Source organism: Oncorhynchus mykiss, chromosome 23 (genome assembly GCF_013265735.2).
Source record: "Oncorhynchus mykiss isolate Arlee chromosome 23, USDA_OmykA_1.1, whole genome shotgun sequence".
NCBI lineage: Eukaryota > Metazoa > Chordata > Actinopteri > Salmoniformes > Salmonidae > Oncorhynchus > Oncorhynchus mykiss.
In genome coordinates this window covers 15,793,339-15,865,427 of record NC_048587.1, presented here as the reverse complement: position 1 = coordinate 15,865,427, position 72,089 = coordinate 15,793,339, and the positions used below count along the sequence as shown (strand labels likewise).

Below are 72,089 nucleotides of genomic sequence, written 5' to 3'. Positions count from 1 at the left end.
TTAGAACCGTCACATCTGCTCAGCTCCAGATGCGTGGTGACGGTGGAGACCTGTCAGCTGGTTGTCACTTGGCAACACTGTTGGAATGGAAACAGTGTAGAGGAGTCAACACTGCATGGACTACGGACAAAGTATATGAAATCTCTCAGCATTGCACTACTGCAAAAAATGACTGGTGTATCTTCTAGATACTCGTACAAACTCTTTTTGTATCTGCTGTTCTATACCAGAAAACAACTTTGTTTTAATCTTACTATGCTTTTTAATGTTTTACTCACTATTCTTTTATGGCCTTTGGCCGTGCTTCAACTAATTCATTCCAAGTTGTATATTTTTGTTTTCCAATAAAATTTACAATTTACCCAGATTTGAACATTGTTTTCTCAGCTGTAATAGTTTAAGTTAATTTTGTCTATGAAAGATTCTCCTTTTGCAAAGAAACCAACATGAAAGTGGTTTACTAATGTACCCATGTAAGGTCCCTGAGCAGTGAAAATGAGCATCAGCCAATGCCTTGGAACATTCAGCTCTAATTCCTATTGTCCTTTAAATAAAAGGACAATGGGATCAAAAGCTTTTCTTTCTAATAGTATTCCATTAGATTAACACATGTCCAGACCCTTTTGTAAATAGATGCATCGTGTGATGTTGGCTCAGTACCAGGCAGACACTGACTGCCTCATCTTATTTGGCACGAATGCCTGAATAACACTTCAGGTCAAAACGCCAAGGCAATAAAATGAACTGCAAGTTATTTTTAGGTTAAACAAAGAGTTTGTTTACAGATATGCTAAATGTTTATTTCAATGATAAAGCTCATTGTGGAGCTCACCCATGCTTCCTGAGCCTATACCCTTGCCACACTGCATAGTGACATGCTAGCTACTAGTCAATTTGAAGTACTGTTCATGGCATGGAGAAGCAGCTCTTGGATCTAGAAAGGCAGCATGGGAATAGGATTGCAATAACATTTAGTGTTATGGCCAACGTGAGTTACTCATCAGTTCTGTTTCACCTTGAGGCTAGCTAGTATGCAGCGCAGCACAAGCTTTGGCATTATCACAGCTATTTCCTCAGTGTCAAGTAACTACCACTATGCACAGTTACAATTTGGGGGGGTTAGGGGCTGAGGTACGAATATGATTAAACATTTGTCTCGTGACATTTGATTTTGGGATTCGAGATTAATCATTAGATTGTGTGGGTCCCTTTTTTAGCATGTCTCTTCGGCTGCGTGTACACAGCCAAACTCAGATTTTGTTATTGAAAAAAAAAAACACTGATCTGATTAGTCAAAATACCAATTAGTGGAAAAATATCAGAATTGTGCTGCCTGTGTAAACACAGCCTCAGTGTCACATGACATGAGACTCCCTTGACTCGTTTAAACATGAATTCCTGGCTCCTTTGAATCATATGTCCCATGTAGCCTAACAATGAGGCAGAAATACAATAGTCTGCTCCTGCTCCCACAATCTTAGCAGGCTGTCTAGATCTTTAGCTTTGGTTTATACTTACACTGCATCACTCAGCTGTATGTGATCTGAGAAGGGAGTTTGGACTAGGCCACTAGAAACAGGTGCTTATAATAAAGGGGTCTTACACAAATTACTCAACAGGGCCATAACCCTCTGAGAAGATGTGTCTAATAACTATTAACTTGATTTATTAAGGGTTGTCATACATGTGTCTATGTGACCGCCCAAATTTGTTGGGTAGAAGTGTGTTACGCATCTAGTAATAGCTATATAATAGCGATTCTCATTCTCAAGGATACTCATTCACACTTATTTAAAGATCCCGATGAGCCTCCGACTAACCTACCAAAAAGTAGCCTATAAAGATGACTGTCACACTAAAATGCCACTGGAAAACCAGTTATGACACATTTGGGACACATTGTTAACTGGCCGTGCAGTAGGCCTGTGTGACGTTACAAAGGATTCAATGTCATAATGACTATGGCAATTTTGATTTGTGTCATAATCAACATCCTAAACTTCAACCTGGGTCACACAGCGTCAGCTTGTCTGAGAGGGAGAAGCTGTAACGGGATCTCTGTTGGACAAACAGCAGACGGTGAAGTGCGTACACACAGCAGGGGGAAAACACAAAGTTGGTGACATATCCCGCAATGATGCATCACGCAGGGCAGATGAGAGGGTAAGCTTAAGACTATTCAGTGTTATTTCCATCTTTGTATAGATACTGCATTGGGTAATAAAAAAAAAGGTTTGTTGAGAGCTGAAAAATGCTGTGAATTGAGATCATCTTTGCCCTCAGGAGGAGTTGGCAGTCATAGGATATTCTGGCTGTTGATACACTGAAGTTAGATTCAGTCTCTTGGCAAATAAATACATGAGCTAAAATGCAGTCATTAAAATGCTAAAATGCAGAATAAATGAATAAAGTTTGTATTATTTAGTCACATTGACTTCAAAATACAGTCCACAAACAAGCCGTTCTTCTGTTTGGCCTTTCTTCCATCTACAGGGCAATGAGAAAGGAGAGGTGTGACAGAGGCGGCTGGCTGGTGGATGGGTACCTTGAAAGTAGGTGTTTTTAGTGAGGGGAAAACAACTAGCAGTTTGTTTCAGTAACACATCTTCACACCGTCATTTCAGAAAATGTCCTTAATACTGTATATGTACAGTAATAGTGGAATGATAGTGTTTCATAATATTCTTTCCCCCTAAACATTATTGGGGCTCACACCAAATTGCATTCTAATGGTGCAGCCTTCTAATTGGTCAACAAGACGGACCAGCTCTTGTTGTCAAATTGACTGGGGCCAGCAAATCTCTTGTTGTCAATTCAACAACGGGCAAAACAAGATATTTGCTGGCCCCAGTCAATTTGACAACAAGAGACGGTTTGTTGTTGAATTGTTACAAGTAGTACCTTTAAGATATGACATACAACTCCCTATCCAGTGCAGTTAAAGGTGATTCTGTCCAAAAATGCCTTTTCAATCTCTGTTTCCTGTATATGCGGGAAATTGTGTGCGGGAGTTATAACATTTCTTTCTACAATTTTATAACATTTGTATATCTCCTTTCATCGCCATTCCCCCAGGAAACGCCCACTGGGAGTGACCACATCCGGGACTTCATTGAGGAGGCTGGCATGAACCCGGTCCGTAGGACATATGGCTTTAAGGGTACGAGGAGAGTCGCCCAGATGTAGATGCATAAGGGGGGCCTGCTGCTACTGGGAGCCTAAAGCTTCACTGAATCCACCCAGGAGGCCCTCCAACGTCAGGCCTCCTACTCCTTTAAGAACTTCCCCCGGCCAAACAAAAAGGGAGGGGCGTGGGGGCAGAGGAGAAAGGGAGGTGAGGAGAAGGGGGTGTTATGAGCAGCAATTTATCTTCTAATTACACAGTTTTATTTGAAATTATAACCTGAGAGTTTGTCCAGGAAATTGACCTTTCACCATGCCACAGCAATGTGACCGAGAAACCAGTGCCCAAGATACCCTACAAGTAAACACTTGCATAATCTATCATTCAAATGTTGACACTCAAATCTGAGTCACTGCAAGCAGACTGCCTCTGATTCATCTCCATGATATTTGAATCATCCCCAGATATCTTTTTCCTGTGATCTTTCATCTCTTCAAAACAAGTACAAACAACGACCTGACCTCTCCATTTCAGTGCCACCACAACAGGCCAATCTGGCCCACTGAGGTATAATAAGAACTAGAGACGGCCTCCAAGATGGCCAACCTTTGTTTTCAACGTAATCTACTCACGTTTGCATGCGCCATTTTGTGGTTGCTGCCGTTTTTCTTACTGGGATTACTACATCTGCGCACTAGTGCCCAGTGCGCACTGGACAGACAAAAGTATTGCGTGAACATGACCCGGGAACTCTGCAGAGCACCTGGACAGCTAAACAAGCCAACCATCGCTTCCCCTGGCTAGCTGGGGTCATGACCTCAGAGCATAAAATGTTAATATCTTCGGCTGTCAGTGGATGGAAGATTTTTTTCATTTGAATAATTCAATGGGTGATCTTGTGCACAAAGGTGATGGAATAAAGTATTTTATTAGGAATGTTCAAATTTGAGTTATCTATGGGGCCGTCAATGTGAATTGTCTTTCTCAGCCTGGGTGGAGTTAAACAGCAGTACTGAAGCAATACTATATGTGCAGTCAAAAGCGTGCTTCCAGAACGTAACCCTAGCCCCTTGGTCTCTATCTATGCCAGTGGAGGCTGGTGGGAGGAGCTATAGGAGGACGGGCTCATTGTAATGGTTTGAATGGAATTACGAGGAACAGTCAAACATGTGGTTTCCATGTGTGTTGTGTTTGATAGCATTCCATTTATTCCAATCAAGCCATGACAATGAACCCTTCCTCCTATAGCTCCTCCCACCAGCCTCCACTAATCTATACCCTCTTCTCTACAACACCTCATCTCCTCTCTCACCACTCCTCTCCTTGCAGACACGTGATGTTTCGTTCGGCAGTGCAGAGTGCCAACGATCTGCCTGTGAATATCTAGTCTCCACTGGCTATGACTAAGGCCCTTACATCGCCAACAAAGACTGCAGGCTCACGTGTTTCAGACGGTTTGGTTATGACACCCATCACAGAGTCTGTTCTCCGACCGCATTTGATTCATACTACGGCACTGTGTTGATTGATGATTCAAGTTCGGTTGCACTGTGTGTGCTGCAGCAAGTGCATCCATACTTGATAGATATTTGAGCAGTGTTGGCAGCTGTCTCGTGTTGACAGAGAAGGAAATGTGTAAAGAAATCTCAAGGGTGTCATGACTATGTAGTAGGGAGCTTTTTTGCACTGTTAGTGGCGTGTCAGGGCTAGTCCAAGTTTACTGTCAAAGGTTAAAGAGCTCAACAAATCCCGTGGCGATTGTATTTGTGGCCACAGCCATTCAGACAGCTGCCTAGTTGATGAATTGAAGCAGGTTCGCCATACATCAGTGGGTCAAGGGTCACAGAGTCGTAATGTTTTACACTGAGAATAGTCAGCCAGAGAGTCCCTATCAAACTCGTTCAAATAGGCAACAGAGGACTTCTCTTGGATTCCTCTTTGCAGGCTAAGAATGTGAAATAGATTTTCAGAACAAACCATTTTGGAGCCTTTATTTCCATGACATTTCCACAACATTAGGCGGCAGAGTAGCCTAGTGGTTAGAGCTGATGAGGTACAAATCGGTCGTTCTGCCCCTGAACAGGCAGTTAACCCACTGTTCCTAGGCTGTCTTTGAAAATAAGTTTTTTTTCTTAACTGACTGGCCTAGGTAAATAAAGGTCAAATTTAAATAGCCCAGCTGGGATTATCCAATCATTATTGTTTGGCCATGGCCTCTGAAGTTTTGTGGTATCCATGGAAATAGAGGTGGTCGAGGACCTTCGCTGCAGCACACCCGTGATTAACGAAAGGTCAAAGGTTCAGCAGACATTTGCGGCATGGGCCAGTTATCTGTGCCAATGCCGGGAGAATGTGGCACTCGCTCTAGCAGCAGCGAAAAGTAGGCCAGGCGCCTTACACAGAGGCAGATCATCAGGACAGATCATCAGGACAGCTCGTCACGGGAAGGCGAGAGTGCTTCGGTCCCCCGTGTCCTTTCTAAAATCTCCTGTGAAATACACCTGTATTAACACCTCCACCGCGGATCAGCTCCCCTGCGAGCTGATGGGCAGGTGGTGGATATCAAGTGAATTTGCCCAGCGTGAATCAAATGGCACGCAATGATAGCTATAGCTAGCTAGTCTAAGCCTCCCAGCTCAGGGACAGAGGAAGGCTCCTCCTAGAAGCTCCTTTTCTTTTCTTCTCTCGTTCCTTGTGCTGTGAATCCCCCTATCAGGAGGGCTAGGGATGGATGGATTACCGACTCAGTTTGGTCAGAGACATACAAATGTCCAGTAATGGGAAGGGTAGGAGAGGCTGTGTGCTATTTTCTGCTAATGGTCAACAGTATGTGTGGGCAGCGGGGGAAAAGGATAGCTTGAAGCCATTGAAATAAATGTTTTGAACCTCATGTAATTAATATACGGTATATGCAGTGGTTCAAGTATAAATACTCATACATTTGGAACTGCCTCAATGATCCAACTTCACCGTGTTTTGGCACTGAATGCTTATATAAACCTGATTCGTGCCAGTAAATAATCTTCAAGACAACCATTCAACTTTGGTCCCTCTGAGCAGGTTTATTTGCCTTTGTGTGTGAGTTAGCCTACTATAAGTAATGAATCAAATGATTCCTGTTTGTGTTCAGAGAGAGGGCCGCGCACGCACGCACGCACGCACGCACGCACGCACGCACGCACGCACGCACGCACGCACGCACACACACACACACACACACACACACACACACACACACACACACACACACACACACACACACACACACACACACACACACACACACACACACACACACACACACACACACACACACACACACACACACACACACCATTGGTTAATTGAGCCCCTTGTAAAAATCTAAACAGAAACCGTCATTTTTGCAGCTGGTATGTTGTGAAATATATTCTCTCCCACAGTCATGATCAGTGAAGATCTAGCTAGCTATGTTCTAGTGAGTGTGTGTCTTGTTCGACAGAGGACCGCAGGACCAGGGACCTTTGAGCCTTCCTGGCAGATGGGTCACCATATACCATTATCAAATACTTTTGTTTTGCCTAAATACATTTTAGACATACTAACCAGGGAAACCAAAGGATATTCATCTGCATTGCAATGCTGGTTAACTAAGGGCTGGATTCACGGCCAACCCAAGAACGAATCAGCTGGATGGGCGTTTGATTTCCATATTACTTTCACGGGACCTGCTACATTTTTTAAATGGGTTTTATAGTAAAGACATTCATTTAATTGTAAAATGTAATTGTAAAATGTATTACCTTTTAATGTGACATGAATACAACCAGTCATGGTGTTTTCATGACCGTCAAACAAATCACTTAAAAAAGTAGGCTACCTTCATACATTTGTCCAAAATAATTCCAGCATCCGAACAGTGCACCCACCAACTTTCATTCACTAAAGCTTAACGTGTGCGAAGTTCGGAAGCCGATGTCTACACCCCTTCTTTGGTGATTGGTCTACAGTAGTACTCTTAGGGGGAGTGGGAACACTAAGCGTTTGTTGTCATTCGACGAGAGACGACTAGTTTCATGCACATTTTTTTCACTTGAGAAATACTGCACCAAAGATGTTAATTAGATTAGCACGACTAAGACCTCGGCAAAAACGTGAAAATTAATGACAGATTTTGAGGAAGTGTTTCTGGCTTTTGATGTTGCTACGGTGGCTCAAGAGGGAAAAAACAGTAGTATTGCCACTTTTTTTCACGTTTCAAGTAAAGGTCTTTAGAGAGTATGCAAGCACAGACGCTCGCTTTTGAGTTCTGCTAGGAGCAAACCAAACCTATGAATGTGGTCACCTTTAGCAAGTGGCCGAGACGATCTAACCCGAGAAAACTTCTGAGCATTTGAAACAGCGCCCCTCTGTCATAGTATATGTAGCCCATCTATCTGATGCTGTCTTGCCAAAAAAAAAGAGTATGATATGCGATATGCTTTTTGGCCAGACAGCATTAGATACATGAGCTACACATACGGAGGGTTTCGCTCGCTCAGATGCTTTATCTGAGATTTATGTGTCTTTCTGTCTGTACTCGTCTCGGTCAAATAAATTATCAATATTTCAATATTTTATTTGAACGGGCAAGGAGGTGCGGTAGAGCGGGCCAGGCCCCTTAAGGCCCGCCCATAATTCCGGCCCCTGCTGGATTCAATCCGTAGCACCGAAGATCAGCGTTACAGCCTGATTGCGTCCGCAGAGACTGCAGTCACGGCAAACGCTGAGTATGTCAGCTCAATCGAAAATCACCTTCAAATTTCAACTGCGCTACAACGCTGATCTTCAACGCTACGGATTGAATCCAGCCCTAAGTCCTTCTGCATACCCCACTCGCTCTCTCACTCTCTCTCTGCTGGCAGCCTGTCCTGCAGGCTGTTTTGCTTCCACAGTATCTGCTCTGCTATGCACTCGTGAGTGAGGGGGGGGGGGGGGGAACGCAGTTCAGTCATTCAACATTAGAAGAGCAGCCAGTGTCACACACTAAAAAGGCTATTCTTACTGTCCATGAGCAAAACAAACACACGAGATAATGTGGACACAGGTTACACTGGCATAGACCTTGATAGGAATCAGACCTGTGGAGAGTAGGCCAAGTGGTTGTGGGGGTTTATACAACAGATCGTTTTTTCGGTCCTGGACGCTGATTGGCTGAAACCACATTTTCATTATAGTCTTGATTGTGGGAATAAGCAGAGAGAAAATGCTCTCCTCTCTGTGGAGCTATGAGAGAAAAAAAACAGGGAGGGCATCTTTTGAGACGTCACTCTGTGCGTCTCACTAGTTCCATTTCCTTGTATTGATATCAGTTCACAATGTCTGTATTCTCACAAAAATCGCAAACATATCCCTAACGTCATTATCTCAGCACATCAGTTTAAACCTCCCAACACCTCACTTACTTGTCTTCAACTAGTGACACATACAAGTGGCTCAAGTGGTTCAAGAGCAGGGCTCTTATTTCCGTTTTCGTTATTTAGGGGACCAAGGAGCACACTTCGAGGCTGACAGAAAGACATGCCTATTAACATGGGCCACAAGCCTGGTACCGTAAGTACTATGTGGTATCTGAGAATTTGCGGTGGGTGCATCATTGCGCTAGGCTGTGGTCAGGGGACACTATAGCCACTTGTAACCTAGTGGTTAGAAAAGCGGGCAAGCAACCCGGAGGGTTGCCGGTTTAGATGGAGAAAATCTGGTGCAGAGTGAGCCGGCAACCGGAGGGTTCCTGGCGTTATCCCTGATACCTTCGCCTGCTGCTGTGCCCTTGAGCAAGACACCTGACCCCCTACAATTCCCCCAGGGGCGCTGCATTGTTGCTGTCCAATTGCTTCCAGTCACTTGGGGTGTGGGGTGTGAGCATAAAGACACATTCTTCTCTGTCGCTTCTCTGTCAATAAAGTAGGCTAGATCTTATCTTATAATCCTTCATGGTCAGTGGTCACCATAACAACACTCTGGTCTGTAACATATGGCCCCATAGTGACAATTTAGCACAGCCCTTCTCTCACGTCTTGCATCAATGAAAGACGTGGGCTAGGCTGACCCTCTCTCCCTCTCGCTCCTTGTCTCTTTCTATCTAGCCCCCAGTTACACCTGGTTCTAACATGCGCCCCTGATCTTGTCCACATTCTGATTGTGCCCGCAGTTTCAAGCATCTGAGTTGTCTGGATTCCAAAACTGAGTTGTTGATCAATAGTATTCTTGTAAAGTTAACCTCCAATCAGATATCAGACATACATGATGTAACCTCTGCTTCTCAGAAGTGAGACAATGAGGGTTGGAGAGATAAGAATGCTGACTTCCAGGGCCTCCCGAGTGGCACAGCGATCTAGGGTTCGATCCCAGGCTGTGTCTCAACCTGCCGAGACCGGGAGTCCCATAGGGCAGCACACAATCGGTCCAGTGTCGTCTGGGTTAGGGGGAGGGTTTGGCCGGGGGGGGGGCTTTACTTGGCTCATCACGTTCTAGCGACTCCTTATGGCGGTCCGGGCGCCTGCAGGCTGACTTAGGTCATCAGTTGAACTGTGTTTTCCTCCGACACACTGGTGCGGGTGTTAGGAAGCGCGGTTTGGCGGGTCATGTTTCGAAGCCCCCCGGGGAGTTGCAGCGAAGAGACAAGATCGTAATATCACGAAATGAAACAACTTCCTAAGACAACACGGAGAAACTTCTTGCATACAGTTGATAAGAAGAGTCCGTTTGGGGGCTGGGCTGCCCTACGATGGCGTTAAAATGTGTCTCCTATCTGTCCACTGTGTCTGCATTGTGACCAGAATTCCTAGTCCCTCCCTGTATGCACATTATTGGACAGATATTCTTTTAAAATAGTATTTAATTATTTGATTTTTTTAAACATTGATGCCACATGTCAATGGTTTCACACGTTAATGATTTTTGAAGGCTACGATGATTTAAATGATTTCACTGTCCAGATAAAATCTAAATCAAATCAAACTTTATTTGCCACGTGCGCCAAATACAACAAGTGTAGACCTTACCGTGAAATACTTACTTACGAGCCCGTAACCATCAGTTCAAGAAGAGTTTAAAAAATATTTACCATATAAACTAAAGTAAAAAATAATAAAAAGTAACACAATAACGAGGCTATATACTTCGGGTACTGGTCCGAGTCAGTGTGCGGGGGTACAGGTTTGAGGTCATTTATACATGTAGGTAGGGGTGAAATGACTATGCATAGATAATAAACAGTAGCAGCAGTGCACAAAACAAATGTCTACACTTGTAAGACATCCAGACACAATGGGTTCCTGACCACCTCTTGAAGTGATCAGGAAGATCTGATCACAGTCAGATCACAATGTGTTTTTTGATTGTCTACACCTGTCTAAAAATGTGGGCACAATCAGAATGGGGACAAGATCAGGACAAAGGATGTATGCTCGAACCAGGTATAAATGGGGCTAGTGAAAAAAGGATAACATCTGATTGACCCAGGTTATACCTTCTCTCCAAAATAGCAAAATAAATTAAATCTTAGAAAAGGTACATTTTATTGCAAGAAAATGTGGTTCTATTGTCTACTAATTACTTGACATTTTGTGATCTCGAAAAGCTAAGGGAAAGAGATAAGCTTGTTAAATTGATCACATTCTAAACTCCATGTTATATCCTCTTCGGGGTGGTGACAGATGGGTCAGCTGCAGCCCAGGTGTATTGTGGGATGAAATCACTCACTTTCATTAGAAATGATCTGGTGTAAACAAGGCCATCTAGGCAGAACAGGCAACTCAAACATTACCTATTGTATTTGTGGGACCTTTTGATTTCCCGAATAGCTCAAATAATTCAGGAGAATATTGGGAGGGACCAAGCCATGATAGTGGATGTTTTGAAAGTCCTCTTATCCTTATAATTGGCAGCTTTGAACAGGAAGTGGTCCGGCATCAAACCGAGTGGGTCAACATTTTTTGACTATTTGTGTTTTCCAATATTTGCTGTAAGGACATTTGTCCTGAATTGGCTTATACCAGATCTGGAGAGACAACAACAAGTATCGTTAGTCACTCCAATCCACCTCACTCTCAAGGTTGATGAACCCATAGCGCCAAACGAGCAACAACAAACTTTGTTTATTGACAATGCATTGAACCAAGATGGCTGCCCGACCTAAACTTGCTTTTTTTAGAGTGGAAGAGGTTGAGGAGTCAAGGGTCAGGGCTGTACAGCAGATCTCCTATGTGGAGTAAATGTTGCTGCAAATGTTTTTACGTCAATCAAGTGATCTGGATACACTCATTGTGAAGAAGGTGGATTTTGTAGCATTTATAGCCACAGTTATTAATTGTGCTGCACAAGTGTCCAAGAAGCTGGACATCACTGTGTCTGCAGACAAAACGTTTTGGGGGCTCTAAGACGGTAGAAGCACTGCAAGGACTACTGTCACCAGAAAATGTCCTGCCCTCATAGGATCCTTCTGAGCCTGTGTAGGGACCTGATTAGAATTTTTGATTTTAACAGAAAAGCAAGTTGATTTTGCTTAGTTTAACTCTACTTTAACTTTGGAGTGCTGTTCACTTATGTCCTTTCCGGCAGGGTCATATACACTCCCATCGACCCGACACCACTGTGTTGACAGCTGGCTAAACAATTCAGAAGGCAGCATGACACCAAGGCGGGCGACCAGGTATCTTTTTACCATGTCATTAACAGCTGTGATAGGCTGACATTACAGCTCTATTAAATGACCTATAAAAGTTTAATAAGCTTGAATAGGCTGTTTTAGTGAAACAAGGGGTCATTGTTTATCCTGTAATGGGGCTGGCATGATGTTTGGCACATGGACGAGGACCGTGGCTGTTTAAGGGCGATCAGGTGAGTCGGACTGGTGAAATACAAACTGGGGGCAAGGTTGGTGATAGCTCTGCTGCTGTAACTCATTTACGCTAACTGGCTAACCTCAAACATTACCAAGAAGAATGAGTTACAATTGGAAATCTGCCTCTTCAATGGCTGCCGCCTTGTATGTGTCAACATGGTTATAGAATGCATTGTTAGCTCGCCGGTTCCTTTGCTGATCATTAAAGGGATATAACTATGTAGGTTTATATGAAAAACCACACCAATGACCTGCCATAATTGCCCTCCTGGCCTAAAGTTATCCCCGTGTACTGAAATTCAGGTTGCCACACAGAACCTATTGTTAGCGTTCACTCTATTAACTTCCCTCTGCCCTACAATAACCCCTTGGAGTTTGGCAGTCTCATAGGGTTGCTCCCTTTTTGTCCGGAACACCACCTCACATACAGCACTGTACAGGGCTAATCATAGAAATAGAATGACTAGAACTGGCAATTTGTTCCACGAACGGTGGACCTGCAGCCACATTGAGTGTGCCCTTGAGGGTACAGTCAAATTGCAGTTCAGGGGTTCTTTACCTGTTCTAGTAATTCCATTTCTATGGGGCCAAAACTCTTGGCAAGCTTTATATGAAACGATTGTACAGTTTTCTAAAATGTTGGTATCACAAGCGTTATAACGTTTTGTTACCTTGGTGTTACCGTGGTAGCGCTATACATATTTTTTTAAATGTTAGCAAATGTATTGAAAATTAAATACAGAAATATATGATTTACAAAGTGATTCACACTCCTGAGTCAATAGTTTGTAGAAGCACCTGGTGGAAAGCAGACTGAACAGGTTTTCCTCTAGGATTTTGACTGGGCTTAGCTCCATTTGGTTTATTTTTTACCCTGAAAAACTCACCAGTCCTTAAAGATTACAAGCGTACCCATAACATGATGCAGCCACCACTATGCTTGAAAATATGGAGAGTGGTACTCAGTAATGTGTTGTATTAGATTTACCCCAAACATAACACTTTGGATTCAAGACAAAAAGTTCATTGATTTGTATTACTTTAGTGCCTTGTTGCAAACAGGACGCATGTTTTGGAATATTTTTTATTCTGTACAGTATTGTGGAGTAACTATAATGTTGTTGATCCATCCTCAGTTTTCTCCTATCACAGCCATTTAACTCTGTAAATGTTTTAAAGTCACCATTGGCCTCATGGTGAAATCCCTGAGTGGTTTCCTCCCTCTCCGGCAACTGAGTTAGGAAGGTCGCCTGTATCTTTGTAGTGACTGGGTGTATTGATACACCATCCAAAGTAGAATAACTTCACCATGCTCAAAGGGATATTCAATGTCTACTTTTTAATTATTACCCATCTACCAATAGGTGCCCTTCTTTGAAAGGCTTTTGAAAACCTTTTTGTGGTTGAGTCTGTCTATGAAATGCACTGCTCGACTGAGGGACCTTACAAATAACTGTATGTGTGGCGTTCAGAGATGCGGTATTCATTCAAAAATCACATTAAACACTATTTTTGCACACAGAGTGAGTCCATGCAACTTATTATGTGATTTGTTATGCACATTTTTACTCCTGAACATACAGTGCCTTCGGAAAGTATTCAGACCTTTTGACTTTTTCCACATGTTGATATGTTACAGCCCTAACCTAAAATCGATTAAATAAATACAAATCCTCAGCAATCTACACACAATGCCCCCTAACGATAAAGCAAAAAACAGGTTTTTAGAATTTAAAAAAATATATTCAAAATATGAAACAGAAATACCTTATTTACATAAGTATTCAGACCCTTTGCTATGAGACTCTAAATTGAGCTCAGGTGCATCCTGCTTCCATTGGTCATCCTTGAGATGTTTCTACAACTTGATTGGAGTTCAACTGTGGTAAATTAAATTGATTGGAAATTATTTGGAAAGGCACACACCTGTCTATATAAAGGTCCCACAGTTGACAGTGCATGTCAGAGCAAAAATCAAGCCATGAGGTGGAAGAAATTGTCCGTAAGAGCTCCGAGACAGGATTGTGACGAGGAACAGATCTGGGGAAGTGTACCAAAACATTTCTGCAGCATTGAAGGTCCCCAAGAACACAGTGGCCGCCATAATTCTTAAATGGAAGATGTTTGGAACCACACACCAAGACTCCTAGAACTGACCGCCCGGCCAAACTGAGCAATCAGGGGAGAAGGGCCTTGGTCAGGGAAGTGACTAAGAACACAATGGCTACTCAGACAGAGCTCTAGAGTTCCTCTGTGGAGATGGGAAAATCTTCCAGAAGGACAACCGTCTCTGCAGCACTCCGCCAATCAGGCCTTCATGGTAGAGTGGCCAGACGGAAACCACTCCTCAGTAAAAGGCGCATGACACCACACTTGAAGTTTGCCAAAAGGCACCTAAAGAATCTCAGACCATGAGAAACAAGATTCTCTGGTCTGATGAAACCAAGATCAAACTCTTTGGCCTGAATGCCAAGCGTCACGTCTGGAGGAAACCTGATACCACAAACCTGGTACCAGCCTCAGGCAGGGGCGAAGGTTCACCTTCCAACAGGACAAAGACCTTAAGCACACAGCCAAGACAAGGCAGGAGTCTCTGAATGTCCTTAAGTGGCCTAGCCATAGCCCGGACTTGAACCTGATCGAACGTCTCTGGAGAGATCTGAAAATAGCTGTGCAGCAACGCTCCCCATCCAACCTGACAGCGCTTGAGAGGATCTGCAGAGAAGAATGGACAAAACTCCCCAAATACAGGTGTCCCAAGCTTGTAGCATCATACCCAAGAAGACTCAAGGCTGTAATCGCTGCCAAAGGTGCTTCAACAAAGTGCTGATTCAAGGTTCTGAATACCTAAGTAAATGTGATATATGTTTTAATACATTTGCAAAAATGTCTAAAAACCTGTTTTTCTTTGTCATTATGGGGTATTGTGTGTAGATTGGTGAGGGGATTTTTTTTTTTTTTAATAAATTTTAGAATAAGGCTGTAACCTAACAAAATGTGGAAAAAGTAAAGGGGTCTGAATACCTTCTGAAGGCACTGTATTTAGGCTTGCCATAAACAAAGGGGTTGAATACTTATTGACTCTAGTCATTTCAGCTTTTCATTTTTAAAATTAATTTGTACAATTTTGAAAAACAATTACACTTTCACATTATGGGCTATTGTGTCTAGGTCAGTGACCATTTATCCAGGCTGTAACACAACAACATGTGGAAAAAGGGAATACTTTCTGAAGGCACTGTAAAATGTTTTAGATGTCACGTAGGCTAATTATTCAGTCTGGACTGGCTGGGTGATGAGCAGAACTGCCCTGAGCCCTTCATTAGCTGATGTCATCCTGAGAGGCTTTGCGGCAGGCTGGCCCATTCATTAATCTGTCTTCTTTTACCAGCCTTGTCCTGACTGAGCTACATTATAGATCACTTCACATCCGCACAGATTAGGCCAGGGCTTTTTATACTTCTCCTTGGGGTCCGCCAGCCATTCCATCTATTTGATCTATTCAAGCTAACACATGACTCAACTTGTCAACTAATTATCAAGCCCTTGACTGGTGAATCGGGTGAACTAGTTCAAGGCTACAACAACATAGTGAGATATCTGCTGGTCCCCGAGGAGAGATTCGAAAACCCTTGGATTAGGCCATTCATCTTCCATACACCAGCCCGGCGCAGGTGTCACACACGGGCTAATGAGGGGATGGACAGGGGGAGTGAGTGGTGGAGGGTAATGGAAGTAGTAGAGACAGGGATTTGAAGAAAATAGTGACAGTGGGTGATCTATCATCAACATAAAATACAGACATGCATGTGGCTTTTGATCATGTGTAGTAGGCCTATGTGAAACAGAAAGACTTTGATACGTTTTAGTCATAACTCTATCGTGGGGTGTGAAAGGGTTAATAAATTGTGCATGCAGAGAGGGGACTGGGATGCTTCTTCTTGAAACAGAAATCAATGTAGAACACAGAGCCATTGATTACAGCAGCCTATGTTGCCAAACAGACTAGATATCTCTCCGCTTCCCCCGTTACTCAAAGACGGAATGGCTGCTAGGCAACCAGGCCACATCACATAAGGTGGAGAAAGAGGAGAGAGAGGGAGGGATAGGGAGTGAGAGATAGAGAGAGACACAACAATGGTGAGGGAGAGCAGAGAGAAAGGAGAGAGAGGATACAGAGAGAGAAAGAGGATAGAGGAGAGAGGAGGTAGTGAGAGAGCAGAGAAAGAGAGGGGGTTGTGAGTTTCATGGCAGTAACTGCGCTGGCAGTATTACATAAGATAGCAGTTCGAGTCCCACTGCCCATATTAATGTGGTTAGGCACTGGGAAGTGATGAAGATTAGTCACAAGTGACAAGACAAATGAAGATGCACAATCCCACAGTGATTTAAGTCATTGTTTATGAGGACAAAGATGGACAAATGCATTTAAAACAACACACACACACAGACAATGAATCATAATGTTAATAATACAAAAATATACAATACAAACAACCAGTGATTTGAACATAATGGATTATGTCAGTTACATACACATGCTGAAGGCTCTCAGTCAATGAGAATAAAATGGAATGATACTATAGGAATGATCCCTGAGAGTGGATGCATATGGTCTGTATAACAGTGTAGTGGATGTATATAGTCTGTATAACAGTGTAGTGGATGATTACGGTCTGTATAACAGTGTAGTGGGTGTATACGGTCTGTATAACAGTGTCACCATACACTTGACTTGTCCATGAGTGCATGTGAGCGATTATTATGAGTGCATAGACATAGATAAAGATGAAGAGAGTAGATAAAAGGGAGAGGGGGAAGGGAGGAGATAGAGAGCAAAAATAGTGAAAAAGGGCAAGAGAAGATATATTGCACCAATTTGCACGTGTAAATGATCATACGCGTGTGTGTGTGTGTATATATATATATGTATGTGAGTGTGTAATACAGTAGTAACCTCTGTCTGCTCCTCACAGCTCGCGGGGTATGATGGTGAAGGGCCTGATGGGACAGGAGGACTCCAGCTCCAGGGCTGTGAGGAAGCAGTCTGGAGCCTGGCTGCTGCCCTGTGACTGCAGGGCCTCCCCCAGGCCGCTCCACGCCTCGTGGGACGTGCTCTGGGCCTGCACCGCATCCCGCAGCACCTTCTCCCCCAGACCCACACGCCCACACCGCACCAACAACTGGCCCTGAGGAAGGCAGGAAACAGGAGGAGGTGAAGTGATGAAAGGTGAGTTTGAATGGGGGATAAGTGTCACGGATGTGAAACGGCTAGCTAGTTAGCGGTGGTGCGCGCTAAATAGCTTTTCAATCGGTGACGTCACTTGCTCTGAGACCTTGAAGTAGTGGTTCCCCTTGCTCTGCAAGGGCCGCGGCTTTTGTGGAGCGATGGATAACGATGCTTCGTGGGTGACTGTTGTTGATGTGTGCAAAGGGTCCCTGGTTCGGGCGAGGGGACGGTCTAAAGTTATACTGTTACATAAGTAATTGAGAGATTACAGAGAGAGACAGAGATTTACAGATGTAAAATCTTATTTTGATCACTCTTTTGTTGCAGGAAATGCAAACTTATGGTGTAGTCAAGATTTAAAAAAGTTTCTAAAATGTTTAATTTCCACTTTAAAAATGTCAGACTTGATTTGATCTTATGAAAAATGTATCAACCCCTACTAAAAATGTCCATTAATTATAATCCACATAATAATAATAATTCACATTTCCTGTTGCTGCAGGATTATTTTCCTGCTGTAGCAAACTGGTTTAAATTAAGATCCTACATCTGTAACTTTGGATATAGCTTTGGCTATATCTAAACCATAGATGTGTTTGAATACCATACTAACATACGACTACATACTACATACTGTAACGACCCTGGGTTTATAAGCCGGAAATCGACCTTCCAGGACGAGCATGCTTTTGCGGCACAGTCGATAGCGCGCCGGACTTTCGGGCTAGAGCGTCGAGGGTTCGAGACCTGCTCCCTGCCTGTTTCATTACAATACTATTAGGTCATTTTAGTACTGTAAATGGAACAGTATCCTTTCAGTTGAGCGTACTAGCACTTCGCCGGTCAACCGGAAGTTGATGCTGTTGCTATGGAACCTCTTGCTAGCTAGTTAGCGTAACAAATTACTAGTTAGACATTTCAGGACTTCGGGTGTGTTCTTAAATTCAACCTGGAGTGCCAGAGTGCGCTGGTAAATTCAGAGTGTTGTCAGATTTTCAGTTTGTAAATTCAGAGCGTTTCGCTCTCAAAGCGCTCTGGCCGAGGAGTAGGGTTGATTTAAGCGTTCTGACCTTACAACGGCAGTCAAGCACTTAAGCTAACGTTGGCTAGCTTGCTAGCTACTTCCAGACACAAATGAGAGTGACCACTTTACTCGCCCAAGCAGAGCTGGTTAGGCAGTTTTCATCTTATCCACACAAACTGTTTTAATTACGCTTTTTTGCCGAAGTTAACTGACACCGGCCATATTCAACCTATATGGAGCGCTCGTAAATTAATTATTCTGCGCTCTGGTACACTCAGACGAGAGTGCTCTGAAATCGGAGTAGATAGCCAGAGCGAATTTACGAATACAAACGAATGTCATTGAGAATGCACATGGCTATACCATTTAGCTAAGAATGACGGGAATAACCAAGTCAATAAACATTGGGTAGTTAGTTAGCTAGCCTATAGTTAATATACTGGCACGTTTGCTGTATAAGTAGCCAACTAACTTTAGGTAGCTAGCTAACATACCGGTACATACGGCTGTAATGATATGCTATGTGGTTCGTAAGGACATCGTAGCTAACAAATTGTCAGGCAACATACTTCTCAATTAATTACTTTATTACATTGCTCAAAATTTTGTTAACATTTGTCATAATTAGTTAAAGCAATTAATCAAATTTGAAAACGATGTGAAGCCACGCCCATTTCCCGAAGAATTGCATTATGGGCCCTAAAGTACGGAAATAGTGTCCTCTGCGTGTATACTTCATATTTTGGCGAATTTAGTAAGACATCCGGGAACTTTTGGCATACTAACTATATCCATACTATGACCAATAAGCATACTATATACTCAATTCACGTCACAAATAGTATGGTTAGTGTGGGTAGTATGAGTATTTGAACACAGCTCATGAGAACCCTCTGACACTAGACATAGCGTGTCAAGAGGGGCACTAAGGGCACATTTGGGTCTTAATGGGACACACAGAAAAACAGGGGAGGGGAAGCCATGTCCAGCTGCCTAAGAGGATGAGATGTTGCTAGTTAAAGCTCCTGTTTGTCCCAACTCTTCCTTTGCACAGGTGTGTCAGGTGATTGCAGCCAGAGGCATTTCCAGAAAGGATGGTATGTTTGTGTGATGAGGATGACTGCTCCCTATGTGTTACTTTGTGTCGGTGTGTGTGTTTGTGGCTGTGTGAGAGGGCAGTAGTGGTCAGCCCAGCGTGACATGTCTCTTTAAAACTTCTCTCTGTGTGTCTCCAGAGTCCAGCAGCGTAACAGGGTATCACGCAAACCGACCAAAGGCATGAACACACACACACAGCCTCCAGTGCAGGGCTTGCCTGAGGTCAAACTGGCGAGTCTTGTTATGCAGGCTCTGCTCACAAACCCCAGATTAATTGGGCTGAAACTCAGAGAGCTGTCTAGGGGCTCTGACGCAACCTCCCAATGAGGATGCTCTGCTCCCTCTGTCTCTGAGTTCCTCTCTGCTGCAACTCCAGACTCTCTCACTCCTTTTCCTACAGTTGTTACTGTATACTCTCCATGCTACTGACCAGAACTGAAGAAAAGACGGAAGGAGATCTTAGGTGGGGTGCAGAGACAAAGTGGAAGATACAGTATCACACGGTGGGTGTATTGCCATTGTTAAGGCACTCGCGTCCTCATCATCTAACACTGCCAGCGGGTCTTTGATCTATTCGTTGCCATTCCACTGCCCTACTGTCTCCAGGATTTACACACTGGGACTTATGGGAAATAACCACCCAAGAGTCGGTTCTGAAGTTTAAATTCTTCCATTCTTTGAGGTTTCTGGCGCACACACACACAGTGAGGCTTCACCACTGTATTTCCTCTCCTCGGGGTTTACATGATGCTGCCAAGTCTAATCCTCTTAGGTCAATGGTTCAAGGAAATAAACACCCTATGCTGCGCCGTAAACAAGGCAGAGGAAAACAAACCCTGTGTTTAGAGAGAGGAGGGGAGAGAGCAGTAGAGAGAGAGCGAAACAGAGAAAGATCGAGAAAGAGGAAGAGAGCGAGAGACAGCAGTAGAGAAATTGAAGGAAAACCAGACAGAGCGAGAGAGTAAAAGACAGGCAGAGAGGGCTCTGTGCCAGTAGTATGTATCTGAGGCTCATCCCCTTGATACCCTGGTGGCCCGGGCCGTGACCCAGCGTGGCGCCCCACACCTGAACCCACTAATCCTATCAGAGATGTGGTGGCGATGTAATCCCTGCCTGCCTGGTTGAGCTGGCGGAGCTGGGCTGAGAGTGAGCTACGATTACTTGGGCCCTGGCCTTGCAATGTCCTATCCCCAAAAAGCCCTATTGCTGGGAGCCTTAGTTATCCCTCGTAGCCCTCTGGTAGCCCTGTCTCTATCACCGCTCTTTATCTCCCCTCCCTATCTCTCCGCTTGCCCGCTTGACCCTAGTCTTGCCAGATTCAGGGCGCTCCGGAAAAGGACTAACCTGCTCGTGACCTGACCTGACTCATACACCCAGGGGAGCCAACCGATATGAGACACCTTATGTCAACACCACACAAGCTGAACCAGCTAATCCAATCACTAAAGTACACGCCCATTCAGCTAACGAGAGAAAGATGGGGGAGGGGTGGGAGAAAGCGAAAGAATGAAAGAAAGAAAAAAACAAAACAAAGAAAGAGAACGAGAGGGAGGGAGAATGCAGAGAGAGAGGGAAAAAGAGACGAAGAAAAAGAGGTGAACACATGCACAATGGCGAACAGGCACAAGCCAGCTCCCCTCCTCCTATCTTTCTCTCTAGCTGGTTATCAGAGGTATTGCTCAATAGAATATATTTCCCTCGTTGCTAGGCAATCCCATAAAGCGCCCGAGAAGGAGCGAAGTGTTATAAATAATGTATTTGCATTATCAAATGAGCTGCCAGCCACCCCCATCCAGAGAGAAGAGAGACCGAGAGAAAGAGAGAGTGGGTGGGGGGGGGGGGGGGGGGCATTGGATCACTGAAACGCAATTCATTCTATGAGATGAAGTGATTGCCCTTGACCGTATATCTGTATGCGTCTGTGTGTGTCTGCATCCGTCTGTGAATATATATGTGTGTCTGTGTGAGTAGAAGAAAGGAGAAAGAGACAGAGAGGAAGAGATCTGGTTCAGTGAGAAGAGGCCTATGTGTAGCTAACTGACAGAGCGAAGCAGCAAGCAAAACAGAGGAGAGAGGATGCAGAGGTGCTGGGATGTGGAGGACATTGAGAGCTGTGGTGAGAATCATTTAAACAGCAGAGTCAGGAAGAAGGCAGGGCAGGGAAGATCAGCTCCACTGGCTTCCCAACCCAAGCATCACTATCCATCCTAAAATACACCCAGCCAACTGGCCCTGGGGATGAGTCACACTACCTACACTGGCTTTCATAAAGTATCACACAGTTGAAGTCGGAAGTTTACATACACTTAGGTTGGAGTCATTAAAACTAGTTTTTCAACCACTCCACAAATGTCTTGTTATAGTTTTGGCTTGTCGGTTAGGACATCTACTTTGTGCATGACACAAGGGATTTTTCCAACAATTGTTTACAGACAGATTATTTCACTGTATCACAATTCACACTAAGTTGACTGTGCCTTTAAACAGATTGGAAAATTCCAGAAAATGATGTCATGGCTTTAGAAGCTTCTGATAGGCTAATTGACATCATTTGAGTCAATTGGAGATGTACCTGTGGATGTATTTCAAGGCCTACCTTCAAACCCAGTGCCTCTTTGTTTGACATCATGGGACAATCAAAAGAAATCAGCCAAGACCTCAGAAAAAAAAGTGTAGACCTCCACAAGTCTGGTTCATCATTGGGAGCAATTTCCAAATGCCTGAAGGTACCACGTTCATCTGTACAAACAATAGTACGCAAGTATAAACACCATGGGACCACGCAGCCGTCATACCGCTCAGAAAGGAGACGCGTCTCCTAGAGATGAACGTACTTTGGTGTGAAAAGTGCAAATCAATCCCAAAACAACAGCAAAGGACCTTGTGAAGATGATAGAGGAAACAGGTACAAACGTATCTATAGGCTTGCAAGTCGAAGAACAACATCCCAACCATGAAGCACGGGGTTGGAAGCATCATGTTGTGGGGGTGCTTTGCTGCAGGAGGGACTGGTGCACTTCACAAAATAGATGGCTTGATGAGGAAGGAAAATTATGTGGATGTATTGAAGCAACATCTCAAGACATCAGTCATGAAGTTAAAGCTTAGTCGCAAACGGGTCTTCCAAATGGACAATGACCCCAAGCATACTTCCGAAGTTGTGGCAAAATGGCTTAAGGACAACAAAGTCAAGGTATTGGAGTGGCCATCACAAAGCCCTGACCTCAATCCTGTAAAAACTTGTGGGCTGAACTGAAAAAGCATGTACGAGCAAGGAGGCCTACAAACCTGACTCAGTTACACCAGCTCTGTCAGGAGGAATGGGCCAAAATTCACCCAACTTATTGTGGGAAGCTTGTGGAAGGCTACCCAAAACGTTTGACCCAAATTAAACAATTTAAAGGCAATGCTACCAAATACTAATTGAGTGTATGTAAACTTCTGACCCACTGGTAATGTGATGAAAGAAATAAAAGCTGAAATAAATCATTCTCTCTTAAATTATTCTGACATTTCATATTCTTAAAATAAAGTGGTGATCCTAACTGACCTAAGACAGGGAATTTTTACTTGGATTAAATGTCAGGAATTGTGAAAAACTGTGTTTAAATGTATTTGGCTAAGGTGCATGTAAACTTCCGAGTTCAACTGTACATACTTTACACATCAGTCAGTCACATACACTTTACACGTCAGTCACACCCCCACACACAGACACATACTTTACACATCAGTCAGTCACATACACTTTACACCCCCACACACAGACAAATACTTTACACATCAGTCACACACCCACACCAACACACACACCTCATGTTCCTGTGGCTGGTGGTGTGAGAACAGAGTATAGGACTGACAAACAGTATAAAGACCTAGTGAATCTAATACTACTGTATAGGTCGAGTGAGTCTAATAATACTGTATAGGCCGAGTGAATCAAATACTACTGTATAGGCTGAGTGAATCTAATACTACTGTATAGGCCTAGTGAATCTAATAATACTGTATAGGCCGAGTGAATCAAATACTACTGTATAGGCCGAGTGAGTCTAATACTACTGTATAGGCTGAGTGAATCTAATACTACTGTATAGGCCGAGTGAATCTAATACTACTGTATAGGCCTAGTGAATCAAATACTACTGTATAGGCCGAGTGAGTCTAATACTACTGTATAGGCCGAGTGAATCTAATACTACTGTATAGGCCGAGTGAGTCTAATACTACTGTATAGGCCGAGTGAATCTAATACTACTGTATAGGCCGAGTGAATCAAATACTACTGTATAGGCTGAGTGAATCTAATACTACTGTATAGGCTGAGTGAGTCTAATACTACTGTATAGGCCGAGTGAATCAAATACTACTGTATAGGCCGAGTGAATCTAATACTACTGTATAGGCCGAGTGAATCAAAAACTACTGTATAGGCCGAGTGAATCTAATACTACTGTATAGGCCGAGTGAATCAAATACTACTGTATAGGTCGAGTGAGTCTAATAATACTGTATAGGCCGAGTGAATCAAATACTACTGTATAGGCTGAGTGAATCTAATACTACTGTATAGGCTGAGTGAATCTAATACTACTGTATAGGCCTAGTGAATCTAATACTACTGTATAGGCCGAGTGAATCTAATAATACTGTATAGGCGTAGTGAATCTAATACTACTGTATAGGCCGAGTGAGTCTAATACTACTGTATAGGCCGAGTGAATCAAATACTACTGTATAGGCCGAGTGAATCTAATACTACTGTATAGGCCGAGTGAGTCTAATACTACTGTATAGGCCGAGTGAATCAAATACTACTGTATAGGCCGAGTGAATCTAATACTACTGTATAGGCCGAGTGAATCAAATACTACTGTATAGGCCGAGTGAATCTAATACTACTGTATAGGCCGAGTGAATCAAATACTACTGTATAGGTCGAGTGAGTCTAATAATACTGTATAGGCCGAGTGAATCAAATACTACTGTATAGGCTGAGTGAATCTAATACTACTGTATAGGCTGAGTGAATCTAATACTACTGTATAGGCCTAGTGAATCTAATACTACTGTATAGGCCGAGTGAATCTAATAATACTGTATAGGCCTAGTGAATCTAATACTACTGTATAGGCCGAGTGAGTCTAATACTACTGTATAGGCCGAGTGAATCAAATACTACTGTATAGGCCGAGTGAATCTAATACTACTGTATAGGCCGAGTGAATCAAATACTACTGTATAGGCCGAGTGAATCTAATACTACTGTATAGGCCGAGTGAATCAAATACTACTGTATAGGTCGAGTGAGTCTAATAATACTGTATAGGCCGAGTGAATCAAATACTACTGTATAGGCTGAGTGAATCTAATACTACTGTATAGGCCTAGTGAATCTAATACTACTGTATAGGCCGAGTGAGTCTAATACTACTGTATAGGCCGAGTGAATCTAATAATACTGTATAGGCCTAGTGAATCTAATACTACTGTATAGGCCGAGTGAATCTAATAATATTGTATAGGCCTAGTGAATCTAATACTACTGTATAGGCCAAGTGAATGTAATAATAGCATTGTCTGGATAAGCCTCTCCCTTGGTGTAACCGCTGGTTATGTTGAATATAGACAACATCATCACGGTATAACACTGTTTTATTGGGGAGTTGGGGGAGGATATTTTGGGGTAACGCCCAGAAAGATGGAGGGAATGAGCTGTTGCTAGGCAGCGAGCGGAAGGGCGAGCAAGTCTGGAGAACATCCGCTAACGGTGTTGAGCTAGCTGCATTTCTAATTACCGTAGCTCGTTAAACCAAGTTATTATTAGCTTGCTTGTAAACAAAGCTCATAAAACGAGAACAGGACCGTGACAAAATGGCCGCCACGGTTAAGGGATAGGAGGTCAGGATGAACACCAAAACCCTTTAAACAGCAAACTAGTACAGGCAGAGAGTTGAATTGAATGGGCATTGTGGGGAACCTACCGCACCCACACACATTTAAAAAGGTCCCATCCTAACTGGAGATACTGTCTCTCAGAGGAGAAACTGCAGTATTGGTTCTGAATTGTAATACTTGGATTGGAGCAAGCAGGATTGGCCATACTCCACATAACATGCTGTTCTGCTTACACATACGCACAGAAAAACACATGCAGGCGCACACTCGGACACACACACAGTGACACGCACTCACAGTGATACAGACACAGATCTGTCATAGGAGACAGTGGGCCAGTGCCAGCTGGCTGTGTTTCAGCTCCTCACCCCAGGGATTGGTACTCCCACTGGCCAAATATGGAAGCCAAGAGCACCCTCTCTCACCCCACACATACACCCTCTCTCACCCCCCCCCCCCCCCCCCCACACACACACACGCGCACACGAGCGAGAGAAAGGTACTGGCCTTATGTGGTCACACTGCGGCCACTGTTTAAGCCAGAGAAGCATTTACGGCTACGACACAACCAATGTATGGTCACTATGGAGACAGCATGTAGGGTAATGGGAGAGTTGGATCCAGGAGATGAGGGGGGAGAGGGAGATCTGGGGGGAGAGGTAGATCTGGGGGGAGAGGTAGATCTGGGACTCTTTATAATTGGACCATTTCTTACAGAGTGCTGTGGCTCACAGGAAATATTTTCAAGATGGTTATCTGTTATTACTGAGGGTAATAGGCCTGTTGATGTGCCCCAGGTCTTTGTGTGTGGTGACTCTTACCAGGACTGTGTGTGTGCATGTGTGCATCTCACCAAAACTGTGTTACAGGTACTGTATGTGTGTGTCTCTCTCTCTCACCAGGTGCAGCAGTATGCGGTGTCCGTTGGGGTGGATGGCCAGGGCTTCATCGTACAAACCCTTGGCCTCGTCCTGGTTCCCTTTGAGCTCGGCCAGCCGGCCCCTTAGCAGCAGCACGGAGTGGGAGTTGGGGAAGAGCACAGCTGCCTCCTGCACACAGAACTGGGCCTCCTTCACACGCCCCTCTGCCATGAACAACTCTCCTATGGGAGAGAGATGGCGGGAGGCGAGAGAGAGACAGAGAGAGAGAGAGAGAGAGAGACAGAGAGAGAGAGAGAAAGAGAGGGGGGAGAGGGCTCAATCATCGGTTGAGACAGCTGACAACAGTATGTGCTGATAAAGCCAGGCTAACACGTCACATCACCAACTGTACGGCCACCGTCGTTCGACATGAATGATTCTTGTTTCATTTCTCTTTGTTTTACCAGGTATGTTGTTTCAGGACTCATTCTCATTCACAAGGTTGACTTGGGGAATATGTCGCAACAGAGGAAAGGACACATACTGTACCAACATGACATTGGACACATACCCACATAATGGACTGAAAGAAGATTCAGTCATAGGCACAGAGATACAGACGCATATTTACCCTGACAGACACACAAACAAGACCGAATGCAGTGCCTGGGAAGTAATGAGGCTCATGCCTAAATAAGGGCATTGCATGCTGCTGCTGTGGCTCAAGACAAACCCCAGGCTGCCCTCAGCACAGACACTCCCGCAAGCACAACACTGGCCAATTACAGGCTGGATAGTGGGCCGGATAGTGGGCCGTCCACATGCCCCTCCCTCAGGCCACCATTGACCAATGGAGGGCAGGACATTGGGATAGAGCTGTCTCTGGGGGAGAATGGACACCAGAGTGATGACAGCTTAACCATTAGAAACTATTGAGGGGAGGCTTGCCTAAAACACATTCACTTAGCCTGTGTGTGTGCGCGCGTGGTACGTGCATGCGTGCGTGTGTGCGCCAACACCGTATATGCCTTTATGCGGTAGCCAAGTAAAGTGTGTGAATGTTTGTTTATCTGTTTTTCAAAGTGGGCACAGATGGGAGCTATTTGCGCACGCTATTATGCCCTCAAATAACGCTACTCAGAAAATAGAAAATCACTATTCCGGATCCCATTTTCTATAAACAATTGTTCATATTCCTCACCTGGGCTTGACACCATAATGAAGAAGATGAATAATATTAACGAATCCACCTACATTAGTCCCTCCTCTGTGCCTACATGTGAGTGTGTGTGAGATCATGCATAGTGGCTGTGTGTGTGTGTGTTTCGGTGCCTATGCGCGTGTGTGTGTGTGTGTGTGCGTGCGTGCGTGTGCGGAGCCAGGTCATGCTGGTTGGTTGTGTCCTGCCCTGAGGAGAAGTGCTGTGTGTGTTCGTGCTGCCTGCCTGTTGGGCCGATCAAGATGTGAGATTTGAGGCAGGAATTGATGATCCACATGACAGAGGAATGTGACTGGAGAGGGAGGGGAGAGACATGGGCATGACTGCCCAGCCACACATCCCTGCCTGGGCCTGCCTGTCTGGGAGAGGGGAACACACCCTGGGTCACACACAGGTACATTCACTACACTGGCTCGGTCTGTGCTGGGAGGGAGATATAACAGATGCCTCTAACGACTGACTGAGGTACAGTATATGTGTATCTACTGTACATGTGATGTAAAGTTCAGTGGGTTTTTCAGTGAAACTACTCTCAAGGGTCAAATAGAAGACAAATGCCAGATGACGAAAACTACCTTTGCTTAAAATCCAACACAGGGAACTTGACCCTAACTCATCCATCGGTACAGTGATGGCCTTTCTCTCTGCTCAGTTCACAATTATAGGGTAGGATGCACACCCCTGCCCTCTAGCTCCAGTGGAGTGCACTCTCGCTCGCTTCCTATAGCTGGCAGCAGTAGTGTACACTCCGGTGGTAGTCTACACTCCCTCCTGTAGCTAATTTCAGTGGGTAAGAAGCTTGTCCTAGCTGACTCCAGTGTACACTAGATAGTTATGTACACTCCCTCCCTCCTGTACCTGCTTGCAGCCAGATGCGCTCCAGGGTGGTCCATATGTAGGTGGGGCCCTGTTTGTGGGCGGAGCTGATGGCTGACACCTCTGACATGGCATGCTCCAGGCGGGATAGAGCAATGGACGGACCGCTCTGAGAACCTGACCCAGGGACAGTTCATAGTCAGCACACATACAGCACTATACACTATCACACACACAGAGCTTGATCTAGGAACAGTTGATACTTAGTCAGTACACATACACACAGAGCCTAGGCCCCTATCCACAAAGCATCTCAGTCTACACTTGACACTGACATGCGACTTCTGCTATCAGAATATGAAGATCGCATTTGAAAAGGTACTTTATGTTCTGATTGTGTTCAGATCTGTCTGACAACTTCAGGAGGTGGTCGGGGATGCATTGTGTGCGGATTTCTCCTCAGTCTGGACTCAATCAGGCTACTGAAAGCGCATACAGTGGTCAACGTCATCAGCACGCCTCCCACAAGTCTCCAGAAAACGTGTGTCTTGGGACCGAGGAACCGTTTCATTATAACGTTGGAAGAACTATGTTCCTAGCGTGTTTGCCGGCCTCATAAACGCTAGCTAGCTAGCTGATATTTACAAAGGAAGAAAAAAAGCAGAGGAAGACACAAAATAAAAAGTTGAGTTAGAGTCTGAAGAGTGAGGACAAAGGAAAGATGGCTGAAGTGGATGCTGAGTTTGAATCAAGCAGCGCATCTAGCAAAGTTGGTGAAAACGAATGTTTTGAATGTTTTTGAACAGTAGTAGCGAAAACTGGAACAAAAAGGAAATTGTCTAAAATTGGAGTGGAGGACACGTGTATGAACGATAATTAATCGCTTGTAGTTGGGATGTGTTTGTTTTTTAGTAAGGATGCAAAAGTGGGAAACCCGTTTGAGGTGTCGAAAATGGTGAAGTATGCGCTGGGAAAAGTGGAGTCTGTCAGAGTGACCAGGAGCATCAAAAGAATCCGAACAACAGAAGTTTTGTGTTTTGAACTTCGAAGTAGAGCACCCGTCAAAGGAGTCATCTCAGGGGTGACGACACACGTTCAGGTTGAATACCTAAAGAGAATTCCTGGTGTGGATGGGGCCTGGTGTCTGACTCGCTGGGTGAATGGAGAAAAATAAGAAAGTCTGTCGGTCCTGTTGTTTTCTTATAAAGAGCAAATACCTACGCATGTGAAGCTTAGTTATGTAAGATACGCTGTAAGAGCTTTCGTCCGCAAGCCATTGCAGTGTAACAATTGTAAAGGATCTGGCTATGTTTCAAGTGTGTGTAGACAGACAGAGTATATTGAAGAACAGTGTGGAGAAGGACGACGGTGTTGCAATTGTGCTGGGATCATGGTCCCAACTTCCTGGAGTGACTTTTAAGGGCGAAGGAGATTGAAGTGGCAAAAGTTAGAGCGGTCAATCGAATCTCCTACACGGAGACGATTAAGGTTGTTGATGAGGATTATCAGAATATTTTTGTGCCTATTCCACCATTTGTAGAATGCATACCGGCATTTGAATATATTGCGGGAAAAGGGAATCCGGGCACACTGTGGACATGGTAGACACATTTAAATGTAGGACGGAAATCTATCAACAGAACTCTAATGATCAGAAATCTAAAGCTGCATGAACTGTCAAGTCTAGACACGACCTAAAAAAAAGATCTCAAGGAACCTGTTAAAACCTATTTTAAGGTAAAAACTACTCCCTGCTCAGAGTAGATTTGAGGATGATGTTAAGACACTGCCTCCACAATCTCTGAGCCAGGAGTAAAATCAACTCATAAAACTGTATCTCAGCTGGTTATCATGACTGTTTGAGGTACTGCAAAGGAAACAGTAATTACCGTCATTAACGTTGTTGCAAATGATGGGGAATAACCAATCGCAATGAGACATCGCCAGCTGTGAACTCAATTGCATGTTTCAAAAAACAACCGTGAATGTGACTGTACATCACATATTTCAATGGTAAAATGTTTGATATAATTTTGGCCTGAAACTATTACTTTGACACTCATAAATAATATGTTGGCGTCCGGATGGATGGATGGATGGATAGATTTGGCTAATTCTGATGGCTGTTAAATGGGTAATTTGACGATATTACTGTTAGTTCAACACACTCGTCACTCCCGTTTAAAAATGCTCTATCTTTGGCACAGTAGGCGTCAATGCCTATACGTTGGGCAATTGCAGGCATCTAGGGCTTATGTTAACTTTGACCGTGTTCGATGAGAATGATTGAAAGATCTAACGTTGTATGCAACGTTGTCAACATTATCGGCAAGTCACTTATTTTTATCTTATTATTGGTGCTTGGCTTTTGCGCTAAAGCGATTTAGAATTTTTAAAACGGGAGTGACGAGAGTGTTGATATAAAGGTAATATTGTCAAAATTACGCTTTTAAACAACCATCAGAATTGGTTAAAAAAAATACAAACAATTATGCATGCCAACATATTAGGCAATAATTAAGAGTAGGTCAAGTGATCGTGTCAGGCGAAAATTATATCAAATATTTTACCACTGCAACATTTTATGTACAGTCACTGTGGTTGTCTGAAGCGTGACAGAGTTAGTTCACAGTTGGAGATGCCTCGTCGCGATTGGTTATTCCCCATAATTTGCAACAATGTCAACACTAATGTGTGTCGTCGCTATCTTTCCTTAAAACCACGACAGTCTGAGGTACCGCAAAGGAAAGATGGCGATTACGTTCATTGCCTTTGTTGTAATGATGGGGAATACAACCTATCGCCAGCTGTCACTTCGATCGTACGCTTCATACAACCACAGTGACTGTAGCCTATATCAAATGTTGCAATGATAAAACGTTTTGATATCATTTTCGCGTGACGCAGTCACTTTGCCTACCCTTAATTATTGCTTAATATTATCAAAGACAGTACAAAACTCTGTGCTAATATGTTGGTATGCATAACGTTTTTAAAAATTTTTATTTTTTATTTACCAATTCTGAAAGTCGTTGAAAGCGGAATTTTGACAACATTGCCGTTATATCAAAACACTCGTCACACCCCCGTTCAACATATCGAAATCGCATTGGCACAGTAGTCATCAATCAAGTCACCTGACAATGATGTTGCATACAAAGTTGTATACAATGTTTGAAAGGCCTATAATTTTCATCGAACACAATCAAAGTTAACATAAACCCAAGATGCTTTCAATTGCCCAATTTATTGTCATGCCCAATGCAGGCATCTTTTTTTTTAAACAACGTGATGATGGGCTCCAGAGGGATACATTGAAATCACGTTTGGTAATTAAATAATCGATAGTTTATTTATTATCCTAGTGGTTAGAAGTATTTAGGCATGTCATGTGAAATAGCCCTCGTGAAATAACTGTCAATAGTGCAAGATATAAGGCCTTTGGGTGTAGATTATTTATGGTTTGATCATATCAAAACGCACAGGAACCACTGACTCTATTATCAATAAATACCTGCTGGTAACTCTTAACTGGTTAGGACATTGCATGTGGTGTCCAGAAATTCTGTCAACTATAGTGGACTCTTATGACTAAAGAGGCTTCATGCATAGCTTTTATTTTTACCCATAAGAGTAGGAGTAAAATGTCTCTATTCTCAGCACTTACAATTTTCTACTCAAAGAGCTTTGTGGATATGGCCCCAGGTTTTAACAAAATTCTTAGGTTCTTTTTCTGAGATGCTTTGTGGATACGGACTCTGGTCCTTGAACAGTTCATTCTGAATCAATACACATACACGAAAACCCCTCGTTTACAAACAGCAGATCATATTTTGTAAAGATACACTATCCAAATACTGGTCGCTCTTGCTAAATAGATTTGTGTATTATCTCAATGAGACAAACCTGTCTAAACAAAGGTTACATGGACATCAATACACCCAAGAGGCTGTGGACAGTACAAACCAGTCTCACTGTCCTGGAAGTCTGGCAGGGTGAGGTGGAGGCCACTGGGTTTGCGGTTGAGTGGAAGTGGCTCTGGTGGGTGGATACTGCTGCTGTCATCCCCCTCACTGCAACACCACATGGCAGCTAATCAATACACAGCAGAATTCTTCCCAGCTCCCACTCAGCAGCAGCCATTATAGCCACGCACCCAGTGCAGTAGACAAACACACTCACGAGCACACACGTGCATGCACACACCCACACATGAAACACAAACACATTATAGACACAAGAGACAGACACCCACATGTAACACACTCATTAACCACATAAACCGAGAGACGGGCAGGCGGACATATAGACACAGACACACACACCCATACACACACCTGGTACGTGTGAAGTCATAGCGACTCTGCCATAGCTGCAGCATGTCTTGGCAGGTCTGGAGTGCTACGCCCGGCCCATACAGAGCCTCCTCCAGCTTCACCTTAGTGAACAGCAGACTGAGTGACAAGGAGCACAGACAGCAACACATCAACACAGCATGCATCAATTAGTACACCATTAACACTTTACACATCGATACACACATTGGTGTGCTGTACCTTATACTCAACACATCAGGAAACCCCCCCCCCCCCCCCCACAAACACACACAACATTGGCTCAATGTTGACACAACATGTGTTTGCTAGGTCAGCACATACCGTTGGCACGTCAACCAGGAACTGATGCTACCATCATATAGGATAAGCATGTTTATCACTGTTTGTTCATAGAGCTTTGGTCCTCTGTTTTTCAACAGATAGGAACTGTGTGAGTCTGGAGGGTTACAATATGCTACAGTGGGAGGCTGAGCTGGGAAAGGAAAAGAGAGGTAGAGTATGTGAAGGGAAAAGACAGAAAGAGGGAGAGAGAAAGAGTCAGGGCCCTTACTCATTCGTGAGAGAGAAAGAAGCCCCAAAGCGGATGCCTGTCTGTCTGCCTGCTGTTTGTCTGTCTCTTCCTGTCTCCCTGTTCCCCCAACTGGAGCCTCTTCAAATTATTCCTCTCTCTGCTCACCTTTTACTGACAGAGAGCTTGGGTTGGGCACTATCCAGATTTTCTTACAGTCATACCATTTCTGTACCATACCAGGGTATACGGTATTACCGGAAGTGCACACGCTATTGTTTGACTTGCAAAACAAGTTAGGCAACAGGGGTCTTGATTCAGGAAGGAATTGAATGTCTCTGCTGTAACCAAGAAGCTTGATCTTGACATCTAGCCACTTAGCTAGCAAGTTAGCAAACCAAATGCATAGCTGGAGCCCTGAGCTGGATATAATTGATTTGACACAGCTAAGATTTCTTATAGTTATACTTAACTCATAGTTAGTTTTAAGCAATTGCATAGCACACACCCCCGCAGCACCCTCAAGGCGGGTTGCCCCCAACCCCAAATTATACCGACAGTATTTGAAAATACCCCGGTATACGGTATATAATCGCCCAAGCCTAAAGATAGCACTGGTGATCAATAGCACAGCCAGACGGCCCGGCAGCAGGGGAAAAACACCCGGTGAAATGTGGCTCGTTACCGGTTAACGGGTGGGTGGAAGGGCTGGGGTGATGGAGGGAGGGATGGAGGGGCGAGAGATATGCACGAAGTGTCATCTGACATGAGGATGAAAACTGTTGCTGACAGACGTGGTGTTAAGGATACACCTGTCAGCGGGGCCAGTGGGTTTCCTATTAGCTACCGTGCAGAGCAGCGTTTAGTAGAGGAGTGGTGTGCCGTGTGTTAGTGGGCTTCCTACTGTGTGTGTGTGTGTGTGTGTGTGTGTGTGTGTGTGTATGTGTGCAAGCACACTCATCTTGTGACATGCCGCAAAATGAATGCAGAATCAAAGCCTGGGATTAATCATTTCCTTTAGAACAAACTGCGAGACTACACTCTCTCTCTCTCTGTCTCTCTCGCCTCGCTTCCCCCCTCCCTTTCCACAGCCTCCTCAGCTCTTTCGCTTTGTGCTAAAAATGCCTGTTTACTAGCTGATAACAATTTCAAACAGAGACAGAGATAAAAAAAAAAAGACGGGAAATAGAGAGATAAAAAGACAGTAGCGTTTCCCAGCTGTTTACTTATAAAAGCCACGCCGGCCATTTAAGAATGCAACAGGCTAGTACTGCATTTTCAGGTAAAATCTCAATAAAAACATGTCAAATAATAAAGGAGTAAACAATGTCTACACATTTCAACTGTTTCATCCAATTACTGTCTGCTATTAAGATATTTACTGTGGCATGATATGGCTCGAAGAGATGTTTGTCTTTGGAGGGGGGGGGGGGGGGGGGGGTCTCCTGTGCTACCTATGGAGGTGGCGTGAGAAATGAATCGAGATTTGCGTCTTTACACTACAGGAACGTGTGTGTACACGGGTATTTTTATCGTAGAGTAAATGCCTTCTATTTGGGGACCAAGACAGACAGAAAGTGAGAGAGAAAGCACAAGGATTCAGTGTGTGCTACAACAAATTGACAGTCTGTGCTGCAGAAATCCGATGACTAGCGTCACATGCACATGCGTGTACATACTGTACATGCATGTCATTGTGTACGTATGCTATTCAAACCAAATCCTCTTCAGCACAAATTCTTCACACATTCCCTCTTTTTCTATTTAACAACAGATGTTGACTGCTCCCTCCTCCGATATGACCTCATGGTTACCGGGGCGATGGGCATTCCTGGCGCAGGGAGGGCTGTGACGGGCTGAGCCTGACAAAAATCTCTTAAATGGGTCAGTCAAATGTCTCTATGGAGAAGGAATGTGTCTGCATATTCATATGAGGGAGAGAAATCACTAGAATATAAGCTTTAAATGATACATATATATACATATAGAATGCCAGTCAAAAGTTTGGACACACCTACTCATTCAAGGATTTTTCTTTATTTTTACTATTTTCTACATTGTAGAATAATTGTGAAGACATCTAAACTATGAAATAACACATAAGGAATTATGTTGTAACCAAAAAAGTGTTAAACAAATGAAAATATATTTATATTTTAGATTCTTCAAAGTAGCCACCCTGTGCCTTGATGATAGATTTGCACACTTGGTATTCTCTCAACCAGCTTCATGAGGACTGCTTTTCCAACAGTCTTGAAGGAGTTCCCACATATGCTGAGCACTTGTTGGCTGATTTTCCTTCAATCTGCGGTCCAACTCATCCCAAACCATCTCAATTGGGTTGAGGTTCGTGTGATTGTGGAGGCCAGGTCATCTGATGCAGCACTCCATCACTCTCCTTCTTGGTCAAATAGCCCTTACACAGCCTGGAGTTGTGTTTTGCGTAATTGTCCTGCTGAAAAACAAATGATACTCCCACTAAGCGCAAACCAGATGGGATGACGTATCGCTAGTGTCACCAGCAAAGCACCCTGACACCATCACACCTCCTCCTCCATGCTTCATGGTGGGAACCACACGTGCGGAGATCATCCGTTTACCTATTCTGCATCTCACAAAGACAAGGCGGTTGGAACCAAAAATCATGAATTTGAACTCATCAGACCAAAGGACAGATATCCACTGGCCTAATGTACATTGCTTGTGTTTCTTAGCAAGTATCTTCTTATTATTGGTGTCCTTTAGTAGGCATTTTGCCTTCTGGTAGGCCGTCATTGTAAATAAGAATTTGTTCTTAACTGACTTGCCTAGTTAAATAAAGGTTAAATTAAAACATAAAAAATAAATAGTTGTGATTTCTTTGCAGCAATTCGACCATGAAGGCCTGATTCACGCAGTCTCCTCTGAACAGTTGATTTTGAGATGTGTCTTTGGGCTGCAATTTCTGAGGCTGGTAACTCTAATGAACTTATCCTCTGCAGCAAAGGTAACTCAGGATCTTCCTTTTCTGTGGCGGTCCTCATGAGAGCCAGTTTCATCATAGTGCTTGATGGTTTTTGCGACTGCACTTGAAGAAACTTCAAAGTTCTTAACATTTTCCGGATTAACTGACCTTCATGTCTTAAAGTAATGATGTACTGTCGTTTCTCTTTGCTTATTTGAGTTGTTCTTGCCATAATATGGACTTGGACTTTTACCAATAGGGCCTCCTTCTGTATACCACCCTTACCGTGTCACAACACAACTGAATGGCTCAAACGCATTAAGGAAAGAAATTCCACAAATTACCTTTTTACAAGGCACACCTGTTAATTGAAATGCATTCCAGGTGACTACCTCATGAATCTGGTTGAGAGAATGCCAAGAGTGTGTTAAACTGTTATCAAGGCAAACGGTGTCTACTTTGAAGAATCTCAAATATAAAACATATTTTGATTTGTTTAACACTTTTCTGGTTACTACATGATTTCATAGGTTTTATTTCATAGTTTTGATGTCTTCACTATTATTCTACAATGTAGAAAATAGTTTTTTATTTTTTATTAAAAACCCTGGAATGAGTAGGTGTGCCCAAACTTTTGACTGGTACTGTAGATATATATATATATATATATAGCTACAAATACGATATAAATGCAACAATGTTTGATTCGCTCTGTCCTTCTCTGACTCCATATCTCCTTATTTATCTGTCTCTATATATATCATTAATTTACCGCTATCTATTTTCACTGTACCCCTCTCTTCTTGACACCATAGAGACCAACACTGACCCCAAATGGTCGTGCTGTGAAGAACATGTGTCTTAGATCATTATTGCAGACTCTAGGGTGAGGTGGCACTGCGAAATACTCAAAATACCATGTGGCTTTCAAATATGCATATTCTTCTTATAGCAAGGCAACACTGTGGCATGGGCCAATTGCATGGTCGACTAATAATGTGTGTCTGTGGTTTTTCATTACTGCATAATGTTGGCTGCTTCTCAGAGAGAGGGAGTACTGCAACTCCAACCTACATGGAAGAGTTGGGGTCAGTGCGGCAGTGTGAAAAGGGTAAGGGTGTGTGAGGGTAGACTCCTCAGCGCAGTGCGGATGCCCGGTCTGGCACATCTAAATAAGGCCTTCAGTGAGTGTGTGTGGCTCTAGTGAGGAGCTCAGACACCCTATTCCCACACAGAGGTCTGGGCCTGGGCCTCCAGAGCACCCGGCTGGGTGACACACACCAGAGTTAGGCTCTCTCACCCCCCCCACACACACACACACACACACAGTTCCATAATACAGGAGAGTGGCGACCTACTTGAAGTTCTCAGGGTGTTGGCTGAGCGCTAGTGTGAGGGTTTCGAGGGCATGTTGGTGGTGTTTCTGGGCACTAAGCAGAAGGGTCAGTAGGTGGAGGGAGTGCAGGTCGTCCCCACGCAGAGACAGAGCCACCTGCAGGGGATCCATGGCAGCTGCCACCTGCTCACACACATACCCACAGTGAATGGGGAGAGGAGAAACCGAAGGACAAGAGACGCAGAAGATCCAAGATGGAGAACCACTATGAGGAGCCGTAATGGTGTGTGTACTACAGTATATGTGTGTGTGGCAGTGCTGACTGACCTGGCGTACAAGAGCCAGCTGGAGAGACAGGTAGAGAGCAATCTTAGCATCATGGGGATCCAGTGCATGGGCTCTTCAGAGGAGAGAGATCACACTCAATGACAATGCAGAATAACACACAAACTGTAGTGTACGCTAATTATAAAAACAAACACACAGGTTAAGACCAACCTAGATTGACAGAGTGGCCTTGTGGTTAGATTGTCCGCCCTGAGATTGGAAGGTTGGGAGTTTGATCCCCGGCTGAGTCACACAAAAGACTGTAAAAATGGGACCCGATGTGTCTCTGCTTGGCATTCAGCATTAAGGAGATAGATTCGGGGTAAGGCCCTGTGATAGACTAGCGTCCTGTCCAGGGGGTGTACTTGTACATCAAGCTGCCTCGCGCTACAGAAACAGGAGACGGGCTCCTGCTCCTATGAGCCGTTCTGAATTGCACAAGCCAAGCCACGTGGCAAAGGATACTTACTTAGACTGACAGAGAGAGGTTGGTACGTACTTATGCAGATTTTGCAGTGCTCGTCTGTTGAACCCATCCCGATCAGCTTTCAGAGTGGCTGGAGAGAGATGAGGTACAGATGGACAAATCCATCAGTGGAGAACAAGGCATTTTGGGCGACATTTTCAGGGTGGACTATAATGAGGTTTACGGTATTTATCGCACAGTTCTGAATCCTGAAAATATGAGTCGCCCTTTGTGAGTACCAACTCATATTCATTCCGACACAATTCACCTCTGAATGAAATACTGCACAGGCGACGGGGAAGGCCAATTAATGAAAGTGTGGATTATCAGGACAAGTGAGTTCCGTGGGTTCTCTCAATGGCGGATTCCCGGTGAATCGGGACAAGGGCCACCGTTTGTTAGAGGAAACCAATCCTGCCTCGTAGAGCAGCTCATAGTGGTGTCTCTTACCGTCAGAAGCCTGCAGACTGCAGCACAGCCCCACAGTCAGGAACGCACGGGACAGGAACTCTGCAGCCTCCTCTCCCATGGACACCACACTCTGAGACAGGGCCTCAGCCTCCTCCAGCTATCACACACAGATACACGCAAAGATAACAGTCCGATGTGGTATGGGTCTAGTCTGCTGAAGTACTTACTAACCTTGTGAGCTCAACTGTGAGCTCAAGGATTTAAAGGCATGTTCAGTTGATTTCGTATTGTCTTGTTTAGTGAGCTTCTGTGTTTGCATAGTATAGAGCGTTTGTATAGTCTGAAGGGCTGTATCGTGGGCAGTGTGTGGTTAGTTTAAGGACACTGTAGATTCAGGTGAAGAACAGCGCACTAGAGTCCCCCGTGTGGCTGAGCTGGGACAAGGTAAAACCATGTCACTCAGTGTGAGGTATGGGGAGGGGTCGGTGAATTGCCTTTGACACGGTGCCAGCAGAACAGCAGGACAGCTGCTTAGACTCTCCCTGACTGTCCCCCCTCCCCTTTCCTCTCTCTTTCTATCTCTCCCCTCCCTCATCCTCCTCCTCCTCCTCCTCATTCTCTATCCCTCTCTTTCTCAGAATACGGACACTATCAACAAAGTTCCATACAATAGAAAGAAAGAGAGCCATTATGTTATTATGGGATATATCCATTTGAATTGAGTTCCTTTTTGACAGTGTCCATTTTGATTTAAACAAAAGATATTTGCCCATGGAAATGGCTAAACATTTAGGAGATAAAGGTGCTCCTTTATTCAAGAGCATGTTGTGTCTCTACCGATGGCGGGCACAACACAAATGACACAACTCAGATGATGTCAAATTAGGATCTAAGCTACAACATATGCGAATATGAAACAAAACGGAGTTGACGCGTTTTTAGATAACGTTTAATGACATAAATGTCACCAAAAAATGTCATTTTTTTCCCAAGACATTTAAAATAGAGTGACAACCCTGTTTGTAAGCTTTTAAATAATGTTAATCTCAACAGTTTGTTTATATTTTCCAGTGATTCATTTATTTTTTATTTTTTATTGTTTAATACTAACATAAGATTATTCAAATATGCATTATTAAATGCTCCAGGGGTAATTCCGTTAGCATGTTTTTCTAGATTTAGAACATAAAACAACATTTAAAAAGCAAACATTATGCTTTAGGTCTAGCAAAGCAAATACTTCAAAAGTTTAAGCATAATGTTGTAGAACAGTGTTAAAAAAAAACATTGTTTTATAGAATTTTGTAGTACATCCAACTGGCCTCACAACAGCAGACCACGTGTAACCACGGCAGCACAGGACCTCCACATCTGGCTTCTTCACCTGCGGGACCATCTGAGACCAGCCACCTGCACAGCTGATGAAACTGTGGGTTTGCACAACCGAGGAATTTCTGCACAAACGGTCAGAAACCGTCTCAGGAAGCTCATCTGCGTGCTCGTCATCCTCACCAGGGTCTTGACCTGACTGCAGTTTGGCATCGTAACCGACTTCAGTGGACAAAATGCTCACCTTCGATGGCCACTAGCACACTGGAGAAGTGTGCTCTTCAAATCAAATCAAATCAAATTGTATTGGTCACATACACCTGGTTAGCAGATGTTAATGCGAGTGTAGCGTAGTGTAACTCAGTAAAATCTTAGAAATTGTTGCATGTTGCATTTATATTTTTGTTCAGCGTAATAATATTGAAAACATTTGGAAAATTCAGATTTTTCCCCCCCTTATTAAACTCCCTAAATGTAATTTTTACAATCAAATAATGCAACAAAAATCATATATATTTCTTTCAACAATAAAAATAACATTCCACAGTCGGACACAAATCCCTATTGGTCACTCCACTCCTACTAGGGGTCAAAACTAGGGGTCAAAGACCCTCGAATGACTCTAGTCCCAAAGTCCCAGACTCCCAGATAATACAGTGCAAATGTGTAGTTCCAAGGGTCAAGATGTGTGTAATGTGTTGCTCTTTGGTCCCATAGTATCCTATTGTGATTGTAAGGCTGTAAGCTCCTTAGTCTCCCTAGCCTCATCTGATCTCTAGCCCCTCTGTTGCCATGCCACCATGCGTCTCCTAATCCTACACTACCCCCCTCCTGGATCAACAACAGGCCCGGCATTGCTCGGCTGGTTATCACAGTGGTTGGGGCGGAGGTGGGCGTTCGTGTTGAGCGCGGTTATGTAATAATGGTTGCGGCGATTCTGAATGGTGACCGACGGCCCGTATGGATGGTATGCATAGCATGTCGTGTAAAGGTATCGTGAAATAGAGAGAGACTGTGTGTGTCATTCACCCAGTGCAGTTGGCCGATGCAGACTTTGGCGGCCAACATGGGCAGTGAGGGGTCCTCGGGTCTCATCCTGGCACACTCCTTGAGCACAGACACGGCGCCCACACCCTGTAAAACACAGGCACACACGCATGGTCACTGACACGTCGAGAAAAGTTGTCTCACACACACACACACACACACACACACACACACACACACTCATGCTTAAGCACACTCTCCTACAGTGTAGACAGAAACAATCTAGTCTACTGATATAACAGGAGCATAGATCACGCGCATATTTACTTTCCGTATAGAATAACACAGAAAGGGAGTCATTCAGGTCATTCATCAATGCCCTACACACACACACACTCTCTCGCTCCCTAACACACACAGCTGGCCCTAAATAGAAGCATATCCCCCCCCCCCCCCCCATCCTTATAGGGAGCAGCCTATTTCCAGAGTTCTGCATTGATCTGCGGTGTCACCTCATCCTGCAGGCAGCCAGGCCGGGGAGGAGATCAATTTTCCTGTTTCACTCGGGACGGTTCCAGATCTTTCGATCTGTCACACTCCTCATCTCTCGTCATCACTCAGTCCTTCTGGTTCACGCATTCTACTGACTAACGCACACACAACCTCACAGCAACATTTAGAGGATGAGTGATTACATATGCTTGCGAGCAGGTAGTAGTGCCAGATTAGAGTAGGATAGTGTGTGTGTGCGTGCGATGAGCTCACCTTCCCACATGCCATGAGTGACAAGCCCAACTGGTGCCAGAGGTGGAACTCATTAAATGAGAACTTCATGGCCCGCTCCAGACACTGGAGGACACACACACACACACACACACACACACACACACACGCGCATTTGAGATATGAGAGTGAGGTTGAGTGAGGTTGAAGGTTGAGGGTTAGATGTTCATTTGACTAGCGGCCCACACCATGACACCTTTGAGAGGAACGACGTCAGGCAGACAGACATAACCAGCGACGTGTTGTTAGCAAGACTAGTGGTACCCTGCATGGGCCCCAACACGTGAGAGGGTTCACCTGTCTGGCCTAGTGAGGCTCACTCTCATTCGCCTGGAGAAAAAAACGCTGCCAACCTGAACGTAAAGAGAGAGAAGCCTGGGTAAGCTAGAGAGAAAGAGAGAGAGAGAGAGAGAGAGAATAAGGAGAGGAATAGAGAAAGAGGGTGAGAGAGACAGAGATTATCTTAGAGAAAGAGCGAGAGAGTCCCTAAACCTGCTCGAAAGTGTACGACACAACAAGGGCATGAAACAGTTGTCAGAGGCAAAGCTTTCCCTTCACACTGTGTAGCTAGTTAGGTTTCAGTACTTTGGCCTCCAGTGTTTTTTCGAGGCAGGCTTACCTCAGACAGCATGGCATACTGCCCCCTCCTGGCCATGCCGATGCTCAGCAGGTCGTAGACAGAGGTGGCGTCCTGCAGACTGGTCTCCCGCTCCTCCCTATGGTCGGGGGCACGGCTGATGACTGCGTCTCCGCTGGCCTATAGGGGGGCGGGGGGGGGGGGGGGGGGGGGGGAATCACATAGCTGTCTAGGATCCGATTCATACCAAGGCTGTTGCGGCAGAAGGCCTATGAAGTGGCTTAATCTGCTGGTGTCCTTTCCTTCACCTGTATAGACAGGACTAGCGAAAGCCTAACTCCTGTCAATACGTTTTGAGATCAACGTAGAATCTACGTACTGCACATTGTAGATGAAGGGGATGGCACAAGAATATCCACAGGAATGTCTAATCAACACATGTCAAGGTAAACATAGAAGTTTCAGTAATAGATATAGACTCAGGGGGGAAAAAGAGAGGGAGGGAGAGAGAGAGAGATACTGTACATCGAAGTGATGGGTGGGAGGAATGGGAAAAGTGTCAGAGAAAAAGGAGAGGGACCAAGGAAGTTGGTACACATACACATGTACCAAACGTGTACAAACGTGCACGTACGTACGTGCACGCACACATTTGTGAGACAGACAGACAGACAGACAGACAGACAGACAGACAGACAGACAGACAGAGCGAGAGAGAGAGAGAGGGAGGGCTGTCTCACCGTAGACTCTGTGATGAGCAGCAGGAGCACGGCCTCCTCAACCACGTCCTGGGGACAGAAGACGCTGCAGGGAAACACAGGAAACGGGAGCAGGAAGTGACACGTCACGCAAATGCCTCGCGCCGTGGCTAGATCGCAGGGAGCGTCCTGTTTCTACTTCACCTGCTCTGGTGATATAACACAACCCTCCGACCAACCCGACAGTACCATAGTACACTACTCTCTCAGGTGTCTCTCACGCGCGCGTGCACGCGTATAGTACACTCGTACACGTTTGTGCATGTGCTCATCTTAACTGCCCTCTGGCTGAGCCCATGATGTACCAACTAAAGATACAATTGCAAGATACTGTCAGGGCACTTCCAAACAAGTAACCCATGACAACAAATCTGCAATTGATTTCCCTGAGTGCATTCTCACTCGTGCATGTTGTCTGGGGTGTAGGGTTTGATATCGTCTTGAGGATAGCGCAGACCCATAAGATCCTATCGTAGAGATGGCGGAACGGCCAAAGGTAGGTCCCCGACAAAGCCTTCGAAGTTCGACAATTTGCATGGGAGACGTAGCCAAATAGAAATGGTCTCAGTGCGACATCTTGGAGCCTTGGGGGGGAAAAAAGGCAATGGAAGTGTGAACGCAATGTACAGTACGTGTGCTTCTATAGGAGAGGTGGCTGAAGTATACCGTTGATCGCCGAGCACTATAGTAGCATGGATAAACGCCTTAGCCGCAGAGCTCCTAGCCAATACGAGGTCAGAACGTGGCGAGAACAAGTTATGTTCCATGTGTGGGTTTTGTATGAATGGAACAATGGATGCCTCGGCCTCTAGGGAGGCCTGTCTTTCACCTTATTGATGCTCTGGGGCTATTTAAGCTCAACGGTTCAGTATGAGTACACACAACCTCACTGTAGGGGAATGTGAGCTAATCTCTCAAGCCAGTGCTAATGTTGAATGGGGATTGAGTAATAGCAGTGGATTAATGGGACTACACATGTATAGAAAAGAAAAGAGAGGGGAGAGAGAGAGAGAGAGAGAGAGAGAGAGAGGGGAAGAAAGGAAAGAAGTAGGAGGTATCGACCTGTCAGTACTGTAGCGTTGGGGTGGTTTGGGAGAGGGGTACATGGCATCCTTTGGGCCGGCGTTCCCTTCTCTCTGCAGCCAGGCTGAGGGTGGGAGAGACATGGGCGCCCAGTAGCTGTCCTCACTCACCGAGCTCAGCAACACCTCAGCCAGCTTCCGCGCTGCAGCCTATGAGACACGTTTAAAGTACCGTAACGCCACAGAACACGACTAGGATTTAACTACAGCCAGGACCGTTTCCCTGACTTAGTCAAGTCGCGTCGTCGTAAACATAAAATACATATTCTCACCTTCCTGAAGCTCTGGGAGCCTCGAGACTCCACCACCCTGAGGACCCTGCGCAGCTGGTGGGCTCCCTGGGCCAGGTGCCTGACAGACAGACAGACAGACAGACAGACAGACAGACAGACAGACAGACGGAACAATGAAACAAGTCAAACAGCTGAGCTGACAGCGACAAAGGCCTCGCAAAGTGAGAATGATGTCGAACGGGGATTGAGACACGTCAGCGGATTGGCGCCCTTTTCTTCTCTCTGAAGAAAATGGCGCCGACAGATAGGGCAGCCGTGCTCCTAGCTCCTAGGCAACTTTGCAGTACGCTAACAGAATATGCAGACAATTAGGACAACACAGATAACATAACATGAAAAGAAACAGGTGAGTATGACACAGTCCCAACAGTGAGCGAGGTGAGAGTGATGGACTAAACACGTGGGTATTATACAGGTAAGGATGAGAGGAGAGTGAGATATCATATGGGTAGATCTAAGAAAGCATCAGTCCCATTCTGTCCCTACATTGTTAATCATCCCTTCAAATCTGTGATAGGGATAAATAGTGTTTTCGCACACATGTCCACCTGTTCTCAAGCCTGGGGGGGGTATTCAGAGCAGTTCCACCTAAGTATAAATGAGTGGAGCTCAATTGTGCCACTACAAACAATAACTCTGTCCTATCTGAGGTGCAATACTGACACCTACTGGTCAAAAACAAAAGTGCCACTCGCTGTTGCTGAAATCACAATGCACTGTTCCAGAGCGGAAGAGGGGAAGCCTCCACCATCTTTGACTGCTCTACTGGGCCATTGACTCACCCCCTATGCAGCAGGCACAGGTATGCACTCTGTAGTGCCGCCTGCTGGAAGAAGCCCAGGTCAATGTCCAGTGGTAGAGGGACCAAACCGGTCTTAGCTGCTTTAGAACTAGGGTTGACCACCATCTGCTAACACAACAGTAAAAACTTCCGTTAGTAAACACATACACCAAGTAGTTTTGTGCTGCTTTTCATCAGGAAATAACATGTATTATCTGCATTGGGGGTAGAAACACCCAAGAAAAACACACACACACCTTGTCGAGTTCTTGCAGGTAAACGAGAGAGGTGTCACAGGCCCTCAGGTAGCAGGAAAGACATTCCTCCTCTCTCTCAGACAGACGGACACGGGAGGCAGCTGACACTGCCTGGTGGTCCAGGGACAGACCTGAGAGATAGGGAGAGAGGGAGAGATGGAGAGAGAGCGAAAGAGAGTCAGACAGAAAGAGAGAGACAGCGAGAGAGAGAGAGACAGAGAGAGAGAGAGACAGAGAGAGAGAGAGAAAGAGAGAGAAAAATAAATAAATCAAGTTTTTTAGTTAGGTGATGCATTTGACACTGAAAACAAATAATACTGTTGCTGGTAGGAAGACGACAGTTTGTTTAGTATGGATGATGTGACATTTCGAGACAGTCAGTAGATGGCTGGAGGGGGAATGTGGTTATTGGCATAAATAAATAGAGTGAGAGGAGACCTCCAGGACTGCAGGGCGGTAGGGACGACAAGACCAGACGCCAGCCTTAATCAAATAAGGAGCAGCTGCCAATAGACAATATCTCATCTAACAAATATTCCTATCGCATAACATTCCATAAACAATATCATGGAAACTTTGTAAAGCTGCTGAGAAACTATGCAATGTCAAACCCTTTACATAGTTGAGTGATTCCCATCAGGTCTTCTCTCTCTTAAGCATTCTTTATTTTGAACATATTTGCTTGACTCTAGTATTGTTCTAACATGACTTATAGTCCATGATGGTTTATTAAAATGGTAGACCTCAACAAGGCTATTTCATGAATTCTTCCCTTCAATTTAAGCAGCAGACACTGTGATGACGTCAATGTGTCAATGGCCAGGAAGCAATGACTCCTTGAATGTAATGAATCTCATGATGATGAGTGATGCTTATCAAACACAATTACCCAGACATGGACCAGCAGTGTGCTGTGACAATGGACAATGCCCTCTGTTTAACTGTGTGCGTGCGTGTCGCGTGTGCAAGTGGAAACCATCCTCACCACAAATTCTGATGACAGATACTCGCTACCCTAGGAACAAAATCGGATTAGTTCCAGTCCAACTATATATAAAGGGTTCCCTAGAGCAGTGTTTCCCAACTCCGGTCCTCAAGTACCCACAACCATACACATTGTTGTTGTATACCCGTACAAACACCTCATTCAACTCATCTTACAGTATTTCGCAAATTCGGTCCTCAGGACCCCAAGGGGTGAAAGTTCTGGATTTTGCCCTAACACTGCACAGCTGATTCTAATAATTAAAGATGAACGATTACTTGATTATTTGAATCAGCTGTGTAGTGCTAGGGGAAAAAAACTAACAGTTCACCCCTTGGAGTCGCGAAGACTGAGTTGCGGAAACACTGCCTTGATGATTAGTTGACAAGTTGAATCCGGTGTGCTTGTCTGGGGCTACAAAAAAAAACTGTGTATACTGTTGGGGGTACCCGAGGACTGGAGATGGTAAACACTGCTCTAGAGACAGCTTTATTGAATTACTTAGACTAAATTCTGAATAGGCTCCCATTATATTTGTAACCACTGCTGAAACCAGGAACTGATTTGGGTTGTGGAACAAACACACACAAAGACACACAAATAACATGAACTATCCTGTTGCCTAGACACTTTACCCCTAACTATATGTGTTGTAAATATTTATCTCAATTTCCTCGTATACCTCCACATTGACTCAGTACTGGTACCCGATGTACAGTGGGGCAAAAAAGTATTTAGTCAGCCACCAATTGTGCAAGTTCTCCCACTTAAAAAGATGAGAGAGGCCTGTAATTTTCATCATAGGTACACTTCAACTATGACAGACAAAATGAGAGAAAAAAAATCCAGAAAATCACATTGTAGGATATTTAATGAATTTATTTGCAAATTATGGTGGAAAATAAGTATTTGGTCAATAACAAAAGTTAATCTCAATACTTTGTTATATACCCTTTGTTGGCAATGACAGAGGTCAAACGTTTTCTCTAAGTTTTCACAAGGTTTTCACACACTGTTGCTGGTATTTTGGCCCATTCCTCCATGCAGATCTCCTCTAGAGCAGTGATGTTTTGGAGCTGTTTCTGGGCAACACAGACTTTCAACTCCCTCCAAAGATTTTCTATGGGGTTGAAATCTGGAGACTGGCTAGGCCACTCCAGGACCTTGAAATGCTTCTTACGAAGCCACTCCTTCGTTGCCCGGGCGGTGTGTTTGGGATCATTGTCATGCTGAAAGACCCAGCCACGTTTCATCTTCAATGCCCTTGCTGATGGAAGGAGGTTTTCACTCAAAATCTCACGATACATGGCCCCATTCATTCTTTCCTTTACACGGATCAGACATCCTCGTCCCTTTGCAGAAAAACAGCCCCAAAGAATGATGTTTCCACCCTCATGCTTCACAGTAGGTATGGTGTTCGGATACAACTCGGCATTCTTTGTTCTCCAAACACGACGAGTTGAGTTTTTACCAAAAAGTTATATTTTGGTTTCATCTGACCATATGACATTCTCTCAATCTTCTTCTGGATCATCCAAATGGTCTCTAACAAACTTCAGATGGGCCTGAACATGTACTGGCTTAAGCAGGGGGACACGTCTGTCCCTGCAGGATTTGAGCCCCTGGCGGCGTAGTGTGTTACTGATGGTAGGCTTTGTTACTTTGGTCCCAGCTCTCTGCAGGTCATTCACTAGGTCCCCCCGTGTGGTACTGGGATTTTTGCTCACCGTTCTTGTTATCATTTTGACCCCACGGGGTGAGATCTTGCGTGGAGCCCCAGATCGAGGGAGATTATCAGTGGTCTTGTATGTGACCAAATGGTTATTTTCCACCATAATTTGCATATAAATTAATTAAAAATCCTACAATGTGATTTTCCGGATGTTTTTCTTCTAATTTTGTCTGTCATAGTTGAAGTGTACCTATGATGAAAATTACAGGCCTCTCTCATCTTTTTAAGTGGGAGAACTTGCACAATTGGTGGCTGACTAAATACTTTTTTGCCCCACTGTATATAGCCAAGTTATTGTTACTCATTATGTATTTATTCCAAGGCAGTTAACCCACTGTTCCCCGGGCGCCGAAAACGTGGATGTCGATTAAGGCAGCCCCCCACACCTCTCTGATTTAGAGGGGTTGGGTTAAATGGGGAAGACACATTTCACTTGAATGCATTCAGTTGTACAACTGACTAGGTGTTCCCCTTTCCCTTTCCTTTCTTTCACAGCCTAAACGAGAAAACTCACCAGACGGATTGTCGGGCTGTACAGTAGGGGGCTGTTCGTTTGCCGACGGTGCAGTCTGTAATAGGGACCACCGCTGCTGGGCGACTGATGTCCATCATTTTCATCCGTTTCAACATGTAGAATTGGTTTGCAAATTACAGCCGGCACTCTGCTCAAAAGTGATACGTTTCTCTCGGCAGGCAGAAACTCGACAATCCTACCGGTCTGGTCGTGCCTTTAGAGTGAAGACTGAACTGATCTACATTCAAATAAACATACCTGGGGTATGGAGACACTGATCGACATTCATATAAACATACCTGGGGTATGTAGACATAAACATACCTGGGGTATGGAGACACTGATCGACATTCATATAAACATACCTGGGGTATGGAGACACTGATCGACATTCATATAAACATACCTGGGGTATGGAGACACTGATTGACATTCATATAAACTTACCCGGGGTATGGAGACACTGATCGACATTCATATAAACATACCTGGGGTATGGAGACACTGATCGACATCCATATAAACATACCTGGGGTATGGAGACACTGATCTATATTCATATAAACATACCTGGGGTATGGAGATACTGATCTATATTCATATAAACATACCTGGGGTATGGAGACTGAACAACATTCATATAAACAGCAGTTTTTTGTTTTTTTACGTGTTATTTCTTACATTAGTACCCCAGGTCATCTTTCATTACATACAGTCGAGAAGAACTACTGAATATAAGATCAGCGTCAACTCACCATCAGTACGACCAAGAATATGTTTTTCGCGACGCGGATCCTGTGTTCTGCCTTACAAACAGGACAACGGAGCGGATCCCATGCAGCGACCCAAAAAAACGACTCCGAAAAAGAGGGAAATGAGGCGGTCTTCTGGTCAGACTCCGGAGACGGGCACACCGTGCACCACTCCCTAGCATTCTTCTTGCCAATGTCCAGTCTCTTGACAACAAGGTTGATGAAATCCGAGCAAGGGTAGCATTCCAGAGGGACATCAGAGACTGTAACGTTCTTTGCTTCACCGAAACGTGGCTCACTGGAGAGACGCTATCCGAGGCGGTGCAGCCAACGGGTTTCTCCACGCATCGCGCAGACAGAAACAAACATCTTTCTGGTAAGAAGAGGGGCGGGGGCGTATGCCTTATGGCTAACGTGACATGGTGTGATGAAAGAAACATACAGGAACTCAATTCCTTCTGTTCACCTGATTTAGAATTCCTCACAATCAAATGTAGACCGCATTATCTACCAAGAGAATTCTCTTCGATTATAATCACAGCCGTATATACCCCCCCCCAAGCAGACACATCGATGGCTCTGAATGAACTTTATTTGACTCTTTGCAAACTGGAAACCATTTATCCGGACGCTGCATTCATTGTAGCTGGGGATTTTAACAAGGCTAATCTGAAAACAAGACTCCCTAAATTTTATCAGCATATCGATTGCGCAACCAGGGGTGGAAAGACCTTGGATCATTGTTACTCTAACTTCCGCGATGCATATAAGGCCCTGCCCCGCCCCCCTTTCGGAAAAGCTGACCACGACTCCATTTTGTTGATCCCTGCCTACAGACAGAAACTAAAACAAGAGGCTCCCACGCTGAGGTCTGTCCAACGCTGGTCCGACCAAGCTGACTCCACACTCCAAGACTGCTTCTATCACGTGGACTGGGACATGTTTCGTATTGCGTCAGACAACAACATTGACGAATACGCTGATTCGGTGTGCGAGTTCATTAGAACGTGCGTTGAAGATGTCGTTCCCATAGCAACGATTAAAACATTCTCTAACCAGAAACCGTGGATTGATGGCAGCATTCGCATGAAACTGAAAGCGCGAACCACTGCTTTTAATCAGGGCAAGGTGTCTGGTAACATGACCGAATACAAACAGTGCAGCTATTCCCTCCGCAAGGCTATCAAACAAGCTAAGCGTCAGTACAGAGACAAAGTAGAATCTCAATTCAACGGCTCAGACACAAGAGGCATGTGGCAGGGTCTACAGTCAATCACGGACTACAGGAAGAAATCCAGCCCAGTCACGGACCAGGATGTCCTGCTCCCAGGCAGACTAAATAACTTTTTTGCCCGCTTTGAGGACAATACAGTGCCACTGACACGGCCTGCAACGAAAACATGCGGTCTCTCCTTCACTGCAGCCGAGGTGAGTAAGACATTTAAACGTGTTAACCCTCGCAAGGCTGCAGGCCCAGACGGCATCCCCAGCCGCGCCCTCAGAGCATGCGCAGACCAGCTGGCCGGTGTGTTTACGGACATATTCAATCAATCCCTATACCAGTCTGCTGTTCCCACATGCTTCAAGAGGGCCACCATTGTTCCTGTTCCCAAGAAAGCTAAGGTAACTGAGCTAAACGACTACCGCCCCGTAGCACTCACTTCCGTCATCATGAAGTGCTTTGAGAGACTAGTCAAGGACCATATCACCTCCACCCTACCTGACACCCTAGACCCACTCCAATTTGCTTACCGCCCAAATAGGTCCACAGACGATGCAATCTCAACCACACTGCACACTGCCCTAACCCATCTGGACAAGAGGAATACCTATGTGAGAATGCTGTTCATTGACTACAGCTCGGCATTCAACACCATAGTACCCTCCAAGCTCGTCATCAAGCTCAAGACCCTGGGTCTCGACCCCGCCCTGTGCAACTGGGTACTGGACTTCCTGACGGGCCGCCCCCAGGTGGTGAGGGTAGGCAACAACATCTCCTCCCCGCTGATCCTCAACACTGGGGCCCCACAAGGGTGCGTTCTGAGCCCTCTCCTGTACTCCCTGTTCACCCACGACTGCGTGGCCACGCACGCCTCCAACTCAATCATCAAGTTTGCGGACGACACAACAGTGGTAGGCTTGATTACCAACAACGACGAGACGGCCTACAGGGAGGAGGTGAGGGCCCTCGGAGTGTGGTGTCAGGAAAATAACCTCACACTCAACGTCAACAAAACTAAGGAGATGATTGTGGACTTCAGGAAACAGCAGAGGGAACACCCCCCTATCCACATCGATGGAACAGTGGAGAGGGTAGCAAGTTTTAAGTTCCTCGGCATACACATCACAGACAAACTGAATTGGTCCACTCACACAGACAGCATTGTGAAGAAGGCGCAGCAGCGCCTCTTCAACCTCAGGAGGCTGAAGAAATTCGGCTTGTCACCAAAAGCACTCACAAACTTCTACAGATGCACAATCGAGAGCATCCTGGCGGGCTGTATCACCGCCTGGTACGGCAACTGCTCCGCCCTCAACCGTAAGGCTCTCCAGAGGGTAGTGAGGTCTGCACAACGCATCACCGGGGGCAAACTACCTGCCCTCCAGGACACCTACACCACCCAATGTCACAGGAAGGGCATAAAGATCATCAAGGACATCAACCACCCGAGCCACTGCCTGTTCACCCCGCTATCATCCAGAAGGCGAGGTCAGTACAGGTGCATCAAAGCTGGGACCGAGAGACTGAAAAACAGCTTCTATCTCAAGGCCATCAGACTGTTAAACAGCCACCACTAACACTGAGTGGCTGCTGCCAACACACTGACACTGACTCAACTCCAGCCACTTTAATAATGGGAATTGATGGGAAAGGATGTAAATATATCACTAGCCACTTTAAACAATGCTACCTTATATAATGTTACTTACCCTACATTATTCATCTCATATGCATACGTATATACTGTACTCTATATCATCGACTGTATCCTTATGTAATACATGTATCACTAGCCACTTTAACTATGCCACTTTGTTTACATACTCATCTCATATGTATATACTGTACTCGATACCATCTACTGTATCTTGCCTATGCTGCTCTGTACCATCACTCATTCATATATCCTTATGTACATATTCTTTATCCCCTTACACTGTGTACAAGACAGTAGTTTTGGAATTGTTAGTTAGATTACTTGTTATTACTGCATTGTCGGAACTAGAAGCACAAGCATTTCGCTACACTCGCATTAACATCTGCTAACCATGTGTATGTGACAAATAAAATTTGATTTGATTTGATGTGGAGAGACTGATATATATTCATTTAAATATACCTGGGGTATGGAAACACTGATCTATATTCATATAAACATACCTGGGGTATGGAGATACTGATCAATATTCATATAAACATACCTGGGGTATGGAAACACTGATCTATATTCATATAAACATACCTGGGGTATGGAGATACTGATCAATATTCTTATAAACATACCTGGGGTATGGAAACACTGATCTATATTCATATAAACATACCTGGGGTATGGAGATACTGATCAATATTCATATAAACATACCTGGGGTATGGAGACACTGATCTAAATTCATATAAACATACATGGGGTGTATGGAGAGACTGATCTATATTCTTATAAACATACCTGGGCTGTATGGAGAGACTAATCTATATTCTTACAAACATACCTGGGGTATGGAGATACTGATCTATATTCATATAAACATACCTGGGGTATGGAGACACTGATCAATATTTATATGAACATACCTGGGGTATGGAGATACTGATCTACATTCATATAAACATACCCGGGGTGTATGGAGACACTGATCAATATTCATATAAACATACCTGGGGTATGGAGATACTGATCAATATTCATATAAACATACCTGGGGTATGGAGATACGGATCAATATTCATAAAAACATACCTGGGGTGTATGGAGACACTGATCTATAATCAAATAAACATACCTGGGGGGTATGGGGAGACTGATATATATTCATATAAACATACCTGGGGTATGGAGACAGTGATCTAAATTCATATAAACATACATGGGGTGTATGGAGAGACTGATCTATATTCTTATAAACATACCTGGGCTGTATGGAGAGACTAATCTATATTCTTACAAACATACCTGGGGTATGGAGATACTGATCTATATTCATATAAACATACCTGGGGTATGGAGACACTGATCAATATTTATATGAACATACCTGGGGTATGGAGATACTGATCTACATTCATATAAACATACCCGGGGTGTATGGAGACACTGATCAATATTCATATAAACATACCTGGGGTATGGAGATACTGATCAATATTCATATAAACATACCTGGGGTATGGAGATACGGATCAATATTCATAAAAACATACCTGGGGTGTATGGAGACACTGATCTATAATCAAATAAACATACCTGGGGGGTATGGGGAGACTGATATATATTCATATAAACATACCTGGGGTATGGAGACAGTGATCTAAATTCATATAAACATAAATGGGGTGTATGGAGACACTGATCTAAATTCATATAAACATACCTGGGGTATACTATGGAGACACGGACCAATATTTGTATGAACATACCTTGGGTATGGAGATACTGATCAATATTCATATAAACATACCTGGGGAATGGAGAAACTGATCTATATTCATATAAACATACCTGGGGTATGGAGACACTGATCTATATTCATATAAATATACCTGGGGTATAGAGATACTGATCAATATTCATAAAAACATACCTGGGGTATGGAGATACTGATCTACATTCATATAAACATACCTGGGGTGTATGGAGAGACTGATCTACATTCAAATAAACATACCTGGGGTGTATGGGGAGACTGATATATATTCATATAAACATACCTGGGGTATGGAGACAGTGATCTAAATTCATATAAACACGAATGGGGTGTATGGAGAGACTGATCTATATTCATATAAACATACCTGGGGTATGGAGACACTGATCTAAATTCATATAAGCATACCTGGGGTATGGAGACACTGATCAATATTCATATGAACATACCTGGGGTGTGGAGACACTGATCTATATTCATATAAACATACCTGGGGTATGGAGATACTGATCGATATTCATATAAACATAACTTGGGTATGGAGATACTGATCTATATTCATATAAACATACCTGGGGTATGGAGATACTAATCAATATTCATATAAACATACATGGGATGTATGGAGAGACTGATCTATATTCATATAAACACACCTGGGGTATGGAGACACTGATCTACATTCATATAAACATACCTGGGGTGTATGGAGATACTGATCTATATTCATATAAACATACCTGGGGTATGGAGATACTGATACAAACTCATATAAACATAACTGGGGTATGGAGACACTGATCAATATTCATATAAACATACCTGGGGTGTATGGAGATACTGATCAATATTCATATGAACATAACTGAGGTATAGAGATACTGATCAATATTCATATAAACATACCTGGGGTATGGAGACACTGATCTACATTCATATAAACATACCTGGGGTGTATGGAGAGACTGATCGATATTCATATAAACATAACTGGGGTATGGAGACACTGATCAATATTCATATAAACATACCTGGGGTATGGAGACACTGATCTATATTCATATAAACATACCTGGGGTATGGAGACACTGATCAATATTCATATGAACATACCTGGGGTGTATGGAGATACTGATCTACATTCATATAAACATACCTGGGGTGTATGGAGATACTGATCTATATTCATATAAACATACCTGGGGTGTGGAGATACTGATCAATATTCATATGAACATACCTGGGGTATGGAGACACTGATCTTTACTCTCATAAATATATACCTCCGGTATGGAGATACTGATCTACATTCATATAAACATACCTGGGGTATGGAGACACTGATCTAAATTCATATAAGCATACCTGGGGTATGGAGACACTGATCAATATTCATATGAACATACCTGGGGTGTGGAGACACTGATCTATATTCATATAAACATACCTGGGGTATGGAGATACTGATCAATATTCATATAAACATAACTGGGGTATGGAGATACTGATCTATATTCATATAAACATACCTGGGGTATGGAGATACTAATCAATATTCATATAAACATACATGGGATGTATGGAGAGACTGATCTATATTCATATAAACACACCTGGGGTATGGAGACACTGATCTACATTCATATAAACATACCTGGGGTGTATGGAGATACTGATCTATATTCATATAAACATACCTGGGGTATGGAGACACTGATCTACATTCATATAAACATACCTGGGGTGTATGGAGATACCGATCTATATTCATATAAACATACCTGGGGTATGGAGACACTGATCTACATTCATATAAACATACCTGGGGTGAATGGAGATACTGATCTCTCCAACCAAGCAGACGTTTCCCAGTCGCATTTCATTCTAATGATTGTATTCATACAGCCTAGAATGGGCCACTTCTAAACCCATACAAGGTTATAGTCATCACAGGCCTATAATAACTCCTTCCATGGGAGATTAGGAACTAGATCATTAGGTACATTTATGCACAGTGCAGTTCAACTTGAGTGTTTTTCAGGGAAACATGCCAGTCTACAGGCTTTGGTTTTCTCTTTGTCTAGTTCATCAGAGAGGAAGTAATGCCAGTATGCAAATCATATCTGAGTTCCATGTAATCATAACACTGTACAGATGGAGACTAAAACCAGAGCATACCTGATAGAAATCATAATTTGTAGCTCTGGGCTCGTATTCAAATAGCGTCTCAGAGTTCGAGTGTTGATCTAGGATCAGTTTCGATGTTTGCATTATAATGAATAGATGCTTGATGAAAACGGGCCCTGGCCATTTGTTTACTTTGTGCATTGAATGTCCATTTAGCATAGGTCATAATCAAGTAAAATTCTCAGGTCTCAGAATGTTTAGTCTGTCTACTAAACAAATACCAGACAGATCAAACATCATGTGTTTTCCATATTCCATATCACCCAGTATCTGCCTATGAAAGGATTGGTACCTTTGATGACAAAGGCCTCTGCGAGCAGACGCAGGTGGTAGAGGGGCTGCTCATCCCCCGTCAGCTCGTCTATACCCACCCTTGCACACATGCCCTGTGCGTCATGGTAACAGCCCTGGACATAGTGTATTTTGGCCATCAGGAGAAGAGCCTCGTTCAGGTGCCTGGGCTGTGTGGGGACAGACAGACAGACACAGAGAGACACGACACAAGGGCTGTGAGTTTTTGACACAACAATGACAAACAGGTAAGTAAACCAAGGGAAGGCAGCCTGAACCATCATTTTATTGTTAAGACTGTTACTAGAGACTAAGTGAAGAGCGATAGAGAAAACAGGTACATGTGAAAATAATAGATTCATTGGAAACTTGGTGAGATAAGTTAACGAGATAGAAAGCTGAGTACAATCGGAGGAAGTGAGGTGTAGAAAGAGGTGACACAAAGGGGAGATGCTCAGACTGACCACCAGCCGTCCCCTGCTCAGGATGGAGTTGAGGTAGCCCTTGGACCGGGACAGTTTGGGCTGGTTGATGTCCGTCAAAGGAGTGGCGTTGCGTAAAAGACTCAGGTTGTCCTGTAGACACTCCTCCAGAAGGGCCTCGGCCAATAACAGCGTCCCGTAGTCATCTGGAGAAGAGCAGAGGGGATTGGGACAGAATTCAGAGTAGTGGAAGGTTAAGTGGACTGAGTGTAGAAGTTGGAAGTTCAAGGTCAGGGGTGAGCAACTTTGGAAGCCAAAATAAACCCAGTCCATCATAGCATCATTTCCCAAAAGCCCCAGAGAGAAGCGAGAAAAAACACCAGTGGTGTTTAAAACTATAGTCACTGGATGGCAATAAAAGTCACTTGTAAACACATTCTGGATTAAGGCTTCCTGTTTGGTCCAGGTCTCACTTCTCTCACTCCTCTCCCGTCTCTGGTGGTGTGTTCTGACGCCAAGTCTGTGACTGGTGTTTATGTTCTGGCATCTCTGACATACTGTAGCCAGTCGTGTTTATGAGACTGTCCCAGTCAAGGTTAATCACTGAAAGGGAGGATCGGGGCTGCAGAAATGTATAATGTGACATGCAGTATGGTGTCTAAACACATAAAACAAATCATTCGGCTCTATAAAACATTAACGACAGTATAACAGCAATGTGTTACAAATCAGTTTCACTGGGAGCGTTAATGTGGTGCATAACTTCTATGAATTATTCAGGAGAGGAACAAATCCTCTACATAGCATCTGGATAAAGTGACATTATATTCAACACACTGTTGTAATCTCCAAACTTCCTGGTCAGAGACTGATTATGATGTCACCATTGTCTTGAATTGCAACAACTAGCGACAGTTTCAAGACAGAGGGAAAACTGTCACTGTCAAGGCAGACAGCAGGCCAGCTTGGGATGACTTGAATTCTACACACTTTAGTCTAGAATAACACATTAAGAGTTCTGTACACTTGCAAGCATGTTGAAAACAGTTTCAGGTGGGCAGTGGGCACTCCATTCAGCCAATAATATATTTGGTTATTGACACAATAACAGTGGCAAGCAGCAAGGTCATGAGCCATGTCACCTTACCCCATGTTTATTTTAACCACGTGAGGTAATTAGCTACATTAGCCTACCTACTGAGTGTTTGAGTGGTGTGTTTGAATATATAGGCTCACATACATTGAAAATAATAAAAAGGTCAAAGAGTTACAGTGATAGTGACAACCAGTTAATACATGTTCATTACAACATGTTCTGTGTTTTGAACATTGTCCATTGAGAAGTGTATGGTATTGATGTAGACAACGAACAGCTTCAGATACGCCCAAACTGCAGTAAAGTTGTTCATGGTTTGCAGAGTAGGGGAATGACATTGAGCTTACTTGCAGAGTACCAAGTCCAACACATGCGGAACTATTGCCATCCCTGCCCGGACATGTGACAAAAACTTACTGAGAATTTTTTTTTTAAAACTATACAAAAATCCAACAGGTAGTCAGTCAGTCAGTCACCAGCACTCACCGTCTTCGTGAAATCGTGCGGCCACTAGTTGCTCTACGATAGGGGGTATCTTGTCCCACTGGCACTCTGCTCTGTAGCGGTCGATCTCCGCTTCCAGACGGTATTGCGAGAAGGAGACCCTGCTGGTTGCCATGCCCGCTCTAGATCCCGATCTGTCTCGGTGACCGTACTCCCCTGATACCCGGGGAGTAACTGCGGACTGATAAACAGAACACGAAAAAAGTGTCATGTAATCTATGAGCATGTGCTGCTGCCCTACCTTCCCTTATACACATTATTGGTGGACATGTCAAAATAATATTTGACCACAATGTATTCTTAAATAGCACACACAAAGAAAATTAGTTTTAAACAAACTCAAGATACTATTATACAGGTGATTCAGTTTTAGGATGGGATAGGAAGATGTGTGTATACCCATTGTGTGATTTTTTTACATTTTTACTTTCGTAGACTCAGATTTGTTTATATTTCATAATAACTATCTATTCAATGAATTAGCTTATTATATAGCAAGTCGATATATATAACTTATTGGAGTCGACTCTACCCTTATATGCTTGTATTTATTTTGCATACAATAGGCCAACACAGCGCAAAGATTTTAGGAAACAATAATGTTTGTCGAAGTATTATTCTTTTTTTCTTATTTTCTTTAGCCTATTTACGCTACAAACCATTTGCTATCATATATGCCACTGTAAAGCGTTTGTATTGAAGTGCATTTTGTCCTTGATAACCCGTCCTAGATTTTCCTTCAAAAGCTTTCCCTAACTAGATCAATTAGCCTACTGGGATTAACGCTAATAGCCTACCAGAGTTCAGAGTGTTTAGATAAAACAGTAACATTCAAACTTTGGATCTGAGACACACTTGTGGCAAATTATTATTCATGATTTTTACCGCAGTATATGTTAAATCCCTCAATAAATCCCAAGTAGGCTACTGTATTTAAAATGTCAGTTATCAACTATTTTAATTGACCGACTTCAGGATTTGGGAGTGTAGGTAGCTAAATTTACATCGGCCATATGGTCTGCTCAGACAATTCAGCACTGCACGGTAACGCGTGACTGACGGAATACGCCTCGATCACACCAACTATTTTTTTTTGCGTTTTGGTACCAGAGGTACATTCATTTTCAATGGAACGCTACGTTTGCTTTGAAGCATTGCGTTGCAGAGCCAGTTGCAGTGCGTTCTGAGTGGTACATACATTGGATTTATCGAATATATGCATCAAATTGTATCCGTAGACGGCTTGACAGAAATCATAGCAGAAGGTAAATTTTTGTTGCACACATATCCAGATGATGCTGCGTGCCATTTTTGTGCCAATGACACTGTAGGTGTGATCGAGGCGTACACCTGTTGCAAATCCATTGGCAAGAATGTAACACTTTACATGTTATACAAACTGATTACAAAAATGTATACATTTAATTGGCACATGTCTTATTTGTGAGTAAGGGGCGGGACGAACACATTCAGCAGTCCAATGGTGGTCGTACAGTAAAGTTCATTGAATGTTACAACATACAATATTTGTGAATTTATAAAAATATTACAAAAAAATATGTATACACTATATGGGAATGATTATTTTATCGACCATTTGTCAAGAATAGAATATATTATTTCATATACCTTGACCTGGTGGCAGAACACATTTTAGCAACCATAGTTTCACAGGACGGCTGCTAAATCGTCTTTCACAAAAGCATTACAAAACGACAGTTCGAGGCACTTGACTAGCTAACACAGCAAACTAGTGCTTAGGTCAAGTGCATTACCTACGAATACAAGCTATCACAGGACAGTTTTCTACATCTAATCCAACCTCAAATCTTCGGAAAATAAATTTGGCGGCTTCATTTTCCCTATGAAAGGTTGACATTTGCTTGTCAGATGTGTTTACTTCTCAAATTCAACGAAACAACCACATTCATGTTCGTGTTTTGGACACTGACAGGTGTCTGGTTGGACTATTGCACGCCTTCAAATCTCTGACGCAAAATGCCGATATCCAATCAGAATTTAGCTGTCGTGTCCGTGGGTTGAAAGGTGACTACGGCTCACAGCAATGCCCAAAAAGGGTGAAGATAGTTAAAATACAAATAGCTAAAGTGAACGGTTCCACGTCTGTTTTTCAGCTGGTGAGTATGCATTTTGATCATTTATATCGCGGAAGATCCAGTTCATTATGGAGGGCTTGTTATCACCGTATTGATTATCTTGCTAAACTAACGGAAGGTCTTGAAAACCTAATAGATTTGTCTAAAGGTGCACTATGCTAGTATAATTAACGGTAGCCAGCAATGTGTCTGTGTCTACAACATCACTAGTTAGTTTGCATCCCGAACTGTACATATAATAGCATATCACTGAAAACAATTAGGCCTATCGCCTGCAAATAATGCAATTCCATTTAATTAATCTTCTCATTCTTCTGCTATCTATGTGTTTCCAAAAATGTTCATATGGGTTCATAGATGGAGCTCTCTTTCTCTCTCAGCTAGCTGCTCTTTCTGGCTGTCTGTGTAGTTACTGTACAGCCCAGAATGGTGTTAAGAGTAAGTGGCAGGAGGAGCGTTGTGTGGGGCTGGCTACTCCTGGTCTCCTGCTTTCTGCTGTCTGTCTGTTCACATGAGCAGGCAGCCCAAGAACACCCACCGGAGATTCACCATCCAAACATGCACCTGGACAAGAACATGGTCCATGACAGAGAGTGAGTACTGGATCGTGTTCATTAGGGTACACTGATCCAAAATGCTTTGCAACAGAACAAAAGCAAACATTTCTTATTGGACAGATAGTACCTTCCTTTTTCTCTCTGTTTCGGAGCATTTTCTTCCATTCTGTGTCTAAAGAACAGGCCACATAATTGTGAATGGGTAGAAAAATGTGCAATACTATTGCCTGCCAAAAGAACATTAGGAGCCAAATTCTGTTTACAAAACAGTAGGAACACCTGCTCTTTCCATTCTATGATTGCTCACGTATCAATGTCACTTGTTAAATCCACTTCAATCAGTGTAGATGAAGGGGAGGAGACCGGTTAACACTAAACAGTTTACATTGTGTGTCAAGAATGGTCCACCACCCAAAGGACATCCAGCGGCAAGTAGCCTGGTGGGTAGGAGCGTTGGGCCAGTAACCAGAAGGTTGCTGGATCGAATCCCCGAGCTGACGAGGTAAAAAACTTTCTTTCTGCCCTTAAGCAAGGCAGTTAACTGGGCACAAACAATGTCGAATAAGGCAGCCCCCTGCACCTCTTTGACTCAGAGGGGTTGGGTTAAGTGTGGAAGATGCATTCAGTTGTACAACCCTTTCCCAACTTGACACAACTAAGCATCCAGTGTCCCTGTGGAACACTTTTGACACTTTATACTCATGCCCTGACCAATTGTGGCTATTCTGAGAGCAAAAGGGTGTGCAACTCTATATTAGGAAGGTGTTCATAATGTTTTGTGTGTGTGTGTGTATATATATATATATATATATACAGTGCCTTGCGAAAGTATTCGGCCCCCTTGAACTTTGCGACCTTTTGCCACATTTCAGGCTTCAAACATAAAGATATAAAACTGTATTTTTTGTGAAGAATCAACAACAAGTGGGACACAATCATGAAGTGGAACGACATTTATTGGATATTTCAAACTTTTTTAACAAATCAAAAACTGAAAAATTGGGCGTGCAAAATTATTCAGCCCCTTTACTTTCAGTGCAGCAAACTCTCTCCAGAAGTTCAGTGAGGATCTCTGAATGATCCAATGTTGACCTAAAGGACTAATGATGATAAATACAATCCACCTGTGTGTAATCAAGTCTCCGTATAAATGCACCTGCACTGTGATAGTCTCAGAGGTCCGTTAAAAGCGCAGAGAGCATCATGAAGAACAAGGACCACACCAGGCAGGTCCGAGATACTGTTGTGAAGAAGTTTAAAGCCGGATTTGGATACAAAAAGATTTCCCAAGCTTTAAACATCCCAAGGAGCACTGTGCAAGCGATAATATTGAAATGGAAGGAGTATCAGACCACTGCAAATCTACCAAGACCTGGCCGTCCCTCTAAACTTTCAGCTCATACAAGGAGAAGACTGATCAGAGATGCAGCCAAGAGGCCCATGATCACTCTGGATGAACTGCAGAGATCTACAGCTGAGGTGGGAGACTCTGTCCATAGGACAACAATCAGTCGTATATTGCACAAATCTGGCCTTTATGGAAGAGTGGCAAGAAGAAAGCCATTTCTTAAAGATATCCATAAAAGTGTCATTTAAAGTTTGCCACAAGCCACCTGGGAGACACACCAAACATGTGGAAGAAGGTGCTCTGGTCAGATGAAACCAAAATTGAACTTTTTGGCAACAATGCAAAACGTTATGTTTGGCGTAACACAGCTGAACACACCATCCCCACTGTCAAACATGGTGGTGGCAGCATCATGGTTTGGGCCTGCTTTTCTTCAGCAGGGACAGGGAAGATGGTTCAAATTGATGGGAAGATGGATGTAGCCAAATACAGGACCATTCTGGAAGAAAACCTGATGGAGTCTGCAAAAGACCTGAGACTGGGACGGAGATTTGTCTTCCAACAAGACAATGATCCAAAACATAAAGCAAAATCTACAATGGAATGGTTCAAAAATAAACACATCCAGGTGTTAGAATGGCCAAGTCAAAGTCCAGATGTGAATCCAATCGAGAATCTGTGGAAAGAACTGAAAACTGCTGTTCACAAATGCTCTCCATCCAACCTCACTGAGATCGAGCTGTTTTGCAAGGAGGAATGGGAAAAAATGTCAGTCTCTCGATGTGCAAAACTGATAGAGACATACCCCAAGCGACTTACAGCTGTAATCGCAGCAAAAGGTGGCGCTACAAAGTATTAACTTAAGGGGGCTGAATAATTTTGCACGCCCAATTTTTCAGTTTTTGATTTGTTAAAAAAGTTTGAAATATCCAATAAATGTCGTTCCACTTCATGATTGTGTCCCACTTGTTGTTGATTCTTCACAAAAAATACAGTTTTATATCTTTATGTTTGAAGCCTGAAATGTGGCAAAAGGTCGCAAAGTTCAAGGGGGCCGAATACTTTCGCAAGGCACTGTGTGTATGTATATATATATATATATATATATATATATATATATATATACTGAACAAAAATATAACCCCACCGCCACAATGGTGCACTCTGTTCACAATGTTGACATTATCAAACCGTTCGCCCACACAACGCCATTACACGTCGTCTGCGGTTGTGAGGCCGGTTGGAATTACTGCCAAAATCTCAAACAGTTTATGCTAGAGAAATTAACATTCTGGCAAAAGCTCGAGTGGACATTCCTGCAGTCACGAAGCCAATTACATGCCCCTTCAAAACATGAGACATTTGTGGCATTGTGTTGTGTGACAAAACTGCACATTTTTAGAGTGGCTTTTTATTGTCCCCAGCACAAGTTGCATCTGTGTAATGATCATGCCATTTAATCAGCTTCCACTGGTCAGGTGGATGGATTATCTTGGCAAAGAAGAAATACTCACTAACAGGGATGTAAACAAATTTGTGCACAACATTTTTGAGAAATATGTTTTTTGTGTGCGTATGGAACATTTCTGGGATCTTTTATTTCAGCTCATGAAACATGGGACCAACACTTTACAAGTTGCGTTTATTATATATATATATATATAATACGTTCCTGACAGGCGTATAACATCGAGCACACAGCCATGAAATCTCAGTTGACAAACATTGGCAGTAGAATGGCCTGTACTGAAGAGCTCCGTGACTTTCAACATGACACCTTCATAGGATGCCACCTTTCCAACAAGTTTGTCAAATTTCTGCCCTGCTAGAGCTGCCCCTGTCAACTGTAAGTGCTGTTCTGAAGTAAAAATGTCTAGGAGCAACAGCGGCGAAGTGGTAGGCCACACAAGCTCACAGAACGGGATCACCGAGTGCTGAAGCGCGTAGCACGTAAAATTCATCTGTCCTCGGTTGCAAAACTCGACCAAGTTCCAAACTGCCTCTGGAAGCAACGTCCGCACAATAACTGTTCATTGGAAGCTTCATGAAATGGGTTTCCATGGCCGAGCAGCTGCACACAAGCTTAAGATCACAATGCCAAGCATACAATGACATTCTAGACGATTCTGTGCTTCCAACTTTGTGGCAACAGTTTGGTGTTTCCTGTTTCAGCATGACAATGTCCCTGTGCACCAAGCGAGGTCCATACAGAAACGGTTTGTCGAGATCAGTGTGGAAGAACTTGACTGGCCCTGACCTCAACCTCATCGAACACTTTTGGGATGAAGTGGAACGCCGGCTGCGAGCCAGGCCTAATCGCCCAACATCCAGTGCCCGACTTCACTGATGCTCTTGTGGCTGAATGGAAGCAAATCTCCGCAGCAAGGTTCCAACATCTAGTGGAAAGCCTTTCTAGAAAAGTGGAGGCTGTTACAGCAGCAAAGGGTGGACCAACTTCATATTAATGCCCATGATTTTGGAATGCGATGTTTGACGAGCAGGTGTCCACATACTTGGTGTATATTGTCCAAACATCTCACTACGGCACCAAAACCCTGAGCTCAAACAGCCTCTCAGCCTAAGTCTCCCAGATGCTTGAATTAAAGCTTTACCTTGCCTGACAGTATATGCTTGGTTAATGCACTGACCAGTGTCTCTTCTATGCCCTGTCTGTGTATAGACACATCATGGAGCATCTGGAAGGTGTGATTGACAAGCCTGAGTCAGATATGTTGCCACAGGAGCTGCAGTTGCACTACTTTAAGATGCATGACTATGATGGCAACAACTTACTGGATGGGCTGGAGTTGGCCACAGCCATCACTCATGTACACAAAGAGGTATGTGTAATTGCAAATGATATCAACAGCCAATGATGCCACATACTGTAATGCATTTTATTCACCTATGTACACACACTCATGTACAGTATATGCGTTTTCCACCTTTCTGCAGGAAAGAGGAGAGGAAAGCCAGCCTATGAAAGAGGAAGACCTCATAAGCCTTATAGATGACGTTCTAAGGGACGATGACAAAAACAACGATGGGTACATAGACTACGCCGAGTTTGCCAAGTCCCTGGAGTAGAGGAGAGACGCTGCCTAACTGCTGAGACCTCTCTCAGTGCACTGCACATAACCACGCCACTTTCCATCTCAAAGCAAAATCTCTTGTTTATTTACCTGAGCCAGTGTACATGTCTCACGCTCTCTGTGGTGCTAATCACTATCCTTTATCCATCCAGACAGCATACCAGGGGTGGACAAACTTTTTGGCTCGAGGTCCACATCGGGAGTTTGAAATTCAATGGAGGGCTGCACAGATTTTTTTGGGGACTGATTTTCGGGCTAGCAAAAGGGCAGTAATTTAGAAATTATAATGGCCCTATATATTTTCATCTCATTTTAACCCAAAATACCCCCCCTTGAAATCACCCCTGAGATAGATACAACTGAACTCGGAAGTTTACATACACCTTAGCCAAATACATTTAAACTCAGTTTTTCACAATTCCTGACATTTAATCCTAGTAGAAATTATCTGTTTTAGGTCAGTTATGATCACCACTTTATTTTAAGAATATGAAATGTCAGAATAATATTAGAGTGATTTATTTCAGCTTTTATTTCTTTCATCACATACCCAGTGGGTCAGAAGTTTACATACACTCAATTAGTATTTGGTAGCATTGCCTTTTAATTGTTTAACTTGGGTCAAACGTGTCAGGTAGCCTTCCACAAGCTTCTCACAATAAGTTGGGTGAATTTTGGCCCATTCCTCCTGACAGAGCTGGTGTAACTGAGTCAGGTTTGTAGGACCCCTTGCTCGCACACGCCTTTTCAGTTATGCCCAACAAATTTTGTATGGGATTGAGGTCGGGGCTTTGTGATGGCCACTCCAATACCTTGACTTTGTTGTCCTTAAGCCATTTTGCCACAACTTTGGAAGTATGCTTGGGGTCATTGTCCATTTGGAAGACCCGTTTGCGACCAAGCTTTAACTTCCTGACTGATGTCTTGAGATGTTGCTTCGATATATCCACATTATTTTCCGTCCTCATGATGCCATCTATTTTGTGAAGAGCACCAGTCCTTCCCGCAGCAAAGCACCCCCACAACATGATGCTGCCACCCCTGTGCTTCACGGTTGGGAGGTTGTTCTCCGGCTTGCAAGCCTCCCCCTTTTTACTCCAAACAAAAGGATGGTTATTATGGCCAAACAGTTCTATTTTTGTTTCATCAGACCAGAGGACATTTCTCCAAAAAGTACAATCTTTGTTTCCATGTGCTGTTGCAAACTGTAGTCTGGCTTTTCTATGGCGGTTTTGGAGCAGTGGCTTCTTCCTTGCTGAGCGGCCTTTCAGGTTTTGTCGATATAGGACTCGTTTTACTGTGGATATAAATACTTTTGTACTTGTTTCCTCCAGCATCTTCACAAGGTCCTTTGCTGCTGTTCTGGGATTGATTTGCACTTTTCGCACCAAAGTACTTTCATCTCTATGAGACAGAACGCTTCTCCTTCCTGAGATGTATGACGGCTGCGTGGTCCCATGGTGTTTATACTTGCATACTATTGTTTGTACAGTTGAACGTGGTACCTTCAGGCATTTGGAAATTACTCCCAAGGATGAACCAGACTTGTGGAGGTCTACAATTTTGTTTTTGAGGTCTTGGCTGATTTCTTTTGATTTTCCCATGATGTCAAGCAAAGAGGCACTGAGTTTGACGGTAGGCCTTGAAATGTATCCACAGGTACACCTCCAATTGACTCAAATTATGTCAATTAGCCTATCAGAAGCTTCTAAAGCCATTACATATATTTCTGGAATTTTCCAAGCTGTTTAAAGGCACAGTCAACTTAGTGTATGTAAACTTCTGGCCCACTGGTATTGTGATACAGTGAAATAATCTGTCTGTAAACAATTGTTGGGAAAATTACTTGTCATGCACAAAGTAGATGTCCTAACCGACTTGCCAAAACTATAGTTTGTTAACAAGAAATTTGCGGAGTCGTTGAAAAACCAGGTTAATTGACTCCAACCTAAGTGTATGTAAACTTCCAACTTCAACTGTATATATATATATATATATATTTATTATTATTATTACAGAAACTGCCAAGTTTGTCTGCTGTATGCTCACAACTAAATGAGTTCAGTCATGTTGGAATTTAATATTTACCTAAGTCATGCCTTGCTGTAAGATTATGGACCAATATATTTAAGTTAGGCCATTAACGACAACTGCCTGTGGTCCTTAACTTTAAGTGTGGCCTTTACTATTACTCATAGTGGGAATTATACGGCTCAGAAGCAGCCTAATGTACCACAGAATAAATATGAGAGTGTGGGAATGGCAAAGCAGGTTTGGAGGATTTGTCTGATCACAGAAACACGCTATGAACAGTGTTGCGTACAGTTGGAACAAAACGGAAGACAGTGTTTTGAAACAGAGGAAGTAATACCCCGGCTAGTCCTATAAGTATGCTCATTCTTGTTTTCAAAACACTTTCTCCCATTTGTTTGTACATCAACGCGACCCAAGTAACATAAAAGCCACGCACGTTACAGGTCTGGTTCTGGTCAAACACAGGCAATAACAAATTAGTACTTTTTCTGCTGATCACTACATGCATCCATAACGTGGTCTGTTACCCACCTACCTGAATGCTCGACTCCGCTTGCAGAATCTGAATGTAATACCGGAGCTGTGTCGTGATGCGCATTGTGATTTCTTTGTCACTGGATTCAGTTGACTTGCAGCACTGTGAGATCTCTGGGTGATGCCATTACTCAAGGGACAACTTAATTTGACAGATGTGCTATGAGTAGAATGCATGGTTGTGTTGCTGTAAATGTTAGCTGCCTATTGAAGTGACAATGTTATGCGTAGGTACACCTCACTTGATTTTTTTTTTCCCCCCTCATGAGATGCATTGCTTTCAAACAGCTACAGATAAGGTTACCAGGTCTTGTGTTATAAGGCCCAGATCTATATTGAACCCATGTATAACATTTCTAATACTAAAAAAGTATTTGTTACAAAAGAGTTCTATTTTCGTCATTCGGTGTTGGTTGTTCAGTGAACTCAGTTTTATTTGACTAGAAATGTGTAATTGAACGCTATAAAATGTTAAAAGATTAGACAGATGCAACGGTGTTGTCTGTGTAATATACTTTTAATAAACAAATATGAAAGTATTCTCTGATTTAGTTATGTTGAGTATGTTTCAGTGGCATTCACACTGGCCTTTTGGAGCATGTCAGTGCAGTTCACTCTGAGGTAAAGGTTATGTTTGAATGGGATCTTAAGCACTTGTAAATTTGTAACATATTGTACTAATTTGAATTTGACAACATATCAAACAAATTGCAGAAAAACAAATAATTTAACATCATACGAAATGGATGACATTGTGCACAATTTCCGGGGACCAGTTTTGAATCATGAGCGCTACTTTCAAAACCACTGGCTGAAATTATACAAAAACTTTTCTAGCATCCCTTTTAACATAAACAAACAAATCACTCCCAATACACACTTTATTTACTGTGAGAATACCAAATAGAGTGTTAGGAGAAAGAGCATATATTTCAGGCAATCTATGCTGCTATTTAGATGGCCTACAAATGTCTCTGTTAGGCAACCTTGAACTTTCAACCTGCTAGTTACAGAACATGTGACGTGCCATGGAAGGTATTCAAGGGGTGAAAGAGTGAAGTCATTCTCACTATTCTCTACATTCAACAAATATGTATTGTGCAATGAATAACTGTTAATTCTTCTAAAACCACAGCCTATCTACCTCCGGATGTAGAAGTTGCCCTTTTGTTAGTTCCAGTGAGAGGCAGGATCTAGAGCAGTCATGGAGAACACAGGCGTGGCCAGGTTGCTGGGTGGGGCTCCAATGTTCCGTAGCGGGCTGTACCACTCCTCAAGCTGGCCTGTGTGGTGGGAGTGGGAGTAACCACCTGGGGGCAGCATAGACGGGGACCGGGGGATATGGTGAGCCAGGGAGTGAGGGTAGTACTGGCAGGTTTATCCCTGTGGACTGAACACACATGCAGCCCAACAGTGCACCGTGCCCTGGCATCATGCCCATTGGCAAGACCTTTTGAGACCCACGCTCCTGCCTGCGGTATTTGACACGCCGATTTTGGAACCATACCTGTCAGATACAATAAGAAATAAGACTTAAGTAGGTTGAATTTGAGATTTGACAATTTTATAGGAGAATTGATAATAAGTTAAGTATGTCAGTCTTTTGTAAATTATAACCTTTTGTAAATTAAAACTGTTTGAGTTAGTAATTGCAAGCATTATCACCCCCCCCCCCCCCCCCCTGTACTTACCTACACACACACAAACCTTTTTTTCGCACCATTGGTTAGAGCCTGTAAGTAAGCATTTCACTGTAAACCTGTTGTATTCGGCTCACGTGACAAATAAACTTTGATTTGATTTAATACAATCCGTGTGGACTGATAAATAGGCTTAGGCCCAATGACCTGTATGAGTGCTTCACTGAGTTTGGTGAGCCGCGCTAGTTCCTCACGGCAGTAGATGTCGGGGTAGTGGTTCTGTCCAAACACCATCCAGCTGGTCCAGCTGCTTGTGACTGAAGGTGGTGCAATAGCGCCTGCGCGGTGGGGATGGGTAGGCTCTCCCACGCCTGCTGAGGCCTAGGGCCATACTGTCAAATGGGCCTTTTCTGACTGGGCTGCCCACATCTGTGGTCGGGATGAGGATAGGTTGAATGCGTGAGGACTTTGAATGGATGCTGCAATGGCAATCCGTCTGACTTGAATTAAACTGTAAGTTCTGGCTGAGCTTCTTTATTATACTCTCTAGTTCAGGTTTCATGACGTAGGCTGGCCAGGCCTATAGGCCTACTTGTGTTTCACGTTCACCATATAGGAAGTCGGTAACATTTGTAAGGACACATATCACTGAGGACTGTGCTTCAAAAAAAGAGGGATTACATGACCTTATCTTTCCCATCAACCTCGGGCAACCTAATAGCCACAAGGCTTTGCTGACCAAATCCAATCTCGTGAGAAAGAGATACCAGAGATGTGGGGATTTGACCAAGATTAAGTTAACAAAAGATAACAGGGACTAATTTGGTTGTCGAATTGGTTGACATAGTTGACTGGCTGTTCACGTTACACTGGATGGTGAACAGACAGAATTAACAGGGAACTGGCCAAAGTAGTATTTTGTAGTATTTTATTTGTAACATTTTTGTTGGTATTCTTTCTCAATCTTTTTCATGAAAGTCCAGAAATATAATGGAATTTAATATAAAGTACCTACATTTTGTATTAACTAATACTACAGCATCAATTCATACTATTAAAATGTAATTCAGGCAGAGATTAATGAAAGGCCTACGACAATATATAGTTGGTTACATTTGTTACAATGGTTGGGACCAAAATTTATGGAAACATCTGCCTTCTTGAAGGCCAACAGGTCACTGCGCAATAGCGAGCACTAGTTTTCCCACGGTCTAGCTAGCTTTTGTTGTCACCTAGTTTGCAACAGCTGCAGCAGATGTTATCCAAGAGGATGTTGTTGCTAATTTGTTATTACGTTATTACGTTTCAAATGATCGTCATCTGGTGAGTGGAACTGTGTTTTTTATTGCAGCGTGCTTGCTGTTAGCTACCTCTTTGAAAATAACTTGTGTGTGAAACATTGTGGCATTTAAAGTGCAACTGACAGCATTTAAGCAACATGAAATCTTATTCAAATCTGTTCATTTACACCCCCAGGAAGAATTTGACACTTGAAAATAAAAAATTTCTGGACAAGTGATCACTTAGATATGGTCATTTTCATAAATTCTTAGTATACGTAATTCTCAAACATTTGTGAAGATTCTATAGCAATATTGAGTGGGAAAGTGGCCGTGCGTTTGGGAAATTAATAGACCCTGCAGTAAATAAAGCATCTGTCTTGTCCAGGACTGAAGTCTACACAGACCAGTGTGCTATACAAACAAGCCATTTGCCACACAGGCCTGCCATCATTCACTTTGAACTGGACTGTGTGTTTACAGGCAGTTGCAACAGCGCAACTTTAGATCATTAGAACGCATTCACCAGAAGCTACAAAATACACCTGAATGGATCTCTGCAAATATGAAAACATGACGGGAGTGTTGAGAACTTTACAGTCCTATTGATCAAATAACCATGAAAATGTAGGCTCGCTCTACCTCAGTTATGTGCCTCAACAACAACAAGATCAACAACTAATGCTAGCCAGAGCAAGATGAGCTAAGATCTAACAAAGGAACATTAGATAAATCCCCTCAAGCCTTTTCAGCTAGTTGGCCGTCAAAATTGCAATGATAAACGATGGAGAATTGTAGCTCCTCGTCCTTCTACAGCTTGCCTGCCAATGCATGCCTGTCCCAACCAAGCACCCAAGCTAACTTGCTAGCTAGCTAGCTACTTCCAGACACAAATGAGAGAACACCTCACTCTGACCATTTTACTCGCCACAGCAGAGCTGGTTGGGCTGTTTACATGTTATCTACCACTTTCTAACTATTACTTTTTTGAGAGTGCTCTGAAATCAGAGTAGATAGCCAGAGTGAATTTGGGAACGCAATAGATATGC

At 43.6% G+C, this 72,089-nt stretch overlaps 3 protein-coding genes across 7 annotated transcripts in view; 2 read left to right on the top strand and 1 right to left on the bottom strand.

The window, feature by feature from the left end:
* LOC110502333 (calmodulin-1) overlaps positions 1–357 on the top strand; it is a 3,981-nt gene extending 3,624 nt beyond the window's left edge. Inside the window, exon 6 of the mRNA XM_021580278.2 lies at positions 1–357. This exon is cut by the window's left edge and continues 249 nt beyond it. The gene's annotated coding sequence lies outside the window, so the exon portion shown is untranslated.
* Positions 358–16,376: 16,019 nt separating this feature from the next.
* Positions 16,377–60,391, bottom strand: LOC110503084 (tetratricopeptide repeat protein 7A). 3 transcript variants are annotated; one of them, XM_036960030.1, is made up of 21 exons: positions 60,068–60,391; positions 58,421–58,619; positions 56,881–57,044; positions 56,418–56,586; positions 45,309–45,439; positions 45,053–45,180; positions 44,250–44,328; positions 43,958–44,127; positions 42,878–42,941; positions 42,180–42,317; positions 41,543–41,626; positions 40,820–40,924; positions 38,501–38,618; positions 38,084–38,141; positions 37,585–37,657; positions 37,280–37,440; positions 32,470–32,586; positions 32,099–32,205; positions 28,175–28,309; positions 26,137–26,339; positions 16,377–17,176 (listed from the first exon to the last, which is right to left on the bottom strand). In XM_036960030.1, exons 2-21 carry the CDS (start codon positions 58,551–58,553, stop codon positions 16,958–16,960), a joined length of 2,556 nt encoding a protein of 851 aa, XP_036815925.1. In that variant the 5' UTR covers positions 58,554–58,619; positions 60,068–60,391; the 3' UTR covers positions 16,377–16,957. The 3 variants fall into 3 exon arrangements, with proteins under 3 accessions (XP_036815925.1, XP_036815927.1, XP_036815926.1); XM_036960032.1 differs by lacking the exons at positions 56,418–56,586; positions 56,881–57,044; positions 58,421–58,619; positions 60,068–60,391 and adding an exon at positions 46,470–46,525; XM_036960031.1 differs by lacking the exons at positions 56,418–56,586; positions 56,881–57,044; positions 58,421–58,619; positions 60,068–60,391 and adding an exon at positions 46,470–46,525 and having other exon boundaries at positions 45,053–45,177.
* A 59-nt stretch (positions 60,392–60,450) lies between these two features.
* On the top strand, positions 60,451–66,058 carry LOC110502332 (multiple coagulation factor deficiency protein 2 homolog). 3 transcript variants are annotated; one of them, XM_021580275.2, is made up of 4 exons: positions 60,451–60,576; positions 60,936–61,148; positions 65,141–65,300; positions 65,416–66,057. In XM_021580275.2, exons 2-4 carry the CDS (start codon positions 60,982–60,984, stop codon positions 65,545–65,547), a joined length of 459 nt encoding a protein of 152 aa, XP_021435950.1. In that variant the 5' UTR covers positions 60,451–60,576; positions 60,936–60,981; the 3' UTR covers positions 65,548–66,057. The 3 variants fall into 3 exon arrangements, with proteins under 3 accessions (XP_021435950.1, XP_021435951.1, XP_021435952.1); XM_021580276.2 differs by having other exon boundaries at positions 60,494–60,576; positions 60,940–61,148; XM_021580277.2 differs by lacking the exon at positions 60,936–61,148 and having other exon boundaries at positions 60,501–60,576; positions 65,416–66,058.
* Positions 66,059–72,089: the final 6,031 nt, after the last annotated feature.

Excerpts from the sequence above, each read along its gene's own strand:
- LOC110503084 (XM_036960030.1), bottom strand. The coding sequence starts at position 58,553 with ATGGCAACCAGCAGGGTCTCCTTCTCGCAATACCGTCTGGAAGCGGAG. Across the intron at positions 57,045-58,420 it reads CGCACGATTTCACGAAGACG|ATGACTACGGGACGCTGTTA; the intron begins GTGAGTGCTGGT and ends GCTCTTCTCCAG. Across the intron at positions 38,619-40,819 it reads GCATCGGCCAACTGCACTGG|CTGGAGGAGGCTGAGGCCCT; the intron begins GTGAATGACACA and ends TGTGTGTGATAG.
- LOC110502332 (XM_021580275.2), top strand. The coding sequence starts at position 60,982 with ATGGTGTTAAGAGTAAGTGGCAGGAGGAGCGTTGTGTGGGGCTGGCTA. Across the intron at positions 61,149-65,140 it reads AACATGGTCCATGACAGAGA|ACACATCATGGAGCATCTGG; the intron begins GTGAGTACTGGA and ends GTCTGTGTATAG. Across the intron at positions 65,301-65,415 it reads TCACTCATGTACACAAAGAG|GAAAGAGGAGAGGAAAGCCA; the intron begins GTATGTGTAATT and ends ACCTTTCTGCAG.